Source organism: Pteropus medius, unplaced genomic scaffold (genome assembly GCF_902729225.1).
Source record: "Pteropus medius unplaced genomic scaffold, Ma_sr-lr_union100, whole genome shotgun sequence".
In the NCBI taxonomy this organism is placed as follows: domain Eukaryota; kingdom Metazoa; phylum Chordata; class Mammalia; order Chiroptera; family Pteropodidae; genus Pteropus; species Pteropus medius.
The window spans coordinates 5,605,877-5,677,336 of NW_024343732.1; the positions used below are offsets into that span (position 1 = coordinate 5,605,877).

General features: G+C 45.8%; 1 protein-coding gene across 3 annotated transcripts; it reads left to right on the forward strand.

The window, feature by feature from the left end:
• Window positions 1-16,966: 16,966 nt before the first annotated feature.
• On the forward strand, window positions 16,967-54,352 carry SLC25A37 (solute carrier family 25 member 37). Of its 3 annotated transcripts, none has more exons than XM_039868139.1 (4): window positions 16,967-17,249; window positions 46,404-46,632; window positions 48,642-48,698; window positions 50,625-54,352. In XM_039868139.1, exons 1-4 carry the CDS (start codon window positions 17,040-17,042, stop codon window positions 51,143-51,145), a joined length of 1,017 nt encoding a protein of 338 aa, XP_039724073.1. In that variant the 5' UTR covers window positions 16,967-17,039; the 3' UTR covers window positions 51,146-54,352. The 3 variants fall into 3 exon arrangements, with proteins under 3 accessions (XP_039724073.1, XP_039724075.1, XP_039724074.1); XM_039868141.1 differs by having other exon boundaries at window positions 16,993-17,249; window positions 46,404-47,110; XM_039868140.1 differs by lacking the exon at window positions 16,967-17,249 and adding an exon at window positions 20,635-21,110 and having other exon boundaries at window positions 50,625-51,145.
• The last annotated feature ends 17,108 nt before the right edge of the window (window positions 54,353-71,460 follow it).

Here is a 71,460-nt window from a genome sequence, read left to right on the forward strand (position 1 = left end):
CACATCCTCCGCATCCAAGGGTCCTGGGGCTCAGAGCTGAGCCTGGGTCAGAGGCAGGATACAGGATGCTGCCAACTTTTCTCCTCTCCCTCTATTTTTATAACCACTGGCCCGGGGCTTAGCTGTACGCTTTGCAAAGGCAGACCTAGTTTCTAACTGGCTGAACCAGAAAGAGAGAAAGCACCTCTCTTTCCATACCTTCTCTCTGCCTTATATGGTGGCAAAAGTTAAGACAGACCAAGCTGATTTGTACTTCTTCAGTGACTTAATTTGCCAGGACTACTAGCAGTGTAAGGGGATATGTGAAACCTACTCCAAAATTGATTTTACATTATAACAGATAGATTAATAGAAAACAATGCCCCAAACAGGTGAGGCGGGCCAGGCCCACTGACAATAAACTGATTAAGGGAACTTCTGTGTGCTGAGAAGATCCTGAGTCTCTTAGGATCACATGCTCCTCTTCGACCAATAGAAACTCAATGAGGTTGCACCCTCCCCCACCCCTCCTCCGGCCCCCTCTCTCCCTTGATAGCCCGTGTTTAGTTCCTGACTTAACTCACTATGGTCGATGCCAGGATTTAGGGTAACAGAGAAAACTGAGGTCCATAGCTCTGTAATTAGGCCTCCTCCTGGATTTCAAGCAAGGCTGATTTGTAAACATGCCTGATATTTCTGGTCTGGAGGCGACAGGAGAAGGCCGATCAGACGCAGCTAGGGAGGCTGCCAGTTTTCTTGATCTGCCCCTCTGTTGCCTTGTGCCCTAGGGCCACGGCTCAATAGTGGAGTCACTCAGCAGCCTGCTCCTGCCTACGGAGCCCGCTGAGGCGCTGCTGATGGCTTTGTTCTGTAGGGGAGGGAAAGGTGAGTGGAGGAGGGCACCCTAGGGCTCAGGCTGTCTGTGGATTAGAGGGAAGCCACCAGGAGGGCCCATCAGAACCTCTCCAAGATCCCAAGGGTCTAGATGCAGAGTAACTGGGGTCCTGAATATCAGTTTCCATTTTGCACAGTCTAGCACACACGCTGGCATAAGTAGGGCAGAGATCTCAGCTCTCTTGCTTTTCCCAACCTATCCTGAGAAACAGGAAGTAAAACTGAAAAGTGGCAACAGCAGGATTATCAAATGCTCCGTCTGCCTGTGCACCCTGTGTACCCTGTGCTTGGAAAGAGGCACCTCAGAGTGATCGTCCAGAGATTCCTTCACTGATGAGCAAGCACCCACCTTCCCTCAGCCCAGAGGCTTTCACAGCACCCATATTCCACAGCAAGGATTCTTCAGTTTCTACATGGAAAGGTCTTTCATTTCCTTATTCCTTATTTCCTGATTCCTGGCTTTAAAGCCTCCTCCTTTCACTAACACCTGTTAGGAGTTCATCTTCCCTGTGAGGTTTGTTCTCTCCCTTATGTGAAAAGGGCCTGAGTTGTTTTCTCGTCGGCAAAGCCAACTAGCTAGAGCTGAAGTCTGTTATCTCAGACATGAGTGTAATCTTAGGTGCATTCATCTAAAAAAGTACCGAGGAAGGAATGAGGTGTTCCCAATTGACTGCACAAGATGGAACTTGGAGAATTGTGTTCGCTTCTCGGTTTCACTTTCCAAAGAATGTTGGCTATTTTACTGCACTTCCAGAGATCAGGATGTTGAGAAATCCAGACCATGTCCTAAAAGGACTAGTTAGAGGAATCAGGAATGACAAGCCTGTGAAAGATAAAACTGAAGGGGGACCTGAGGGCCACCTTCAAAGCAGTGAGGGCCTACTTTGGCTCCAAAAGGCAGAACCACGGCTGGGGAATGTGTGAGGGGTGTGTGTGGGGCGGGGGGTGCGGGGCGGGGGAGGTGGTGCTATTGAGAGACAGATTTTGACTTTATGGCAGCGAGAACCTTGTAATAATTGGGCTGTTTAAACATGGAAAGAGCTCAGTGAGGCAGTGAGTCAGGGCCTGATCAGACAGTAGCCAAGCAGAGACTGGACAGCCACTCCTAGGAGAAAGGGCTGCACTGGGCAGACGTCAACTCTAAGATTCTGTTGTTTTGTAACTCTCTGACATGCAAGTTCTGTACGTCGTACGTTAGATAAGGGGATATGTTGAAAATTTTCAGTGACTTCTTAGAAACATTTATCCTTTTTTGTTTGTAGAAATGAAAATTGAATGAAAGTGAACAAATGAAGAGCATGAGTAAATATTTTAGGTTACTTTCAGTATTTTAATTTCACGTGTCTTTGTGTTCCTCTTAATTTCAGACACAATTTTCTTTCCTTTACTTCTACCAGTCTGTCATTATATTCCCTCTCTCTCTCTCTCTCTCTCTCTCTCTCTAACTCTCCACTTACACAGAGGTTATCATTCATTCCTTGGATGGTATGGATTTGGAACACAGAGGAGTTAAAGGCCTAGTTTGTGATATTTGTGATATGATTAGAGCAAAAAAAAAAATGTATAATGTCTTGCCTAGTACGTGTTTCTTTATACTTTTTTTCTTCTCTAACCATGTCTTCTGGTCAAGACCATGTTTGATTTTAAGAAAAATCATTGACGGAAAACCCCTGACATCTCTCGAGCACTCCCAGAGCATCTTCTGTTAGCTTCCATCTGTGTTCACCACTGACTGAGTTGCTTAATTTTAATTCACCTTTGTAGCTCCCATTACTTTCAGTCAGATATGGTACATGAGAAGCTCTCAATTACAGTGCGAATGAATAAATAAATAATAAAGGAATTAGAAGACAAAAAGAATCATTCTCATGAGGTTACGAGTAACGAAGAAAAAAATAGAATTGCCAGAATGTTTTTGGAGGACTAGGTACACTTGCATAAACAACTGAACTCATGTTGAAAGAAAAGGAAAGAAAGAAATAATGAGGTCTTTCCATAATACTAGAAATGACATCTATCATAATTACAATAATTAACATAATGTTGGCAAAAGAATACACATCAATTAGAAGAAAGTCCAGAAACAGACTCAATTCAGTATATAATTAAAGTCCTATTTAAAATCAGTAAGAAAAAGGCGACTTATTCATGAAATGACTAACTCTTTGCGGAAAAAAAAAGGGAGTCCCATCTTAGCCTTCAGACTAGAAAAAAATTACAGAAATAAAACCAGGAACTATCAGAGGAAAAAACGGTGAACGTTTACAAAAATTTTGGAGAAAGACTTTCTTAAGAAAAAATTTCAAAGATCGAATCTGAAGCAAGAAATACTAATATATTTAACTAAAAAATATTTGTATGTCAAAACATGATAAATAAAATGTAAAGGCAAGTGGCGAAACAAAAAGGAAAGTATTAACAATATACATAAAAAAGTTAACATCATAATCGGAAGCTCTTACTAATCAATAAGAAAAAGAAGAATGCCTAATAAAAGACAGAACAAAGCCTATGAATAGTAAATCAACGACGAAGAAACACGAGTGTCCGATAGACATACAGCAGTTGAGCTTGGTGGCTGATGGCAGATCAAAACTATGAGATTTCATTGTTTGTCTAGCCAATGGACAACATATTTTCATTTAATTAAACACTTAGCGTTGGCTTCGGTTTGGGTAAGGGAACTCTTATCACATACTGATGTGTGTGTGAATGGAGGTATAGTTGGCAAAATATCTCAGAAAGCCTTGAAAATATTCAGACTCTCTGAAAAAGGAAATTTCCACTTACGGGAATTTTTTCTGAAGAAATAATTAAGGCTGTATGCCAGGGGTTCTCTGTAGGCATGGCTGTTCCAGCGTTGAGCAGAAACTGGAACCAATCTAAATATCTAATGGTAGTGATTGGTTAAATCCATTTTGACATGTCCTGTGTAGGCACTACAAATGTTGTAGAATATTTAATCACATGGAAAGATGTTCAAAGTGTATATTTCTGTTGCTGTTGCTGAAATAGCTGTCATTTATTTTGTTCTAGTTGGTTTATTTATTTATTTTTAATGGTATAGTCTTTGAGTAAAAGAAATGAGATTTAGTTTGGAAGCCTAAAGAAGCGGAGCAGAATTGTGGCTCCGTGAAGCCTTGGCGTCTCGAATCATCCTCCTGGAAACAACCCCAAAGCACTCAGCACTCTGGCCTGGAGAACTTCTCCCGTCATACTCTGGGGGTCGCGAGCTCTACGTTAGTTAAATGGCACACTGGAGCGGGAAGGATGGACAGGGCAGCAGCTGGCAGTACTCCTGGGAATGTGTCACTGTCAGGTGGCTTCTGTTACATCTCCTCCAGGCCTGGAGCTCTGCAAGGCATTGACCTGGAAATCAAGGTAAATGTAATCCCTGTCTCCCTCTCTAGTTTGCAGTAAACATACCTTGAGGCACAAGTGCCCCAGAGCTGGCCACTGTGCCAGGCAGGCACTGTGGAGCCAGCAGTCTTTCAGGAGACTCTTGGCTCTCCCCTCTCCTCCCTGCCTCCCCTCCCCCAGACCCCTCCCATCCACTTCCTCTGTGGTTTGGCTACTGATCCTCTTTAGGGCGAAGCTTAGTCTGAGGGTCGGTTCCCATTCCAGGAGATTGGAACCCCCACAGCCTTGAGAGGGCACTGTGAATGTGCCAGACTTCTGGACTATTCATCTTGGGCAAGGCCTGAAAGAGCAGTTCCCTCATTCTATAGACACAGAAATGGAGGCGCAGAGAGGTTAAGGGACTTGTCCAAGGTCACACAGCCACTCCCAAATCTGGGCCTTCAGGTTACAAGCCCTGTGCCCTTTTCCCAGACTTTCTCAAAGTGGGGTTCGCTGATATTGCATGTCCGAATCAGCTGGTACATTTATGAGGGCACAGGGCAGATGGTGGTTGTGGTCAGGAGAGTTTCTAAAATGCATATTCCTAGGCCCTACCCCAGACCTACCTAATCAGTATCTCTGGAGGTGGTTCCTGGGAATGTGTATTTTAGCACTAAGCGATTCTTATGCATCCCTGATTTATTTCAACAACATCTTGAAGTGTTGCTTCTGAATGATCTATGTAGAATAGCTACCATTTATAAACTGTCTCCTAGAGAACATAAAATGAACATACACTATTAGTTGCCACTGGACAATGCCATGCCCAATTAGCTACACCGTATGACAGCTAGCATGTGTCCTTTAAGCCTTAATCATACAATTGAATATTCTGAACAATCCAAGCAAATGGGAAACAAACACACCTCATGTGGCCCCTTTAAGAACCTTTCTTCGCCTGGGTTCTGGGATGGGCGTGCTCCTCCCAGCTGGTCACTCCCGGCTTATCTTACTATGCCCACCACCTTTCTGAGACATCTTGCTTCACATACGTGTTTCTGGCCTGAGAGCAGATGGTTTCTGATATAGGTCTGAACCCACCCTTTCCCTAATCAACCTAAAAGGACCTGGCAAGTCCATGGGAGATAAACATAGCTAAGATGTCCCGTGTAGGAGCATCTTAGGAGGTTAAATGTGGCATGTGAACAAGTGATGGACAGGTCAGCAGCTTCCACTTAATGCTCACTGAACGCCCTTTGCATAACTTTGTCAACTATGTCTGGCACTTCAAAACAGAGTTAAATTGAAAGAAAAAACCTTTGAACCCAGCTGGAACCCTGGGGACTCTATGGTGGCTCGAACCTTGGGGACAAATTATTTGTTTCGTGGGTGCCCATGCACCTGATTGCTCCCCACCTGCCTCCCAGCAGGCTCTCACCTGACTCCAGATGGCCTCTGAAGCTCTCTCCCGCTGGTCTGTCCATGTAGCAAGCACCAAGGACAGAGCCGATGTCAAGAAGGGCCCCATCAGGACAAACTACTCATTCAAGGACAACCTTCATGTCAGCAAGACCTGGTGGCAGGGAGGTAGGGCACAGGATAGGACTGCAGAAGTTTCCTTCCGTCTGCATTTATTTCATTTTTTTTTTAAAGGTAGTTTTTCAGCTTGAGAAAAGGCAGGAAAAGGTTGTTACTTTAATTTCTCTGAAAGATGTGGTAGTAAACAAAACCAGAGTCTTTGAGAAAGCAAGGGAACGGTGTCCACAAAGCCCAGCTCAGTGTCCAGCACTAAAGTAATAAAAAATGAAGTGTCAAATGGATAAGCCACTATCTGGGGGTGGCCATCAGGGGGAAGGCCACTTCCTGCTTGGTGGCACTCATTAACATTGAGGTGGCTGACCACACAGTCCGGTGTGGGCTGCAGACGTCCAGGCTCAGAAACCCACTTTTGTTGGTACTTTGATTTCTCAGGGGCTGTTTTGTATTTATCAAACACACAAGATTAATATGTAGGACTAAGATGCCAAGTTACCCATCAGTTTACAATAAGAATTAAATGTGTGAAAGCCCTGGCGTATTCCCTTTCTGCGGGCAACCCTCATGGGAACCAAAGGGTGGCCTAGATGGTGGCCTGGTGACACAGAGCCAGAAGCAGAGGAACTAGATGAATCAGACATTTCTTGGTATAAAGATAAACTAAGAGGGCTTTAAGCAATCGTGCAGCCAAAGGCAATGAAATGCTGGTGTACCATCGGCATTACCCTCCCGCCATGGGACTTAGCATCAGGGAGGCTGTTGAAGGATGGGATATCGAATTGAGGTCTTGCCTCTTCGTTCATCTCTGCACTGACGAGGGCTCCTGAGGTTTCTATCTGTGATTCTCCTTTGACATCTGGACTTTAAAACCCTTTCTGATCATCTCATTCTTTTTTTTCAGTTTTATGGAGATATAATTGACATACTACTGTATAAGTTTAAAGTATACAGCAGGGTGACTTGATATACGTATGTTGCAAAATGATTACCACAATAAGTTTACTTATATCCATTGCCTCATATAGTTACAAAAAATTAGTTTCCCTTTGATGAGAAGTTTTAAGACTTACTCTAATAGTAACTTGCAAATATACCACACAGCATATAGTTATGAACTATAATCAACATATTGTATATCGCATTCCCCAGAATTTATTTATCTTATAGCCAGGAAGTTTGTGCCTTTCAACCACCTTCATGCAATTCTCCCATCTCCACCCCCAGCTCTGGTAACCACAAATCTGATCTCTTTTTCTATAAGTTTGTTTAGTTTTTTTTTTCTTTTTTTCTTTTTGATTCCACATATAGGTGAGATCACACAGTCCCCCCAAGCACTAACTGAAAGCCGTTACACATCAGGCTTCTAGACAGAAGATCAGTCCAGAGATTTTTGTTTGACCTCTCTCCCCACCCTCTCAGTGCTGTGGCGTATATGTACATAGTAAAAAGAACTTAGGTGGGTGTCGGTCAAAACCTCCAATGCCAATTAAAGAGACCACTGACACTGAGAAAATCGCTCTGAGTGGGAAAGCGTAGTGGGCGCAGCTTTGGCCCGTCCTGTTAGTGAGCATTTTCTCTCCCCCTCTGTCTCTGTCACTAGCTAGGACTCTCTACCTGCACGAGGAGTTTCTGGTTTCCTTTGGGAATAGAAATTTTCAGTCCGTGACATCCAGCACATGGCAGCAGAGAAAGCACCACCCAGAAGTCAGGGGAACGCAAAACATTAGAATCGGAAGGAAGTGACAATCAGATAGCACTCAGAACAGTGTTCGGTGCTCATTAAGCATTCGATACTGACTGATTGACTGACTGACTGACTGACTCACTCACTCACTCACTCACTCACTCACTCATGGACCGACTGACAGACACTGACTGACTGACACATACTGACTGACTGTCTGACACTGGCTGTCTGAATGACCAACTGAACGAATACCTGAATAGTTCAACTGCCTCTCTTTAGAAAGGAGGAAAAGCCACAGGGGGGACATTGAGTCATACAGTTGACCAACTTGGGACCAACCTGAAGAGGTCTTGAGTCTCAGCTTTGTGCTGGTGATATCACCATGACAACTGGAAGAGAGCGGGGGTGGAGAAAAGGAAATAAGAATGAAAGTCAAAAGTCACCAAAAAGTAAAATGATTTGAAATAATTATAGAGGAAGAACCGAACCATCACCAACCTCCAAGTCTTAGGTCCTCGATATCACCACCTGTCACAGTCTCTTCTCCATCCCCCTCCCCCTCCCATCCAGCTTCTTCCTGGGTGAGGTACCATTACTTATTTCCTCCTGCCTCCATTTTTTAGTTTGTCCTCTCTTTATCCCCCATAGTTAACATACATGATCAAGCATCTCAGACTCAATAAAACTCTCACTAGACACAGCTCCTCTAAAAACACAGCCTTATTTCTCTTTGACTCTTCACCATCAAACTCCTTGAAATAAGAGACTAGGCCAACACTGCTCATTATGCTAGTTAGTCATTAGCTCCATGTGGCTATTCAGCACTTACAAGGTGGCTAGTCTGTTTTGAGGTGTACCGTGAGTATAAAATATACACCGATTTCAAAGGCAGTATGAAAAAAGGATGTACAATATCTCATCAGTAATTATTTTACATAAATAAAATATATTACTAACATTAATTTCACCTACTTCTTTTTACATTTTTAATGTGGCTACCAGAAAATTTAAAATCACATATGTGACACGCATCGTCTTTCTGTCGGGCGGTGCTGGGCAGGACTCTACTTCAAAAAGTTTAAAGACCATATCATACATAAAGCACAATGCTCATAAAACTAAAATGGGCTTTGAGTCTATGGAAGAGCTTATGTTCTCACACCATCATTTACAACCACCTATTAAGTGAGGTCACACAGAGGCTGTGATATGGGAAATGGTGATGGAAGTAACAAGGGAACTCGCTTATTAACCAGTAAGATTGACCCTGAGAAGTACAATATTGGTATAGCCAATGCTCGCTGGTCCAGGCTTTATATCTCTCATAAGACATGCTGGCCGTAATAACATCCTCAAAGCTGTTTGAGGGTGTGACTTCCTGAAGACAGCTAGTGCCCTCTGGGACTGACCAGGCACGCTCACATGGGGTGGAAGAGGAAAGAGTGGGAGGCAGCATGGAGTTCCTGGAGGAGCCCCAGACAGTATTGGAAGACCTGGGCCCTGACACTAGTTTGGTGCAACCTTGTATCAGTCACGAAACCTTCTAGGTTCCCTCCTTGGTGCAATCTGTGCACGGTAGTACAGTGCTGTCCGTGGAGTTCCCATTCTTCTAGGTACCTGAGAGGCTTGGAGCAAATTACTTGAGATCTCTAAGCCTCGGTTTCCTCATTTGTAAGATGGAGACTATGATAGTGATAGCTTATGGAGAGGTGGAGAGTCAGTGAGATAATCCATGCATAGTGAGTCTCCATAAATGTTAAAACAAATCAATAAAAACTTAAGAACTGAAAGGGACCTTAAGGGCCATCCAGTCCAGCCCTCACCCAAACTCAAGAATGCTCTTGTATTTTTCCTGATACCCAGCCTTGCTCATTCACTGCCGATGGTGGGAAGCTCACTGTCTCACAGAAAAGACCCTGTGTGTTTTTACATTTTATTCATTTCTGTTGTTGTAAAAGACACATAACATACAAGCTATCATTTTAACCATTGTTAAGTATACAGTTTAGCAACATCTCGCCATCCGCCTTCCCACCATCCATCTCCAGAACTTTTTCATCATCCCGAATGGAAACTCTATACTCATTAAACACTGACTCGCCATTCCCTTGCCTCCTCGGGCCCCGGTAACCACTGTTCTTTTTGTCTCTATAATTTTGAAGACTCTAGGTATCTTGAATAATTGAAACCCTACAATATTTGTCCTTTACTTACTGGCTTATTTCATGTAACATCTTGCCTTTGAGATTCGTCCACATTATAGCATGTGTCAGAATTTCCTTCCTTCCTAAGGCTAGATAATATTCCATTGAATGTGTAGAGCACATTCTGTTTATCCATTCCTCCATAGATGGACCCTTAGTTTTTGAATGTTTCTGTCTGTTCTTCCGCACGGGGAGCTAAAACCTAACTTATTTTGACCTATACCAATCTGCCCAGCTCTGCCTTTGGGATCTGCAACCACAGACTGACCCCCTTCCAACAGGAATCCCTGGATTTGAAGAGAGGCCCTGAAGTCCCCACCACCAACTCCTCAAAGGCTAAGCAGTCTCTCTGACTATTTCATAATTTCCAGACCCTTTGCCATTGAGGTTTAGGTTTTCAGACCTACTTCAATTTACCGATTTCCTTTTAAATAAAAATTATGCTAAACCGAGCTGACCTGTACTCTACTCTGGGACTATAACCTCTCTTATCTCGACCCTTTGCTTACACAGCCTAAGAACATGTTGCCTTTTTTTATTTTTGGCAGCCGTATTTCATCGATTCATTTATTGGACGAGTTTTATTGGGTGTGTCGTAAAAATGAGGCAATTCAGTGTAGTAGCTTAGAGCTTGAACTCTGGAGCCAGACTCCCTAGGTCAGATTCCAGGATCCATCACCCACCATGTGCCACTGGGGACGCTTCCTAAATTTACAGAGCCTCACTTTCCTTATCTATAAAATAGGAATAACAGAGTTAACCTCATTGGGTCGTTGTGAGGATGAAATGAATTAATGCACATAGGACAATAGGAGACTGCCGAGTGCTCAACAGACATGCTCTCTCTCTGTGCAGGACACTGCGCCAGGTGCTGGGGGCACAGCAGTCAGCCAGAAAGACCAGCTCTGGGCTCGTTGTGGTTTACAGTCTAGTGAAATGGTTGGACAAGTAAACCATCACATGACGACCAGAATTTATTCATGGGCAAACGTATAATTAAAAGATTTTTTAAAAGTAGGAATAAATCCCAGTCACTCCACAGTGTATTCAGTCTTATGATGAGAGAATTGCAGGGTGATATGGGAGCACGAAAGTGGGGCACCTGATTTTCCTGCACTTATTCACTTATTCGTTTATTAAAATTGAATATTTATTAGGTTCCTACCATGCATTAGTTACCGTTGTAGATTCTGGGAAGTAGCAGTGGAACAAGACAAAAAATCCCTTACTTGAGAAGCTTAGGTTTTCTTGGAGGGGACAAACAAAAGCACAATAAATAAAACTATAGATAATAAAAATTACATTATACGTTAATAAATAATAAATAAAGCTATGTTTACCATCTACTGGGTGACAGAACCGGCACTGTTTTAGACAGATCGTATGCTCTATGTGAATGACAACGAGGACCTCAGGATGACTTCAGCGCTTCCGGCTTGAGCAACAGGAAGCCAATGTGTGAGACCAAGATGACTTCCCAGAGGCAGTGACATTTACCTGGGGACTGGAAGGACAAGTAGCGGCTATGGAAGTGAGGAGAGCCAGGGAAAACATTCCAGGACCTGGAGCTTACACCAACCTTAAGGACAACTACTGTGTCACGTGAAGTCTTACCAGTTCAGGAGTGCTCTAGCCTGTCTAGCATATCCATTACATTCGGGATTTAAGGATAAAATTTTATGCTTTTAGAGATTTTAAAAACAACCTTGACTTTTAGCGTTCCAAGAAGCTACTCCTCCTAGTATTGTGTCTTCTGAGAGGTTGATAAGTCTGCATTCTGTGGCTTTTTCCAGTAGTTGAAAAAAAAAATTGTTGAATTGAACCTGGTCAAGGACAGAGTCCTGTGTCACATCTCCCTTCCTGCTGATATTGGCCCCGCTAATCAACCCTCTTGGGGGTACAGCTACGAATCAAGCCAACCGTAAGGTGATCTTACACAACCTGCATTTCTCCATTTACTCCTTAAAAACAACCCTAAGGATCAAATAAGATAAGATATGTGAAAGTGCTCGAAAGTCCTCCAGAGTCACACGGTTGTCATTATTTACTATGACTTTGCCACCAACTTCTGGGAACGGAGAGACACAGGGACTAAGTGAGCACCCTGCTGTCACAGAACAGATGAAACTGAGGCCCACACTGGAGAGACATTCCATGCAATAGGATGCCAGGGACACAGAAAACAAACAGGAAACCCAAATGCAACATCACGACGGTGGGTGTTCCAAATCTCAAAGGAGCTGCCTTCTGACAAAGCAGCTTTTGGAAGGAGCAGACATATAGTTATTGAATCCTGGTCTGTCTCCAAAGCACATGCTTTTTGTTTTTATGCTACGTCACCTCCATTCTCCTAAAGAGCTCCTTCCTCTTCTGTGCTCAGTGGTCTGTCTATTCGAGACATCGGAAATATAGCAACTATGCTATCTGGAGGATCCTGATCAACAAACTCTTATTAATGATGAATAGAGCTCGGTGTAAAACTTACCTGTGCTAATGTGCTGTGTCAGGCAAACCTGGTAAGGTGGAGAATTGATGACTGTTGATTTTTACAGAGCAGGCATCTGAGATATGACTAATGACAGCGATAAAGGAGTCCTATCCACCTTCCAGTTTATTTCAAAGGTGAGTAGAGGAAAGATACTGAATGAAAGCCCTGGTTTTTTTTTTTTTTAATCCCAGCGCTGCCACTAACCACTTTTGTGTCCTTGGACAAGTTACTTTACCTCTTGGACCTCTTTGGTCACCTGTGACATGGGACTTACAGACTACATCATAATCTAGGTCTCTTCTAGTTCCCAGACTTTGCATCTCCATGTTCCTAAGAAAAGTCAAACTCTAATTCACTGTTTGTGACATGTACTTTGCAAGAGAAGAAAATGTCTCTTTTTTCCTCTCTTCTCCAAGCACTGTGTTCAGAGTCTTGGCATCGAATGTGTAACATGTTTTCATTTCCTGGAGATCATGAATATCTGCAACTATATAATGTAATATTATATTATAATATAAAAATGCTATGACATAAGAATATGGCGCTCTTTCGAAGGAAACCCTTACTCTTTTAATAAATATTTATTGTTTATTCGATTGACATCCTTAGAGTGTAATGGGATAGTAAAGACGTGGCCAATGTGAAGTGGAAGGTAGCGAAGGCCACAGAGGAGGTGTGAAAGAGTGACAGGGTTCGGCTCCTGTCTTGCGGGTCAGAGAAGGCTTCAGGGAAGGGGAGCCAAATGAACTGAAAAATGAGTACCATTTCAACAGGTGGAGACACGGAGAGCCCTTCCTTAGAAGACGATGTAAAGAGAGGACGGAGCCACAGGTGTTGGGAGACAGTCTGGGGATGGAAAGTAAAGGCTGGCTCTAAGTAGGGTGACCATATGTCTTAGTTTTCCCAGAACAGTCTCAGTTTATACCTTCTCTCCTGGTGTAACTACTAACAGTGCCTCTTTTCACTCTCAACAAGCGTCCCAGTTTGGATGACAAATTGTATAGTCCCCCTGGCTATAAGTGATGCTCTTTCAGAGGCCGAATCTACACATAGCTCATGGGATCTGAAAGGTAGAAAGAGGAGGTGGGGATGATTCTAAGCTCGCCAGCTGGTTACCTGGTCAAACAGAGGTAAAAGACATTAGAAAGAGTTACCAATTAGGAGGAATGATTTTGAATTCTGTTTTAGATCAGAAAGATAGAGCTGGAGGAGTGCTGGGGCCCCAGTGGGAGACACAGTAATTGCTAATTTCTGGGTAGGGTGTTAAGATATCTGTGTGGGTAGGCAGATGTCAGGGCTAAAGTAATTACTATGAAAAAGTAGGAGTTTGGGGAAAGCCTGGGTCTCTTCCCTCTGTACCCATAACTCTTTTCTGTCCTCTTTCATCCTAATACCCCCAAATTATGTATACTTCGCTATGAGAATTTATTCTACTTTTTTCCCCCTATATTTTATTCACTGTTTGTTAAGTATCAATGACCATGATCAACAGACGAGGAAGTATGCTAACCAAATAGGCCAGAGCCACACAGCTATCTGTTGGGTCTCGTCAGTAAAAGTGCCCTTATTTGCCCCGGGGCCCTGGAGTGAGGCTAGCTTTTCACCTCCATTTCTTGTTTATCATGGGGAGACTCATGCCTACGTATGAATCACAGATATGCTTTTAGGAAACACAGTGTTGTCCTTGGTGGAAGTAAATGGTGGAAGCAGGGCTTGAAGGGCCCATGACTCCAAAGTCAAGTGCTCTTCACTCTACACCCTCTGTAGCTTCCCCTTTCTAAGTGGAGCTTGGCTCCCAGTTGGGCTAGGGGAGTGTGATGACATCTTCAGAACTTGAACGTTCAGGAACTTTACGTAAGACTCTGGTGGAACCAACAAGTTATTCTGAGTCTCTTGGCCCATCCCACAGGACAGGATCACTGCTCTGCTCCTGGGTCTCCATGATGCTTCCTCCTGGTTGGCAGTGTGGCCAAAGCACTGGGTTATTGTGTCTGGGATGTCATCCCTCTCCAAGCAGCCTTTCTGAAGAGGCCTAGGACCAGGGCTGGCTGTTATATTCTGACCTGCAGGAATGGTTGCTGGCTACTATACACAATATATTGTTGAAACAGGCAAGGAGCTGACCCCAGGCTGGGCTTCCAGGGATAACCCTCAGATCCACACTGCCAAACTGGTTTTCCAAGGGAACCTACGTGAGAAGGCCAATTTACTGAAGCTATGGTGCAGGGATCAGGAGGCTGCTACCATCGCTGCTGCCACCCCATTGCCACAATCGCCTCACAACACCCGTGAACATGGTGACCAGACACTACGGTGCTGTTGGAGTAGGGAAGCCACTACCCATCCCGACTTCGCCTAACCCAAGTAAACTTCTGTGACTTTGCTACAGCAGAAAACATCAAAGCAGGAGGAAGGTAGTCTCTCTCTCTCTTCCACCTCCCAGATCTTCCTAGTTCATCTAACTGGCAGAATCTAACTTACTCTAGACTCCTAGCTGCAAGGGAGTCTGAGAAATGTAGTTTAAAATTTTCTGGCCACTGCAGTGGAGGAGTTTAAGATGGATGCTGAGTGCCACACCACTATATCTACCATATATGGTGAGAAAAAATATTGCTTATGATAAATATTCCAAAGATTTTCTAAATGATTCTGGATTAACATTTGTTTACTCAAATTTAAAAAATCTTATGTCTCTGAAGATGATGGGCATGTTCACATTTGCTAAGAGTCCTCTTAACCATCCCAAGGGTGACTTCTCTTCACCAACATCATCATGGCAAAGTTCAGAGGGTTTCTCATCCATTGGGAGAGTAGATCCTAAAAAGAATAATACATTTGCATGCTTTTCATTTTTTAAATTATAGAAATAATACAAGTATTATTTAAGTTTGAAAAATATAATAAAGTTACCTATAATCCTATGTCACTATCACAATAACCACTTCACTCTTTTCATGTGCATATTTACATTTTTGTAAATTTAATGTTTATAGAATCTTGTTTTGTTTTTCAATCTAACAGGCATCATAATCCTTTCTCATGTTGCATGATATTACCACAATGTTTAATGGCCCCATAACATTTTACTAATATATGTGTCATAATTTACTTAAGCCATTCCTCTCTAGTTGAACATTTAGATTGTTTCCAACTATTTATTACTATAAATAATGCTTTGAAGAAGAACTTCATGCATATGCAGACTTTTGTGTCACATTCTCAGAAGTGGGACAATGGGTTAATATGTATTGGTTAAAGGGTATCGATTTTAAATGAATATCAACAGAGTTTCATACATGTTTCTTAAAAATCACGTTTGGCAAAAGCAGAGAAATTCTTCTCTAGCAAACACTAAATAAACACAGAGCTTGTTTCTGCCTATCTCACCCTCAGCACTCATCTTGGGAGCCACTATTGGCAGCTACCAAAGATAGGGCAACGGTGCCATTGGCCTTAAAGCCCCTATTAACAATGCTCACATCACTCCTATCACAAATCCCTGAGAGCTGCCTGGGATGCTGTGACCTGAACCCTGGAACCAAGGAAAGTGCAAAAAGCAGGCGCAGCACCTTCGGGGGCTCCTCTCTTTCATATCTCCAAGGCCAGCTTTCCTGGCCAGAAGCCTTCACTGGATAAGGTGTCTGGTGCTGTAGAGGTTGATCAGCTAGAGCCAAGTCTTCAGCCTTGGAACATATACATTTAGACATGCGAATGCCACGCTTTCATGGAGACTTCCATAAATAGATCACTCCTCTACTTTTTGATTCCTTCCCCTTCCCCCAGATGGAGAAAAACAGTATCATTTAGGTTAAAATAAAGCAGCCTGGGTTGTACTTTATTTAAGCCAGTTAGAGATGAGTTTAAGAACTAAGACAGTCTTAAAAGACAAGCAGTTGCGAGGATGCAAGATGTTACTCTCGGCCACTTTGCAGCCCTACTGTGGGACCAGATTTAAAGACCTTCCAGGCATATCAGCCCCAAGTAAAACGTGTTGGAGGTGCCTCCTTAGAGCTCCGTCCTGATTACTACTTATTATCTTGGTGAGGAGTTTAGTCTCTTTGTGAGGCAGGGTGAATTTAGTCTCTTTGTGAGAATAAGAGGAGGAACGAATTTAGCTATTATGTGTTCGCGGTGAGAGGAAAAATTTCTTATAAATGGGTGTTCTCCCCGACAAAGCAGCCTAGCAGAGGACCTTGAGTTTTAACTGTTCCCTCACAGTACATGATCTCGTGTTGCACAAATGGAGGTGCACCACTGCTATCTCGCAGCATGTCCTCAATTCTACAACTCCACTCCATCCCCACGTGCGCCCCACACCCACCCAAATCCAGCCACCGTAACTGCTCCATAAATGACGTTGGCGGTAACTGCCCCCACCTCCAGGCCTTAGGAATGCCAAAACTTGCTGAGCAATACAGTTTGCAAAAGCCTGGGCTGGGCCGGGGGGGGGCCAGGAGGTGGGGGGAGGAAGGCGGGGGGGGCGATTTCGCCTGCGCCGCTGTTCCTGCTCCATCCCTAAGCATGTCCTCGGGGCGGCCCAGCTGACCGTTCCTAGGGACCACCCCCATTGACTGCCCCAAGGGAGGCACCACCACCCTGAGGCGGTACAACTTCCCGGGACACCCCAACGTCTCCTCTCGCCCCCGTCCGGTTGCTTGGAAATTTGCACTGGGCAGTGACGTCACACAGGGAGGCGGGTCCCCGCTGGCCCGCTCACCAATGGCGCGGCCGCGGACGGCCTCTTCTTTTCCAGCGATTGGTGTCTCGGGCCCCTCCGCTCCACCCCAGCCCGCCATGGCGTCAGGCTCCGCTGCACCAGGGAGGTGGTTCCCACTTTAAGAAGTGAAGTTTTTCGTCCCCTCCCCCTCCCTGCCCACCTCCTGCAGCCTCCCGCGCCCCGCGGAGCTGGCGGATGGAGCTGCGCTGCGGCGGCGTGGGGAGCCAGGCTGTGAGGCGCAGGATGGATGGGGACAGCCGAGATGGCGGCGGCGGCTGCAAGGACGCCGGGTCGGAGGACTATGAGAACCTGCCGACCAGCGCCTCCTTATCCACCCACATGACAGCCGGAGCGATGGCCGGGATCCTGGAGCACTCGGTCATGTACCCGGTAGACTCAGTGAAGGTGAGGCGCGAGGAGACTTTAGGGACGGAGCGAGCAGAGAGGAGAGCGCGCGTGCATGCGTTTGCATCCCGCGCAAGAGCAGTCTGAGGCAGCGCCCCGAAACCACGCTCTCCCCGGGCCGCGGCGCCCAGAGTCTATCCCGGAGCTGGCGCGCGCAGCCGGGGCGCTGGGGAGCGCGCTGCGCAGCTCCTTCCGCCCCCGGGGCCGCCCCTCCCGAGCCCACGAGGGTGCCCAACCGGCGCCCCGCACGGCCGCTCCCGCCGCGCTGCCGGCCCCTGCTGCTGGCGGCGCTGCGGCGGGGGATAAGTGGCGAGCGCCGCTGGCTTTGGTGGCGGGGGCGGGGTTCCCAAGGTAGGCTATCTGAGCAGCTTTGCACACTTACTACGCCTGCCCACGCGAGCCGAGTGATTTGGCGTCCTGGCTCGTCGCTGCTCGGGCTGGAGCGCCCGCTGTACACGGCGCGGCGAGAGGCGTCCGCGCGCGGGTACCGGGTGGCTCTGGCTGCCCACACGTGCGCCGTTTCCGAGCGAGCTCGCCGCAGGGGAGCGCTAACCACGCTCGCTCTGAGAAACGTGGCCCCGGCCGGGCCGACCCAGGCGTGTGGCTTCTGCTCCCTGGGTGTTTTGGGGAGTGGCAGGGTTTCTTCTCTTGGCAGCTCTCTTGGGGGTGCTGATTCAGCGGCGCCCTGTGCGATCCCCTTTTCTTAGGATCCCTGCGCCTCTTTCCCTGGAGTTCGGGTAGCGGAGCAGCAGAGAGGCAGTGAGACCTACCGTGACGTTTGCTCTCTCTTTTTTCGTTGCAGGGAGGTGGGCAGGCAAGGAGAGCGTTGTGCTATCCAGCCCTTGCCGTGGGTTGTGTAATAGGCACTCAGTTCACCGGACACTTCCCCAGGTAGTTTAAATGCATTTCTGCGAGGAGGCAGCTTCAGCCAGGCAGAATTTGTTCGACAGAGAGCTGCCCCCTGTCAGCCTGTTCAGGACCCCCAGTGGCCAGGGGATTCTGTAGTGCAGGGAAGTAATAGTAGAATTGACACATTGCATTTGCGTAGACGTAACTCATCTAATTCATACTGCAGCCCTGGGGATTAACAGGTGAAGAAGTCGAGGCACAGAAAGGGGAACTGCTTAACCTGCTCAGGCTCATACTCCACCGTATCCTCTAACTCCAGCCTCACTGTGCTTTGGAAAATTAGGGGCCTCTCTTGAAAGGCAGAGAGCTCCCTGCCCTTTCCCCACACCCCTGCCCCCCCAAACTGGCAGCTCTATCTTATTGCTGATACTGGCCACACACCAGCTCTGCGAAGGCCAGAACGTCTAACTCAGAGGGTTTCCCTGCCCTGGGCAAGCTCTCTTGGAGTTGGCAGTCAGTGACCCGGAGAGGCATGCGTCCAGCGAAAGAAGGCTTGGGTATTCTCAGTAAGGTGAGGCCCAGAGTCTGCCAGTGGGCCTGAGCCATCACGCATTCTGTCCCTCCAGAGTCCCCATGGAGAATTAGAGGAATGATCCTTGCCTGCTAAGGTTATGGAAGGGATGGAGGAGATCTTGTCTCTTAGAGTTTCAAAGCTCCTCCAGGAAAGACCCTGGACAGATACCAGGTGGCATTTGTCTAGGAAAGAATCCCTCACATGTAATAAAATTCCTCATATTTGAAGCTGTCGTCTCAAGAGCCTTGGACAGAGTGTGGGGAAAGTTATGGGCAGGGAGATGTTATTTGAGCAGCCACCAGCCCCACTGGGTCGTGGAGATGAATGTTCCATCAAGGAACTAACTATAGCACTTCTGAGGCCCTTGGTCTCTACTATGAGTTTGGTTCAGAGCATCATTTTAGCTTATCTTTAGGATTAGAAAAAAATTAGTTATGCCTTTTGAGTTTCTTTAACACTCTGAAGAGACGTTCATCTCACCTGTTTAAAGTGTGTGATCTGTGTTTAGTTTCTTCCCTGCTCCTTAGACGATGCTGCGTTTCGATACAGACATTACTGTGTACTTAGTATTACTTTCTGTGGCAATGGCAGGTTAGCAATGGTGTGTGTGGTTGAAGGAGCTGGCCTGGCTGTCACCTTATAGGGCTTGACTGTAAAATGAAGTCTTGAATTAGCTAATGAGTAAGGTTTTCTGGGTCCTGGGATTCTAACTCTGACCCCAAATAATGACCCGCAAGGGTTCTTCCATTTTTAAGCCTGAAGATTTTTTTTAAAGCACCTCTCTTTTTTTTTGCTAAAACATTTTTGGGAGGGGTAGCAAGGCTTATTCTTGTATATTTTTTTCAGCTGAGAGAAAAGGTGCAGAGAGAGTTAAGTGTGTGAGCTCCTTTGCAGGACCCCAGTGAGACCGCAGCGGAGTGCCAAAGTCTGCCAAGGTCAGCACGGTCTCCTGGGCCCAGTGTGAGATATCAGGGATGCATCCATGCTTCAGTCATGGCATTGCTTCACTTGAAGAAACCTTGACTGTGTTCTTAGATATTTCGGTTGATGGAGACTGAGTGGGTCAGGAGCCCTGGGTTGGGTTTCAAGCCCTGGCCCTCACTTGCTTAGGCAGTGTTCTGTGCCTTTGTTTTGACACTCGTAAATAAAGTGGGGGCTGTGGACCAGTTCTATGTTTCTTCCCATTTTTAACCTGTTCCCCTTTCTGTGAACACAGAACACCCATTGCCCGCTTTTATGTTGGTTGAAATTTCAGGTAATTATGTCAGCTGAAGCCACATCAATGTAAATTGTATCTTGGAAGAAAAAGTTTTATAAGGCACACATTTATGAAGTTAAAGGAGAGTGTTGGGTGGGCCTGGTTTTTCCAGTTTTTCTATCCTCGATGAGTGTGGACCAGAGCTAAAGCTTCTTGGTTTTGTGGTCATAACTGTAGAAAGCCAGCGTCGCTAATGCTTAAAATTGTAATATTAAATACGCTTTCCCATGACGTCCCATCCCACCCCCGGCCAATGTCACTTTCATGACCTGTGTTTTTCAAACTGTAGGTTGTCACCCATCAGTGGGATCAACATTTTAAAAAAGACAAATTGGTGCGAGTGCAGAATACGAATGTGTGTGGCATGCAGTAGGAGCAGTCTTGCTCCAGGAAATTCTGTTTGGGTTTTGTGTGTATGTGCATGTCCCTGAGTGGCTCTTGTAAAGTGCACTTCCGAATGGGGATTACAGCCGAAAAAGTAAGAAAAACACTGACCCTGATGATCATTAATATGATCTCTTGAGCGCCAGCTGTCAACGGCCTGTGATTACTAAATAGATATTTGGAAGACTTTTGGCAACTTTTCTGCCCCTTCCCGTGTCTTCCTCACCTAGTCCCACAGTGGTAGGCTGTGAGTGCTCACTTAATCTGTCAAGGGCCAGGCTACCGGGACCCTCGGCTGCAGGTTTCCTGTTGGTTCCAAGCCCCTGCAGTGGGACCGAGGCAGAGAGCATGAGGACTCTGGGGGCTTTTGCCAAATGGTCAGCCATTACTTGTTCCTCTCTAACTGGAGTTTGCAGCAAGTTTTCCATGACCTTCTTCCTGGTGCTCCGAAGTGGCAAGTGGCGTGGTCACCTAGACCAGCACTTGGGGTGGATGTGAGAACCCCTGGTCGGCAGTGCTCAAGACTGTGGGGAGAATGCCAGGTGGGTGGAGGAGGAAATTCCAACCAGATTAGGCACACTTGTAGACTGTAGACCATGCTGAGTCCGGCAGTGATGAAAACAGGGGCAAAAGGAAACAGGAAAGATTTGAAGCGAGGGAACTTCCGCTGACCCTTTCACAGCCCTTCTCTTGCTTTGCTCGTCAGGGAAACTGCTGTCCCCAGCTCTGCTAGGAGGAGTCCTCCTTCCCAGCCAGGGTGCAGACGGATGACTGACAGCATTTTCTCCAGGAGCTGGTGGGTGCTGAGCTAGTTGGAAGCCTTGGGTTGATCTCGGGGTTAGGTGCCGGCTCTGCTGAGCTCTGAGCAGCGCTGAGGCAGGCAGGTGCCAGGACAGCGCATTATTCCTCACCTTCTCAGTCTGCTCCTCTGGGTCCCAGCAGCACAGGCTGGGGAGGGTGCTGGCAGGGAGGGAGTGAAGGCAGCTGCCAGAGTCCCCTCCCACCCACTTCACTGCTTTTGAAACAAAGTACAGTGTGGTTGTTGCTGTTCAGCTTCAAAAAGGCATGAAATCCCCAATTGCTCCAGTTCTTGCAACAAAATTACAGTGATTTTTCTGTCTCTCTTCCCCTGTCTTGTCTCCTCAGATCCCTCCCCTCCCTTTTCTGTCTTCCTTCAATGGGAGGTGCTTTCCTGGAAGGTGGATTTGGGAGGGGCATGGAGTCAGAAAAGGAGCATTCTTGAACTTTTCTTTTAGTTTCTGTGGCATGAGCTCCCAGGCAGAATGCTGGTAGCTGGCATCTGCGCCCTGCAACCTGCTGCTGGAGGGTTATGGGCGGAGGTCCCACCCCGTCCCAGAGTCAGCACCTGGCCCTACATGGCAACCTTCTGCTGCCCTGACCCCTCTCTGCCCAGAAATGGGAGAGGTATAGGCTGCAGGGAGAGGGTTTGGAGGGGAGCTCCTCGCATGATTAGTGGGTAGTGAGGGTGGTCTCAGGTGACTTCAGCTCATCAGTAGGGAGAGGCACTTGGGGCTTAATATTAGGGAGAGATTTAAGTGACTGCTTCGTTTAAACCACACAGGGGTGTGCACGTGAAGATCAGATGGGTGTCACAAGCAAGGGCTGGAGGTGCTTGGTCCAGTACGCTTCTTATCCCTTTTCCTGGTTTCCGTTTGGGCACGTTTTAGCTACCTGTGGCCATCTCATTCATGAGGGCTTTTATTCCATTACTCTTTGGAGCAGGGACTGATCTGAGGACTTTAGTCTCACTTCCCCTGTTTTATAGGCTTGGGTTCTTGACTTCCTTCCAACTCTGGAGTGTTGCCTTTCCCTGACCCACTGAATGCACTGACTTGCTTGTATTGAATGAAGCAGTCTCTCTTGAACCCCAGAACCTTCTGGGTCTTTTTTGTCCCCCCTAGTACCCAACCTTTTCTTTTAAAAATATTTTCTTTGGGCCTATTTTTCACCTTCAACAAGCAGTGCTGGCCATTGGTGCTGGCCGTAGACACATCTCTATGCCTCCTGGTGTTTGCTAGATCACTCTAGGAGGCACGTGAGCCCTGCTTCCCCCAGAGCCTGCCTTCCCCTCCCCTCCTCTCCTCCCCCTGCCTCCACCTTGAGTGTTCATAGCTGACATTTTTCATAGGAGGGTTGTGTCTAATCACTTCCCTTTGTTTAACTGTAATCCTTCCGTCAAGCGCCTGCTGACCTGGGATTTCTCACCCTCAGTACTATCTTGGGGAGATGCTGATCCTGGTCTTTGACTTCCAGGACACTTAGCTTTTCTGAGTCGTAATTTCTTTATCTGTAAAATGCAGATACTAATTTTTTTTTCCTGCTTTCTCTTTCCTGACCCAACTTTCCATTGCTTCCGTCTTCCCTTATTTGGCACTGTACCCGCAGAAGTGCTTTGTAACTAGCTCTCTTACCTCGTCACTGAGTGCTCCTGCTTCCTGGTTCTGATACCAGTTCAATGAAAGGTGGTTCCCATCAGCTCAAACCGTGACACCTTTGGGCCGGGCACGGGGCTGCTGCCTTTTCTCTGTTACTCCAGCGCCCTCTTCTCAACCTCTCTTTGAAGCTCCTGCCATCTCTTTCCACCAGCATCAGTCTGTCTTCTCTCTCTGTCATCTGCTCACCCTAAGACTCCGGCCTGACTTGTCATTCTGGGAAGCAGGATAGTGGAATGGTTAGAGTTTGGACCCTGAGCCAGACTGCCTGGACCGGATCCCATTTCCCACTAGGTGTGATCTTGGGCACGTTTCTTCATCTCTCTGTGCCCAGTTACCCCATCTGTAAAAAGGGAAAAGGATGGTACTGATATCCCACAGTGGCTGTGAAGGTTGAGTCCTTAAAGCATAGTGCCTGCTATGTAGTGCATGCTCCCTAGGTGTCATTGTCATCATCATCAGTGTGATCCGAGTCACTTTCTCTCATTCTCTTCAGACTTAGGTGTTGGATCACAGATTGCTTCTCCACAAATCCCGTCATCACCCTAAGAATGTCCCCTCTCAGTCACCACCTAACTAACATTCAAATCCCTCTGTTGTTTATGCCTCACAGATCGATGGCCTTTACCTCATGGGGCTTTGTCCCAAACCAGAACCTGCCTGTCTCTGAAATCTTAAATTCGGATGTCTCATAGCCTGGCCACAGCTTTCTCACGGTCACAGTGTGCACTGTCTTCTGCCTCATCTACCTCCCTCTTAGCCCGTCCCTGTCTTCCTCATCAAGCCTGGACTCTGTGACCCATCTCTGCAGCCCCTGGGCCCTTCGTTTCTATGACTTTGGTTCTTCTAACACTAGCCTGGCCAAACCCCGATCCTGGACTGACCGCTGGGCTGCCGGGCAGCGAGCCCTTCATGAGAAAGCCACATGGTGCCTCTTTGGTGCCAGTGTGCCCATCCCTCTCGGGCCCTCATCCTGTCCTTCCATGCGTTCTGGTCAGGTTGCTTCTGTCCTCCCTGACAGCTGTTTCAGACCATACTCTTGCTCCTCAAGCCCTCACCCCTCCTTTTTTTTCAGCCTCTGCGTGATATCTTCCTTCCTGGTTCGTAGGGGAACCAGGTCCCCAGTCAAATTCATTTTCCTTTCACTGTCTTCCAACTCACCCATAAGGTAGGAGGGTCTTTCCCCTTGGGTGACTCAGCGGGGGCAGGGAAGGGCGAAGTGTGGGAACCCCTCATGCCTAGAGTTGAAGCCTGGCTCCACACCTGGGACACACTGTTTGACCTCTCTAAGCTCGGTTTCTTTGTGTGCAAAGTGGCGATGTTAATACCAACACCTACCTTATGAGTTGCTGGCAGAATTAAATGAGGCAGCCTATGCAGAGCTTTGGCTGCAGCGTTTGGTGTATATAGTCTTGATGAATTGCCACGGTGGTAGTTATTTTGGCCGTCTCTCTTTTGAGTAACCCAATTCCTGTTTCTTTGGTCTCACCCCCCATTCCTTCTTAAAATCATTTGCAGGTCCCATCTAAAATAGCGAACCAACCATAGACATCTCACCTTGATCCCCTGTACCCCAAGTACTACCTTCTTTATTCCCGGAAACAGAAAAACTCCTGGTTGCTACTCTTTTTTTTTTCTTCCTCCTTAAAATAATAGATGTTATGAAAAGATCATGTTATGAAAAGATCATTGACCCTTGGTCTGTATTCTCTCACCTTGTCACCCTTCAGGCCTCTGGCTTTTGTGCCCACCACTCCACGGAAACCTCGTGGAGACTGCTCGTCATCTTCTTGCTGAACCCTGTCATTGTTCTCCTGACCCCTCTGGTGCTCTTGACTCTGTCCCTGCCCAGGGCCCCTCCGTGAGGTACTCCTTGTGACCCTGAGACCCCGTAGCTCCCGCTCTCCCCACTTGAGGTCTGGCTACTGCTTGGTCCCTTTTTAACCTCCTGGTCTTCCTCGGGGTGCTGCCCTCCACCCTCTTTTCCACCCCCAAGAGAAGAAAACACATCTCAGTTTTCACCCGGGTCCTGATAACTCACAGATCAGTGTCTGTGGTCCAGTCTCTCTGGGACCGAGGTATCCAGTTGCCTTACAGACGTGTCCACTTGGCTGCCTCACAGGCTCCTCGACCTCGGTGTGTCCAGTGTGGACACCCTGACCTCCCCTCGGCCTGTGTTTTGGCCTGGGCCTCCTTCCTCAGAAACTCGGCGGTCATCTTCAGCTTTTCTCCCACCCCCGCCTCCTCCGCTTCTCTCTACCCGCCACGTGCTTCAGAGACCTGGCCGTTCTTGCATCCGTAACATCTCTTGAGTTTGTTGTCTTCTCCCTGTCCCCAGGGAGACTTGATTCAGGGGACTTGGCTGGCTCCCTTTCATTGACAGCTCCCCTGACCATCCGAGTCACAACTGGGAACCCCTCCTCCCCCTCCACCGCCTGCACTTCCCTATTGCCTCCCCCTGCTTTGTTTTTCTCCACGGCACTCGTTCCATTCTAACACATAATACTATTTATTTCTATTGATTATTTATATATTTTGTTTATATTTATAATGTTTATGTTGTTTATAGTCTGTCCTCCCTCATTTACACGTAAGCTCCCAGTGGGCAGGAATTTCTTGCTCTTTTTGTTCTCTGGCGCTTTCCCATTGCCGGAAACAGTAGCCGGCACATAGTAGGTGCTCGGTGGAGTGTCTGTTGACTGAGTTACCATAAATCGTTCACGGCCAGTCCTGCTCGCTTTGGCCTCGGGGCTAGCGGCAGTTTCCTCATCTTGAGTAGGGAAGAGTAGCAGTGCCCGTCTGTCCACCTTTTAGGTCCACTCGTTGCATCGAGAAAGAAAACGCAGCCAGGTTTGTAGGGAACAAACCTTTCCACTGTTGAAGAAGTATAAAGCACTCTGCAGGTGCCAGGTCATGGTGTTTATTATCAAGCTGGGATCCTATTAAAGGGGGAAGGTTTGCCGATCGGAATGGGAAAATCCTCCTTTTAGGGTGTAGCATGGCTGGTGAGTGGGGCTGAGGAGCAGCCCCATGGCTGTAGTTCACAGTGGGTGGAGTCTGCCCACCTGATGCTCTCCTCGCTGTCCCTTTTACCTTCACAATAAATCCTGAACTCCCTCATGTGGCGTGGACAGAGCCCCGGACCCTCACCCGCTCCAGCAGGCCCACCAGAGTGAGACACGCGAAGGTATTCTGTGAACGAAGGCACAGTGGTTTTAAAGAGATGTGAAAAAGTATGCTTTAAAAACTGCTATTAAACAAATGCTCGTTTCTGTTTTCTTTCGTGTTGTGTTTTGTGTTTTTGTTTCGGCCACAGAAAGACTTTCTCTGCCCTTTTCTTTGTCCTTGGTTTGCGGTAGGACAGGCAAGCCACAGTTATATCCTGATGGGACTGTGAAGTCACCTGGGCACCCACTTCGTTCATTCCACAGATACCGAGTGTCCTCTCTGCCAGGCTCTGTGCTAGACGTGGGACAACAAAAATGAGTCCTGGTCCCTGTCCCCAGAGCATGCTTCCTGTCATTAGATCCTGAGCTTAGGTGATGGAATTGGGTCCCTCTAAAGAGAAGAATGGCCCAACTCAATATTTTCTTTAAAGAAGGCACAAGGTCTGGGGTGCTCAGGCTGCCGTCTCGAAGGTCTGGTGCCATCTCGAAGGTCTGGTGCCCGCTGGGAGCGCCAGGGCGGCTTCTCTGCCGGGCACTCTTAAGTTGACTCCTTCTCCTGCAGGAGACAGTGGCCCTCAGTTGTACACAGTCCACCTCCTCTTCCTCACTCCTGAGGTTGTTAGTCATTTTGGGAGCTGAAATTGCCTCACAGAAGAAGGTACCTTCGAAAACATCCCCCACCCTACCGGTAATCCCAGACAGTCGGGAAGGGCCGTTCAACTTGTGGTCACTATGAGGTGTTATGGTTTCACATTCATGCTTTTTCTCTGAAGAGAAAGCAAAACATGTTGAAATAGAGAGAAATCCCAGTGGCAGCTTAGCTGAAACAGTTGTTGCATAACAGGTTTAGAAGACGTCTGGCCATCGCGGGTCAAGTTGGGGGCTACAGCTTCCTGTCACAGAGGAGACTTCCTCTGGGGCTGCCAGCCCCCTCGATCCAGAGGCCATATCCAGCAAGAGACTCACAAAAGTGTGAGTTTGGCTGGCTCTCTTGTTGTACCCATGGGATTTGTTCCCTGGCACAGCCATAAAGGCTGCATTGGAGATGCTGCTGTGGGCAGGGGCTGGAGAGGGGCGTGTGCTGGTATGGAGGCCTCTAGAAAGGGCACCGAGCTGGTGCAGGGCGCGCAGGCGCCATGAATTTGAGTCCCAGTCCCGCTGTTAACCAGCTTCGAAATCTTGGGGGAGTTATTTCTCTGGGCTGATGCCTCCCTGTCTGAGAGACTAATTTAGTCTTTTAGAATAGTGTCATTGGCTTACCTACTTGACAAGGCTGTTGAGAAGCTCAGGTGAGATCATGTTTGTGGGTGGCTTTTATAAACCTTAACGTGCCCAGCTAATGACAGATTGTATCAGAGACAGTATGCTTACCGATTAAGAATAGAACAGGTCATGTTAGCAGCACAGGTGCTGGGGCCAGACTGCCAGGGTGGCGCCTGGTCAAGTTACCAAAACCTCTGTGCCTTATTTTTCTCCTCTGTAAAACAGGGATAGTAACAGTACCCACCTAGAGCGTTCACATGAGAATTTATCGTGACACACCTAGAGTGTTAATAATAGTGTCAGGGACATGGTAAGCACTCAGTATTAGCTCCTATTATATATAAGAGCGTAATTACTTGATTACCTAGTTACGTTTGTGTATTGCTGTTGCAATTATGTATTGCAGTGTTTTTGTATTGTTTCAACCTCTATTCTGTCATTTGATCCTCTGAGCTCTCCTCTGAAGGTGAGAAAAGGCATGTGCTGTTTCTCATTTCATAGATGAGAAAATTGAGCTTCAGAAAAATAACATGCTCTGGAACTCAGGCCTCTCTTTCTGCTACACCGGAGCTGAAGGGGGAGAATCAAGGAAGGGAAGCAGGTAGGAGTAAATATGAGGTGCTGGGGTGCAGATTCGGATGTCAATGGCAGAGCCCTTGAGCTGGTTCTGAGAAGATGTTGGGGCCCCAGCTGCATTCTTGGGAGAGAGAGACTAGAGTCAAGGGAGTGCCAGCAGGAAATCAAAGCAGGGCATGGAACTTAGGGCTCCAACGTATAGGTAGGAGTTCCTTGGTCCAATACTCCAGTATAGAGAGCAAGGGGATGATGATGATGAATGGTTACCGCTATAGGATATTTTTGGCTCTGTCTGGCTTCTCTCTCTGGAGCAAATTGCAGCTGCCGTGGCACCTTCTCATTTCAGCAGGGTGTTGAAATTGGACTCAATATAGTGATTTGAATCCTAGCCTGAGGATTCCTTTCCAGATCACAGCCTAAAAGTGATCTTTTGAGAAGAGCACTACATCAGAGTTCAGTGGTCTGCTAGGGCTGCAGTTTGGCCCACCTTTCAGGCCCACTTACTGAATCTAGGAAGAACACACAGCCAGGTTTGAAGTGAACACAGTTTAAAAAGTATAAAGCATTCTGCAAGTGCCAGGTCACGGTATTTATTATCAAACCGGATCCTGTTAAAGGGGCGAGGTTAGTTTGTTGGAATGGAAAATACAGGCTCCTGTTCCAGGGTCTGTAGGATTCACTGCAGCTGCATGGCCTTGGGCTACTTAACCTCTCTCCTTACACAGTGTTTCCCATCTGTTGGGTAAAGACCAGGGTGGCCGTCTGCTGCTGTCTCTTTAGCTGGGTAATGAGCAAGAGCCAATTAGACTCCGAGCGGGCTTAGAAATACATTTAAAATTGATAATGCAGGACCAGCGATGAGAGGAGCTGCCTATAGCCACTGTGATGAAGGCTGATGTCTTCCCAGTCCACTGTCAGGGAAGACAGCCGTGTGCCCTGGGCAGTTAGGGCCCAGTCATCTCTGTGGGGTTATTTTATATGCTCACTTTTACTTTTTAAATGAGTCTGCCCCTTTGAGTGCCAGGCAGATGAGGCTGGGGACATTCCCACCTTAGTCCCTCCTGTCTCTGTTTCCTTGTTTGCTCATGATGCTGTCATAGAAAAGTAGAAGGGGAAGGAGGTAAGACAAAGATGCCTTTGTCTTGGGGACCACTGGTCATCTGTATGCCACCCACAGTGAGGATTCTGCTGGCTGGCACCTGGCCTTGGCCCGGGCACGGAAGGTGTAGGGTCGACACAGCAGCCTATGGGATGGATGCCTACCAGCCGGGCTGGCTGAGACCCACAACACGCCGGGACTGCTTGTGACGCTTGGTGCTCCACTCCCCTGTAAAAGAGCATGTCCCACAGATGACCCAGGGCTGTCGAGAACCTGGATTAAAGGAGCAGGGTGGTTAGCTGATGATCAGACTGGAGAGGGAGGGAGATCCAAAGGACAGGTGCCCGCGTGCGTGCGAGCGTGCGAGAGGGCGGAGAGCAGTCCAAGGTGCGTTTGCACTGGAGAACCAAGACAGTTTTTCCTTAGTCACTGTCTCCACAACTCGTTGGCTAGATTTTGCCTTGTCTTACTTAGCCTGATTCACAGAAATGCCTCTACTGAGGCAGAGTTGAAAGGTATATGCAAAGCTGCAGCATCATCCCCCGGGCTTCACTGAATGACTCAGTGAACCAGGGAGTGGGGTTGAATGGGCGTGACCATGTGTACCGGTGCTAGGGAGCCAGGGAGCCGGGAGGCTGACACCGGAGGCCTCTCCCCATAGATGTCCCTGTCTGGCAAGGAGGACAGATGTATGGATGGACCATGCCTGTTGGGAGGTGATGAGGCTGTCCTCAGGGAACCTGAACCTTGTCAGGAGGAGTCTAGAAAGGGCTCCTTGAGGAAATATCATCTCCCTATCTATATCGAGACCAAAGGAGACATAAATGTTCATACGAAGTCATATGATTCTCTCTTCCCCAGAATGTCACGGCCTGTCCCTGAGGTGCCTGACCGTCATCAGGACACCTGAACCCCCCTGACACTCTGATTTTGGGGGTTCTGCTCTGAGCCTTCTGACCGCAGAATCAGCTCAGAAAGTTTTTGTGGTTGTGGTCACTATGTTGGGGGCTCCAGGCAGGACCTGCGCCCCCACCCTGTTCTGAAATGTCTCCTCCTCCTCCTCCTTCTCCTTGTTCTGAAATTTGAATTCTCTGTTTGGCCACCAAACAACTAACTACATAGTGGCTTCCAGGGAAGACCAGCCTCCTCCTGGGGTGAGAACGTTCACTGCAGAGCCAAAGAGCAGAGGAGGACGGAAACAAGGAGGAAGGGAGGAAAGCCGTTATGTCAAAGGCCTTCGCGCTCAAAATTGGTAGTTAATTAATTGGTGGCATTAGCGGCACGTGTCAGCTGGAGCAGCGGCCAGAATAACTGGCAAAAAATTAAATACAGGCTTGTGAGTTGTGGAGGTTTGGGGTTTGCCTTTACCAGTTTGTAGGGTGACGAGAGAGACCTGAGAGACAGTATGGGTGACCACTGTGCTTTTTGAAGGACAGAAGTCAATTTGGAGCCCATAGCACTGGGACCTGTTCTTGACACTCGGATTCACATGTCATTCTTTGTTGCTTTCTAAAGGCCACTGTATAGCTGAACATTTTTTTCTGCCCCCTCTTTCTCGACAGCCTTTCTCTCTCCAGTGGTGCCACCTATAAAATGCAGAGGGTCCAGTTCCCTGGGCTTGTCCATCAGCCTCCAGCGATTTTGATAAAGGACCTGAAACTGTGCTCTTGAGGGTTTTTCCCCTGGCATCTGTATCAGTTCAGGGTTTAGACATCTACTCCTGGATCTCACAGCTTCTGGAAACTGAGTCTTGTTTCTTCAAAAGGCCAGTCTGGTGACAGAGGCAAGAACTGGCGAACCCCAAGGCCAGCCCTCTGCTTCTGTGTTGGCGGATTCCCCTGGCACAGGAGGTCATTGTCATCGAGTCTGTTTTCTGGGTGTTCTGGAGGAGGACTTGCGTGGGCCTTTTCAGGTGTCATTAGACAGTGCCGAGTTGTTACTCAGATGAAACAGTCGGCATAGAAGCAGATTTGATCTGATTGAAGTTATGCCACAGAAAATGCCCTATGTGGGGAGAGAGCTTGTCAGTGAAAGGGTTAAACACCGGAAGTGTATATGAGACTAGAGAACTCTCTTTTATTGTAGCTGTATTTTTAAAAAAAAATTTTTTTCCTCTTGGATCTTGGCTTCTCAAGACAATCACTGACTTAATGTACATGTATTTATTTTGCGGGCCAGGAAGGGTGATGCGTTAAATGAACTGACAGGGAAAATGACTGAAGATTTATAGTCGGCCCTTAGATCTTCAAGAATATCAGCTTCAGAAATGACTTTTCATTGTGAAAACAATACGATAACGATAAGGAATGTGTCGACAAGCTGGAATGACTCTTAGCTCCTTCTTTGCTTCCAAAAAAAATCTTTCAAGTTTCAGAAGGAGGTAAAGAAGGAGTCAAAACTGCAAATTGTCGTGATGGGTGGGAATCTACAGTTTTAAGTGGTGGCAGGTTCCACTTATCCTGGGAATTAATGCCGTTCCCCCCAGAGCCTTCTGACAGTGAGCCGGCTGGTGATCTTTTCCCCGACCTCGGGAAGAACCGTTTTAAACTGTCCTTGAGTGTCTCTTCCAAAGGTCTTTTTTGTTTTCTGATAATGCAATCATAAGAAAATTTCTGAAATTCTCTTGCAGACCCCAAAAACTGGAAAGGTACCACAAAGCTGGGCTTTTACAAAAAGTTGCTTTTTAAACTAAAAAAAATATCTGACGTCTGAGTGGACGAAGTTTGAGGGACAGAGAGAGAAGCTTCGTCGACCCAGACCTGGGCCGCCTGGGGTGTCCTTGAGTGAGGAGGGCAGGGATGAAATAAGGAGAAGCAAGGCAGAAGCAGATTCTCCCTCGGTATCCACAGACATAACGTTTGCGTTTACATTTTAGGGTGAATTGTAATTAGCTTAAGATGACCAGAGGCCTACCAACTGAGTGACTCTGGGAGAAGCACTTCACTTGTCTGAGTCTCAATTTCTGCATCTGTAGAATGGAGAAATTGAACTGACACTAAATGGTCTCGCAGGAAGTTTCCAGTTCTAAAATTTCCACATGGGGAACTATAACTTTGGGGCACCCTCTTTTGACTTTGAATATACAGACTTAAAAGCACTTTTCTTTTTTCTTTTTTTTTTTTTTTTTTTTTGGAGAGAAGAGGAAGCTAGGAAGATCTCTGCATGGAATTCTACCGGGGGCTGAGGAACAGGGAGAGGACCCAGCTGCCAGTATATGATTCTGGGCCCATATACCCCAAAGTGCCTGCCTAGAAACTACAGTGCATTTAATTTATTTGAAACCTCCAACTACAACACTTAAAGAAGACTGCAAGCCATTCAATCAGGCAATTCCAGCAATGCTGAATGGCCACAGCCCTACCCTGGAATCAAGGGGAGCATGTAGCAGATGCTTCTGGAAGGCCCTATTTATAGTTCTCTGACTCTTTCCTGACGGGGACCTTTTATAAGTTCACTACCAGGAAGCTGAGTCATCCGGGGGGTCAGTCAGCAGGTCCAAGTTACCAGTGTTGCCAACAGCACAGATGAAGTTAGCTCAGGCAGTGCAAGCGATTTGGGGGAGCACGGGTAACAGTGACAAGGTCGCGGAGGCGGGGCGGGCAGAGGCCGGCAGTGGTGTCTTCCCTCGTGGTGACGGGAACACCACCGCTCCCCATGGTTTGTGCTCCCTTTACATTTTGCACTGAGAAGCCTCCTGTTTCATCTACCTCATTTCTTCCCCCCATTCCTTCTCTCTTCACCAATCCAAGGCAGGAAGCCAGGACCAGCCGGACTGACACAGCTCAGAGGGTAAACATGGCCTTCCTGTGCCATGGTTTTCAGGGCTTGGGGTGGGCTCTGTGTCCTTATGCCTCTGTCCAGGCTTATCTCCTGGGACTCAACAGGTTGCTAGGGGCACAAGCGTTCTCAGGGCCTCTGTCCCCGTCCCACCTGCCACCACCCGTGCCCCATGTAGCCCCTTTCTCCTGTGCTTCACCTGCCTGACTCCCTCCAGCTGGCAGGTCTCCACTTTAAAGTCACCTCCAGGACCCCTCCCCAAATCTAAACTAAGTCCTCTACCTTTACTCTTGTAGCACTTAGAATCTGTAATTTTTTACTTGTATAATTTTAGATTTACTCTTTCCATCCTACTAGACTAGAAGCTCCTTGAAGGCAAGGACTCCATGCCTGCTCTGCTCATCCCAGCACCGCTAGACACATGGCCATTTAAGGAATAGGGAGTACTTTTTGGTAGAACAGCCCTGTTGTCTTGAGGCTTGAGGCTGCTGCAGGTCTGGCTCACTCCCATCCCCCACACCAGCCTCCTCCTCTCTCTCCTGGAAACCCTTCATCAGATGGCTGCCATTTAAAGCGGTTTAAAGCGGTTTAAATCATATACCTGAGCTCTTATTTCTAGGGTGAGGGTTTGAGTCAGCCTGAAATCTCGCCCAGGATTGAGGGTTCTTGCCATTCCCTTCGGCATCCAGTAAAACTTAAAAATGACTCCCTGAAAAACCCGTGCAATAATTGGTACCTGCAAATATTTGTACATGAAGTGGATTCCAGAAGTGAAAGTTGAGTCTTCAGTATGTTCCTTTTGGTGTCCTTCCCCGTAACCCCGAGAACATCAAGCCTGGTGTTTCTGGTATTTTATCATCCTTCGCTGTTACTGTCTGGTATGAAGGGTGTGTGAAGAAAGCAGGAGAATGTCCCCTCCAGCTGTGACCTGGCCCCGCTTACACGTAAATCATCCAGCACTAGGGAGATAACTGGGTGGTAGCATTTGTGGGAAATCTGGCTTCAGTAACATCTGGGAAATTTACCCTGGACATCTACGTAGACCTCTAGCGTTCCCTGAACTCTGGAGCTGGCTCCGATGGGGTTTTTGTCCTCGGCTGTTACTCTGGGTGGTAGACTCCAAAAAATAGTGGGGTGGATCAGACTTTGGAGCACAGGTCCATATCAAGCCGATAACTGTTTGGGGAAGGGGCTTCAAGTGCCTGCTTTGTATATGCCGGTGGGTTAAATTTAGTGCATCTCTGAGTCCTTGACCATCGCTTGAGTGTCTGTTTTAGTGCAAGCACAGTGCTGGGGTGCTGAGACCACAAATGGATGAGGCTGTCCTTTCTTTTGTGTTTCTCAGACTTTAATGAGAGACAGGCCTGCAGACACGTCACCTGATATAATTATAAGTAGAAGAATGAGCAAGAGAAGGCTGGCGACAGGGCTGCTTTGAAAAAACTCTTTACTTCCTGTGGATAATAGGCTAATAGTGGGGCATGCTGTCAAAGGTGTGGCCTCTGTGGAGGGTGTGGAAGCCGGTCTTGCAGAAGCTGGCAGGACCACACTTGACTTGAGAACCGTGTACGGGCTTCTGGGGTGCCTGGCTCCCTGGGCCTGCCCAGGGTGGATTCCAGGAGCACTGTCTCTCCCAGCACTCACGGCCCCTCCGTTCCCCATCTCTGGTGGCAGGGCAGTGCCTTGGAACCACAGGCAGTGTCCCCTAATCTCTCCCATACAAACGTTTGGCTGGTTTCGGCAGCTACCTCCATGCCTGAGCAGTTAGGGTACTGATTCTTGGGAGAATTATCTTTCGGGATGGCACAGGCCAGTGTGTGGAAAAGGACAAGGGTAAGCACTTTTTTTAAAGCTTTGCCTTCCGACCAGGATCGTCCGGGCTGACGTTCCAGATGCTTCTTTCCAAAGCCCTGGCTCTGGAGCCAGGGAGACCGCTGTGTCCAGGGGGGTCACACCGTGCGTTTGCGACCCCTGGCCGCCTTCACCAAAAACAGACAAAAACTGCTGTCCTAGGTGATAAAGGAAGCTGAGGAAATTATTTGATCGTGACAGGATTTCAGACTATGAAATGCATGTGGAATGTGTTGTTGATTAGATTTAGGATTAAAAATATATGGGTATGGTAAAATACACAAAACATAAAAAATTTACTCTTAACCTTTTTTAAGTATACATTTCAGTGGTGTTAAGTATTTCACATTGTTGTGTGGCCCATCTCCAGAACGTTTTTATCTTCTCAAACTAAAACTCTGTCCCCATTACACAACTCCCCATTGCCCCCACCCCGTCCCCGGCAACCACTTTTCCAACTTCCTATCTCTATGAATTTGATTATTCTAGGAACCTCATGTAAGTGGAATCATACAGCCTTTGTCTTTTCGGATAATGTCTGCCTTCTTGCATAATGTCCTCAAGGCTCATCCATGTCGTAGCACGTGTTAGAATTTTCTTCCTTTTTGAGGCTGAATAATATTCCGTTGTATTTATATACCACATTTTATCCATTCCTCCAAGGATGGACACTTGGGTTGCTTCTGCCTCTTGGTTATTGTGAATAATGCTGCTTATGAATGTGGGTGTACAAATATCTTTGAGACCCTGCTTTCAATTCTTTTGGTATACACCCAGAAATGGGATTGCTGGCTCATATAGTAATTCTATATTTAATTTTTTAAGGAACCGTCACACTGTTTTCCAGAGGGGCTGCACCATTTTACATTTTCCACCAGCAGGGCACAAGGGTTCCAGTTTCTCCTGGATTTTTTTTTATATAGGTGTTTACAAGCCGATGTATAGTAATATAGATTTATCTCCCTCCCAAATAAAACAACCCACACACATTTGTTTCTTGAAGGATTCTTTACCCGTTTTATAGATTTAGATTGTTAGAGGCCAAAAAGGATCTCCTTAGACACAGTCTGTTAACTCCATGTATTCAGTGGACACATGTTTACAATTGTAGTAGACGGATGAGCCAAACAGAAGAAACCTCCCAGCCTCTTGGGTCTACCTGCCGGTGGGAATCCGTGTTGATGCTCAGCCAGGTGAGAGGACCGTGCGGAGTCCTCGGGGACTTGGAGGCAGAGCTGACGGGAGTTTGGACCTTCTGGCTTGCGGAGCAGGGCGTTTTGTCACATTCACTTTTAGGTGCACGTTTTGGGGGTTGGCCCCTTTTGGGAAGGTGAGACACACTTGATGGGAACATCGGTGTCCTGCAGTGCCACGTGTATTAATCCTCCAAAATCCAAGGGACCTGCTGGCACCCACGGGTGGAGCCTAAGTCCTGCCAGGTGACTGAGGAGTACGGGAGAGGGAGCAGAACCCATAGAGAGTTACCTGCGCCCTGTCTTGTAGCACAACTTAGTTGGCTCCACCTGGCTCTTTCCTTTAGTTCAGAGGCTAGCGCGTCCTTGAGCAGCGGGGAGGGCTTTTTCCACGGCAGTGACCTTGTGGGGACGGGTGCCAGTCAGCAGTTCAGGGGACCTGGGTACTAAGGTCCCTGCCTCGGCCTCAGACTGTAGCACCAGTTAAAGATCTCCAGAACTGCCCTTGGCTCTGATCAGCTAGGCCAGGTGAGTGAGCTTCCGGTAGCACTGTCGTCGCGGCCCTTTTGTGCCTGTGTAAACTGACACTCTCCAACTTTCCTTTGGTTATATAACCAAGATTAATGTAAGCAGCTGAGTCCGTTCATTTAGAAATGGCTAGGGAAGAACAGTGAACATGGGAGTGGGTGGGCGGGAGGGACGGAGTCTCTTATGGGCCTGCTGTGGGCAAGTCCCCTCACTTTTCTGAGCCTCAGTTTCTCTTCTGTTAAGAAGGGCAGCGAACTAAAGGGCTGCATGGCATTCCTCACAGTGACGTCTTGGTGTGCCGTGATTGCTCCCAACCAGGGCAAATCCTGAAGGAATTAAGAGTTTTATGAAGGAATTAGAGTAAACAGGATAACTTTTTAGGAATTTGCTGTTTATGGCTGGGTGCTGGGGCACGAATAAAAGCAACAGCAGCTGAATGCTAGCCCACAGGCAAAGAGCTCAGAGACTTTAGGAGGTAGGTGCATTTATGAATGCCATTTACGGAGAAGGAAACAGGCCCAGAGAGATTGAGTAACCTGCTTAAGGTGCAAAGGTGTGAGAGGTAAGCACAGAGCTGGGATTTAGATGAAGGTGGGGCCCGAGGGCCTGTTCTTCTGGCTGCAGCGGGTCTGGACTCTGGAGGAAGCTGGAAGCTGCCTTTGTCCAGCCTGTTTCTGATCGGAGAGGGTTGGGGTTGGGGTTGGGTCTCACTCCTGTCCCTTCTTTGTGAGGGTGTACAAACTATGGAACTATGGCCTGGAGTCCCCAACATGAATGCCCTGTGGCTGGTGGCTTCCTTCTGGAACCCTGAGGTCTGTTGTGTGGCTTGCGGCCTATTCTGTAGTCTAATGATTCATTTCAAACGTGCAATGAGATCCTTTGTGCCAAACAGCCATTTATCAGTAAGCAGGGAAAAACACCCACATCTTCTAGGCAAGATTAAGCCAGTTTTGGTGGTGGTTCTTAATAAGATTTCAGTGCCATTTGTATTAATACAGCTGGAGGTTTAAGGGACATCCTGGAGTCCTTCTAGAAATAATGGCAATGATGATAAACACTGATCGAGCACCTGCTGTACTGTACTAGGTGATTGATGTGCTTAAGTTTTCTCGTTTATCCATCACAGGAAGCATGTGAGACAGGAGTTTTTACAGACGAGGGAGCTGAAGCCCAGAGAAGTTTACTAACTTCCTCAAGTGCATACAGCTAAAAAGTAGAATAGGATTTTAGTCGTGAGGTGGTTGAGGACAGGGCCACTTTGTGTCCTCAAGCCCTATTAATGGCGTCAGAAAGTAGCTATTCACTGAATGGATGAACTTCAAAGTTCAGGGACTGCCTGAGCATTGGGTGGGTGGGTAATTGAACGAGGTTTCTTTAAGATCTCACGATTGAGATTTTCAGCAAAATACGGTCGAAGGATGGTCAGACAGGCAGCCAGGTCTAGGAGTTGAAGTGTTGGAAGACCCTGGCTCAGTGATGACCAGCTCTGGAAGCCTGGACAAGTCACATAACTGTCTCCTCACTCGCAAAGTAAAGTTGAGGTAGGGAGGCTAGACAGGTGGCAGAACTCTGAAATCAAACAAAAGCCCGAAGGGAGTCCCACCATGCAAGACATGCTGGTAGATCTGCTGGGGCTGAAGCAGTGAACAGGGACCAGAGCCATCGTGTGGAGAAGCTTGCAACATGCTTCCATGAAACATGCCTAGATTCTGTTCTTCTGGACACAGTAGGTATTCTGGTGCTGAGAGAGGCTTTTTGTGCTTCTAGGGTACTTCCTTGTGGACTCTTGTATTAAGTCGCTCCGTGTGGCGCTTCGATGCTTTAGAGAGTTTACCTGTAGGCCAGGAAAATAAAATGCTTTTGAGAATGAGGTGTTTCTCCAGTGCTGCTTCTGACATCTTGTCCTTACTTGTAGGTGGGGCGTTTATAAGCCAATGGCAATGGACAAGGCTGCTGAGTTAGGGGAGGCCCTAGAGAGGCCAGGTGACTTGAAAGCAGTCTGACTGTTGAAATATTCAATCTTGGCTTTTGAATTACCAGTGGAGTGCCAGGCTTTCATCCATGGGTGAATGGTTTCAACCTGGGTGGGCTCATGGATCCAGTTCTTTTCAAGGAGAGAGAATGGGTTCGTGTTGAACCAGCCACTATTACTTTTTGGGATCAGTGGCCAGGCTGACCACCAGGATTGGGAAATAGTGAAGCTGTGTAACCTCCATGAGACGGGGCTTGTGACTGCAGGTTGGACGTAGACAGACCCCTCAGGAGCTGCATGAACTTAACCAGCGAGAGTTTAGGTGACTTTGACATAGTCAGGCCTTCTCCTCCTCTAGGAAGCACCTTTGACTTAGCGTGGTCAAAAGGAAGTTAGTGAGCACCTGTGATCCCTTCCAGTCCACCCTTTTGTGAGAGGTTATGTCACCTGTGATTAAGGGCAGCTCTGAACCCAGGTGCCTGGCTTCCGATGCTGTCTGCACTCTGTGACCTTGGAGCAAGTTGCTTGTCCCCTCTGGGTCTCAGTTTCTCTGTTTGTAAATGAGGGTAGTTAGCTGCTGATATAACTTTTAATTATCATAATTGTTTTGTGAATAGAGGCATCGAGGCTCAGAGAGGGAAGTTTTTTTGCCTAAGGCTGCACAGTCCATGAGGACTAGATGCGGGGCTAGAGTGTAGGGCCCCAGTCTCGTTAGAGCTGACCAGGTGGGTAGGAGTGACTGGTGGTTCAGGCTTCCCCTCCAGCCCAGTGCCCTGCCTGTCCTCTGGTCCCCCAGTGAGGTCACCAACCCCACCCATGAAACACGAGCCCTGTTACCTGAAATCTTGAGAATTTGCTCACCTATAGTGCAGAAATAATTTAATCCTTTGGGCAGGCCACAAACTGAATGTGTCCTGGGTACATTGGGCCTGAGCCAGGAGCAGATTCTTTTATTCCTCCCTTCTTCTGCTGTAGAATTTTCTAGAGAAGGGGAGGAGTGAGTAGGTTTGGCTCCTAGGATAAAGGAATGTGGGAATGGTTCAACCATAGGCAGGTCTGTGAGCTGCCGCCTGAGGGCGGGGACGGAGACCTCAGTGGCATGTGGTATTAGAGTGGCCTTGCAGTCAGCCACAGCTTCGAAGAGCATGGCCAGTGTGTAGCAAGACTCGTGGGGAAGACTTCTGTTAGGTAGGCCAGCTCCCTCCTCCAAATGCAGGAGAGCCCATTGGTCCTGCTCACCGTGCAGCTCTTCATGGCTCCCGTCATCCTTTGCAAAATGTAACTGTGGAAAACACTTGACCCTAAAGTAAATTCCAAAGTCCCTAGCAAGCTATTTAGAGCTTCCCATAGGCCAGCCTCAACCTGCCTCTCTCTTAGCAAATATTTATTGGCCATCTATTGGTCAGCCACCCTCCCGAGTCTGGGGCTCCCCGTCACCTGTACTTCACCCCCATGTCCTGTGCGGATCCTCCGACACACCTTCTGTCTCTCAAGAGCCTCCACCAGCACGCTTCTCATCCTCCCCGCCTCTTGCCAGCTGTTCTTCTCCGCTTCCTTCTTTTGCCTTTTTTCCTAAGTGAGCCAACGACATAGTCCAAAAAATCCAGGAACCAGAAGGACGTAATGACAGCTCCATCCCCTTACTGATTGTGGTGCTTCCTCTGTCCAGTGCAGCTCGGCGGCACGCCCAGCCCCTTCCACCGCCACCACCTTTCCCTGGTCAGCTGTGACCTGGGGTCTGACTCCTCTTACTGTGGCCTGTTTTCGGGAGCTGTGGTGTTTGGTGCTGTAGCTTCTTCTCCAGGAGGCCAAGGAACTTGGTTTTGGTCGTCTTGGTGGAATTTGTGTTTTCTACTAAGTTCACGATAAAGGCTCTTCACTTTGTCATTTTGTCCCTACAAACAGCAGTGCCCCCCACACATACTCCTGCCCCTGACAGCCCCTGAAGGTTTCAGGATTGTTTCTGGAGAGTATTCGTGACAGGTGGCACGACCCCTTTGCAGTCCAGGGCTGCACCTCAGAGGCAGCAGGTGACAGAAACATTGGAGTGTGGCTGGTCTGTTCAGAAGGGCAAATGCGACTTTTCTGAAATTGGGTCCTGTGGGACATGAGTGAAAAGGCGGAATGGCCTCGATGGCTCTTCTCACATGTGTGAGCCACTTCCTCCCACACCCTCCCAGTCCCCTCCACCCCCGACATTAGGGCGACCTGGAAATCGAGGGGCCTCTGGGGTTCCCAGAGGGGGACAGGGAAATTGACATGGACATGATTTAGCTGGAGCAGCGTTTCCACCACTCTCCTCTGTTCTCTGTATCGCTTTTCAGCCTGGTTTTCCCATGTGCCAGCCCTTTACTTGTCCTAAAATCCGTGGTTCTCAGCAGGGGCTTTTAGAACATCTCGGCCCGGAGCACCCTCGCGCGGCCCTGCCACATGCTTCTGACATGTAATCATTTTATTGGGGGGAAGGCAGGGACATATTTTCAAGGGCTAGGCTGTGATCGTCAGAAGCACCCTGAGCAGTCCCATCTCCTGTGACGAGTGTAATGAGGGCCCAGGTTCAGAGTCAAAGCTGGCCGTTTTGAACTCGGAGTGCTGACAGCTTTACTGTGCGTGATTCTCCTGGATGTGGTTTGTGTACCTCCCAAGGATCCTAGAACGTGAGACAGGGTTTTCCAAACCCTTAGCGAGGTCCATGGCTTTATTCTGGAAGGCAGTCCTCTCCCCACAAAGCACTGTGCCAAAGATGCCTCTTCCACCCAGCCTTGCTGTGATCCGTGGGTGGCAGCTCGGAGAGGGAGGCCCGTGTGGGAACGGGAGGTTGTGAGCGGGAGCTGGGATGTCACCAGAAGACTCCAGAGCAGCGGCACACAGTGCTGTGGTTGGGCCACGGGTGCGAATGGGAGAGGTGCCGGCCCCATGGCTGAGAGTGAGGCTTGAGACCGTCGGTAGTGGGCAGGGGTTGGGCCCTGCAGTCTGGCTTAGACATTTTACTGTGGTTCGACTTAGCGACTGTCCGTGCTACTTGGCAACAATTGGCAGACAGGATAGAATTAAACTTAACAATTTGATTTCTGATTCTGAGGTAGCTACTAGGTGGCAGATGCTAACATGATTTGGCATTTTCCTAGCACTCGCTAAGTTCCCGAACCCTTGTTCTTTTCTCTAGGGGAAAGCTTAGAACAGAGATTCCTGGCCAGCCTTCTGGAGCACAGCCCCAGACCCTTGGTGGGAGTCGTAGCCCTCGTTCGGTGTGCTGTGTGTTTGTGTATTCACACCAGGCACCGGGAGCCCCCGCCTCTGCCCCGTCTCCCATCGCGCTCATCTTAGAGTAGGACTGTGGCAGGTGCTTTTGAATGGACGAATGGCTGGATTTCACGTTATCGTCCCCTGGTCCTTTAAGTGCCACGTGTGCTTTTGGCATGGGAAGTTTTTTAGAGTATTACTCGTTTCTTATTTTTCACGGTTGAGAAAAGGGGGTTGAGAAGCCCCAGCTGCGTTCAGGTCGGGGTGGGGAGGACGGTGGTCAAGTGAGGCTGCAGGGGCTTGGGCTGGGTGGGGCTGTCCTCTGCAGGATGCTCAGCGTGGCCTGAGGTCTCCCGCCAGGCTTGGCTTGCTCCCTTCGCTTTTCTTTTCTATCCTGGCCCAGGGCTCAGGGCCCAGATCCCAGATCCCAGATCCCAGATCCCAGATCCGTGCCTCCTTATCTGTATGATCTTGGCCAAGTGGCTTTCCCGCTCTGCCCCAGTTTCCTATCAGCAAAGGCAGGTGCTGAGCTAGCTGTGCTCTCTGCCCAGGTCCCCCTCGGCTCCCGTCACGTGATCCTGTGAGCTTACCTGGGACGCCACACATATTTTCCACTCTCTCCTCCCTCCTCCCCTCAGTAAGAGGACAGAGGCCACCAAGGAAAGTTGGTCCTGTTTTGTCGTCTTAGGGGAGACTTGGAGTAAGGGGCTTGACCGCACATTCCATTCTGGCCAGTTCACTGATGTGGCACCCTCCTATAGCCTCATCATCCTAGAGCCGGAGGAGACTTGCTCAGGTCACACACTGAGTGGCAGAACCAGGCCAGAGACCCAGGTCTTCTGGTTTCTGGGCTAAGGCACTTTTCTTCATCCTGCCCCTTTGAGAGTGGACAGCAGTTATGCAGTTATGCAGTGGGTGTGGACTGACGAGACAGCACACAAACGAGAGCTCCTCCTTCCTGCTTATTTGCCACTCTCCTTCTCAGGGGGCGCCTTCCAGACTGCTCGTGCTGCCCACTCTGCAGGGACTGGGGGGTCCTGATACCTGGAGCTGATCGCTGCATTTCCTGCTTCCAGGGCCAGCTGGTGGCTACGGCTATATTTTCTCAAGTGTGTTCTGCGAGGTGGAACTGGTTATTCAGTGAGCCAGGCCTTCCATTGCCAAAGACAAATGTTTCAGAAGTGCCATGTTAAACCAAGTTCAACAGGCTGCTTTCCTGAAGGACTTCTGAGAGCCTTTAATACGCTGATGTGCACTGAGAGCCTTTAATACACTTAGAAATTATGAATTTCTAAGAGGGGAGAATTAAAATGCAGAGAGTGGGGATTTATTATAAGGAAATGAGAGAGCCATTCAGCGAGGCCTTAAGCAGGAACTGAAACCCAGGACAGGAAAGGTGATCTGTGAAATTCCGTCTCGGGTTTTTTTTTTTAGTTGTTTGTTTTTGTTGCATTTTTAAAATTTCTTCCCTCTCTCCATGCATCCTACTTCATTCAGTTTCTTTTTCTTTCTCTCACCCTCATCCCCTGACTTTTTTTTTCAGTTGTGGCAAAATATGTATAAGTCACATGTACTATCTGAACCGTGTTTAAGTGTACAGTTCAGTGGTCTTAAATTAAGTACGTTCACGTTGTTGAGCTACTGTCACCACCTGCCACCCGTGAACGTCTGCAAGTTGCAAAACTGAAACTGTGTCTGCATTAAACAGTTACTTTCCTCTCCCTCTCCCCTCAGCCCTTGGCAGCCACCATTCTACTTTCTGTTTCTATGGTTTGACTACTCTAGGTACCTCTTATAAGTGGACTCATACAGTATCTGTCCTTTTGTGTCAGGCTTGTTTTATTTAACATCATGTCTTCAAGGTTCATCCATGTTGTAGCATGTGTCAGAATGGCCTTCCTTTTTAAGGCTGAATAAGATTCCATTGTATGTGTATACCACATTTTGCTTATCCATCCGTCCATCCATTGATGAACCCTCGGGTTGTTTCTACCCACCCCTGACTTTTTTTCTCTGGTCCACAGGTAGATAGAAAATGCCCAGCTCTGTTGTGCATTTTATAGGCAGAGTCACTGGGGAGGAAAAAGAGAGACTAAACTGATTATGTCCTTTCCGGTTCCAGCCTCTTCCGCCTTACTTCTTACGTGGCCGCCTCCAGTCTGTCTCAGCCTCTCTTTTGAGGAAGCTCCCACAACCGTAATGGTGCAACTTGGTCCCTCCTGGTCTTCCCTCTGAGCTCCTTTTGGCTCCCTCGATGGTCCTCATCTTTCTCTCCTTATCTCACACTTTCCTTGTTTCCCCATCAACTTTTCCTCTCTGTATCCTGGTGCCCAGTCCTGAGCGGGTGGTCTCTGCTGGCAGGTTGGAGAAATGAAGGACCTGCAGGACTAAAAAGGCTTTGTTCCCAAACCTGGCCACTGTGGTCTTTCCTGGGTGCTCTGTGCTCATGAGCCGTTTCCCTCTGTTTGAGCCACGTATCATTAAATATGGCCTACCCTTTTGTAGACCACCCCTCGAGAACAGAGAAGTCCACTGAGTGTGGAGACATACCCAGATGTTCTCTTTCTCATAGGAAGGTGATGTGTTTTGGTTCATAATATTTACCCTTCCCATTGCCTTATCCCTAATTTAAAAAGGTGGGGGAGGGGTTGATGAGAGATCAGTCCGAGATTTCCCTTGTAAGTATGTGAGAATCTTTGTAAGAGAAAGACCCACCTGAGGCCTTCACATACATAAAGGCAGGGAGCAGAGGGGACGGTCATTGTTGACTGCCCGTCCATACCAGGTGTTTCCCACCATTATCTCAGTCTGCCAACGGCTCTCTGGGGGATTATTTCATGCCCTCAAATTAAGGAACCTGCTCGAAACCCCAGAGCTAGAAATCAGATGGATGGCGCTGGCCTGATTGTCTCTAAAGCCTTGGTACCGTGTGCCCCACTGCTTCCCACCTATGCCCTCTTCGCACACACTGCCCTTCCCCCAACGTCCCCTCCCCCCCATCACATAACCAGAGGTGACTGTCATACTGCCAAGTCTGGATGGAGGTCCTTATTACAAAGTGCTAGGACTGGGAGGGGCCTTTATTTAGTGGTTTTCCAAACTGAGTGATGATGGAGGCTGGCAAGTCCAAAGTCTGCAGAGTAAGCTGGCTGAGACCCAGGGAAGAATTGATGTGACAGCTGAATTCCAAAGACTGTGGAGGAAGATGTCCTTCTTCCTTGGGAGACATCAGTATTTTTTTCTTCAGGCCTTCAACTGATTAGATGAGGCCCACCCACACTAGGGAGGGTAATCTGCATTCCTTAAAATCTACTGATTAAAACGTTAATCTCATCTTTAAAAAATGCCTTCCCAGCAACTCCTAGACTATGTCGGACCATATTTGGTACCAGTGGGAGTACCACAGCCTCCCTGGAAGATGAACCATCACATCTATTCAAGTGCCTGGGTAGCATGATGCCACTGACAGAGATAGGGAAAGCTGGGTCTCTGCCTCAAGGAGGCAAGACAACACATATGGAGAAATTAAGAACAAGACCTTTTATACTTAAGTGCTACTTTATAAAGACAGAACGTCAGAAGTATTTGGAGAAAATGGAGGAGGTGAGGGCCGGAAGGGTTCTGGGAGTTCCCCCATGAGCATTTTCATTGCAGACATTTTTGTTGCACAACTGATTGGCCGTAAGGCAATTTCAGGGTAAAAGATAAAATATCTAGTTGACAGTCTGGGTTACATTTGGCAGTCTTGATGTATTTAAGCTAGTTGTCAGTTTGGTTTTATTCCTCCTTTTACAAAGTTTTCACAGTGCTCCCATTTTTATATAAATCTTAGCTCTTCTCATAGTCATATCCAGTGATGAGCAGACATGGTGGTCTTAAGACAGTGGATGGTGACACTTACATAAAAAGTGGTTTGCAGAACTGTGTGTGCAGCCAGATTGCATCATATGCTAGAAAAGGATCACATATTAATTTGCAAATCCTTCAGTGACCACAGTCAGCCCTCCCACCCGTCGACACCAAAAGTTTACCAAACTACGCAAATATAAAAGAGGTCGCTACTAATTCACAAGAGTCTTCCAGAGCATTATCGATTCTTCAGTTGGAAACTGATACCTCCCTTAACGAAGGGCGAAATTGTAGCAAAAAAGAAAAAGAGTGATGCCAAACGAGGAAACACAACCAAATAAATGTATCATACTTTGAAGACAATGTATTTTCATTTTATTGCACTAAAGTATTTTTAATTTTTCATGTTAGACTATGTCCTTTTTAATGTCCGTCTTTTATTTTTCATTATTTTATCTTTTATGGCGAAATTGCCTTATGGCCAATTAGTTGTTCAGGAACAATGCTTGTGGCAAAGCTCTTTATAGTAAACATGCTTATGGCGGAAATACTGGACACAGGCTCGGGGGTTCTGGGGACATTTCAGGGTAGGAGCTGAATGGGAGCTTCTAGAACACGGAGGTCTCGGATATATGAGGACACAGAAGACTTTAGAACCAGGTGGGAACTTCAGGATAATAATAATACTTTTATTTGACTAGGTCTGTGAGTTTATTGAGGGGCTTCACACACATTGTTTTATTTGATGCTCACAAGAACCCTAGTTGCTGTTGTCGTTGTTGTTTTCAATTAAGGGTCCTGAAGCCCAGAGAGGTAAAGGGATTCATCACAGGTCACACAGCTTGCCAGTGGCAGGGCACGTCTTCCTGCTCCAAATCCTGCCCCTCATCCTTCCCTCCCTTTGCCGAGTATAAGGAAATCCATGTAAATGTGTGTATGTCAGGGGAGTGGAGAAGGGAGAGGGGAGAGTTGAGTGCACTGGGAAAGAATTGCTTTCTTCACCACGAAATTTTGTGAAACTGTGAAAATGGGCTTTTTTCTCTCACTCTCTCTGGGTCTTCCCTCTTTACCATCCTCATTAATGCTCTCTCTTTTCTTGGTTTCTCACCCTCTTCCAGACACGAATGCAGAGTTTGAATCCGGATCCCAAAGCCCAGTACACAAGCATCTATGGAGCCCTCAAGAAAATCGTGCGGACTGAAGGCTTCTGGAGGCCCTTGAGAGGCCTCAATGTGATGATGATGGGCGCAGGGCCAGCCCACGCCATGTATTTTGCCTGCTATGAGAACATGAAAAGGACTTTAAATGCCGTTTTCCACCACCAAGGAAACAGCCACCTAGCCAATGGTATTTGAAAGCGTTTGTCTGGAGTTAGAAAATTCTGTCCTTCGACAGAGCCTTCCCCAGGGTTCTTCTCCCTGTGACCCAGCAGCCTGACGCCTCGTCTCTGCCATGCTTGCTTATGAATAAAGAACTCTAGAGCTGTGTGTGCACACACACCCAAACATACGCATACACACACACATGCTTTTTTTATGTTCCCCTCCGCTTTCTGAAGCCTGGGGAATCGGTGACAGAGGTGTTTCAGTTTTCATTGTTGTGTGGGTTTTTCTTTTTTGTTGTTGTTTTGTTTTTGTTTTTTTTTTTTTAAACATTCAAAAACAATTAATGATCAGATCTAGGGGGAAAAAAAAACCCTGAATAGGAACAAAACTTTTGAATACTGGATTCAAAAAAAAAAGTTATCTGGACAGCTTCTTTGAGACTATTTAAAAACTGGTTCAACAGGTCTCTACAACGGCAAGATCTAACTAAGCTTTAAAAGGTCAAGAAGTTTTATGGCTGACGAAGGATTTGCTCCAGCACAGATGGCCTTTCCCACCTTAAGCCTCTGGGGATTTGGGAATTTCACCCCCATTCTTTTCCGTTTGTCTGAGTTGCATCTCCCTGCGATCAAGGGCTGAAATAGTTTTCTTTTGTTGTTTTGAGGGAATGGGACGGGGCGGGGCGGGAAAGGGGGTTGGGGCTTGAGTTTGGCGGGCAGCTTTTCCGTAGACACGTCTTATCAGGCCTGGCTGAGCGGTTATTTTCGCCTCTTCTGTGGGTTCGGCTTTTGGTGGTTTTTGTTTGGGTATGGAATGGGACTGTGGATAGCGGCCTACGGTGTACTTATTTTAACAAATTAATTATTCCACAGTGGAGAGGTAGATGTGACCAGCAACAACTTTCTTTCCTTCTCTTTTTGTTCTCAGAACCAAAAAGCATCCCTTCCACCAGCAAACCTTGATTGTAATAACTGCACCTGGCTGGTTTGAAGATGTTTGTTTTGCGTTTTAAAAATTGGCCATTAATTGCATTTACTGAGGTGGTCACTATAAGCCCTCATTTTGTTGAAACTGCGTATGTGATGGTTTAGCTCCTTGGTCACTAAACCCCTTGACAGCGGTTTGATGGAACCCAATTTTTGCCAAGTTCTGCCCAGCATTGTTACTGCTTCCCTGGGGTGTGTGTGCTGTGGGTCCACGTTGACCTTTCTGGGGATAATCATAAGTGTATGTGTGAAGGAGGGAGGTGGAAGTATATGCATTTCCGAAGCCTCATCCTGGTGTCCCTGTCATTCCTACAACCTTCCAGCTGTAATCTTAATTGCTGGGCATGTTACCCGCAGAGGGAAGAAACCCAAAGCCAAAAATAAAATCCTAGGCCTAAATCAGGCTTTCGAAGTTCCTGGTTCTTGAAGCCAGGTGAGACACTCATATAGGGTCAGCTGTCTCCAAGACAAGTCATATCTTTGCAAATTAACCTTGAAAATCTTCTAGGTGCAGATATTCCTGGTGTCCGCTTCCCATGCCTGTTTTTTTTTTTTTTTTTTTAGTACCTAGATTTTATTAAGGAATTTTCTTAAAGATTTCTCCTCTGGCATTTTCCCTCTCTCAGCCGAATGCATGGTATCATTCCCTCTGATTGCCCCAGGGTCCAGACAGAGTGAGTTCATCTGTAGACAGAGGTGAGGGACAAGCAAGAATTAAAACGTAAACAGTGGAAAAAGTCAACGACGTGGTGGGTTTCTGGATACTGTCCAGCGTTAGCAGGTAGAGCCTTGAACCAGGGTTGACTACGAGAGAGAAAATTAGGTTTCTGCGAGATGAACATGTGGGTGACTGTGCCTGGGTTACTTTATCCAGTATTTTCATGATCACTTTAGAGATTTAAGAGTCAACGCTCATTTGGGTGGAGTTCACAGTGAATGTCGCTTCTCAGAAAGCCGTACCCAGGGTTCCGTCTGATTTTAGGCTCCAGGAACTTCCTCAGCACTCCTGGTCCCGGAGGGTAATTTTCTGGAGTTTGTTTTGCAGGGATAGCTGGGAGTATGGCCACCCTGCTCCACGATGCAGTAATGAATCCAGCAGAAGGTAATGTTTCATGGCCCCAGGGAATGGCAGCAGGGGATGTCAAAGGGGCTGGAAAAAAAGGTGTGGGGGGAAGGGGGCACAAGCTGGGGCTGGGGGATTCCTGGCTCCCAGGCAGAATAGATTCTCCCAGGAGAATTCTTTACCATGTTATTAAAGGCCCAGAGAAGGGACATGAGCATTTGAGCTTTCGGTATTCCTGTTCTCTTAAATGGAGCTACTCAGAGTGTAACCCAGGGACCAGCAGCCATCAGCATCTCCTGGGAGCATGAGAAATGCCAATTCTTAGGTCCCAGCCCAGGCCTACTAAACTAGAATCTGGGAATAAGGGCTGGGAATTTCGTTTTAACAAGCTCTCCTGGTGATTCCTTTGTATGCTTTTGCACTATAAAAGCTGTGTGCGCATGTGCGTGCGCGCGCGCACACACACACACGCACGCACGCACGCACGCACGCACTCTCACTCTCACATTCCTCTGGCCCTTGTTTACCTTTATCAGCCCTAGACAAATTTAGGAAGAATCTGTCAAAGACCTTTCATGAGGGCTTACGTTCAATTTTCTTTTTTAAAAGGAATTCGAAGTTATGATGGAAAATTTCAAACGTTTGCAAATGTAGTGGCAAGAGTATTATGAACCCCCATGTATGCATCACTCTTTATATGAACATTTGGCCATTTCGTTGTAGCTGTCCCCTCCTACCTCAGCTCTTTTTTTTTTTTCCTTTTGAATTTTGGGAGCATTAGAAAACAGTTCTCAGTAGAGCAGACGTGAGTTCTGTCAGCTTTTTCTGTGTCCTAGCGTCCTTAGCCGGCTGGGTCTGAGTAGCGAGGCACTCTGGCACCTCGTGGTGGGCCTGCTTTCAGCTGGGTTGTAAGTCTATGACATGAGGGCCTTTCTCCCCCTGTCCCCTCGCCATCTGAAAATGATAGGGAGAATTGGAGGGAACATTTAAAGTCTAGTCTTGCAAGTTTGTCTGTTTTTGTTTTTAAGGTTAAACTTTCTGATTTGCTCTCGGCTGCCTCCCATGCCCTAGCAGACAGGGGACTTGTTTTGTCCTTCAGTGACCTGATGGGTCAGATTGGGAGGTGGGCTTCACTTTTTGTGTTCAAGGCGATATATACAGGGACCTGGTCAGTTTTAGCCCATGTCAGCTGGGCAAGAATTTTGTTTTTATTTTTCAGAGGAGAAAAAAAAATGAGGTTTCACTCTCTCCTCTTCTTCTTGACATTATATTGATTTAAGGACTTTATTTCTTTCGAAGTAAAGAAAAGCACACAGTATGTGTTCATTTTGGCAATGTGTGGGGCTGATGACAACTCTAAGTCTAAGGGACCATAAATGGCCCTCATTTGCCTCATGTCTTTTGAACCACCAGTTACTTTTATATGAACAAAGCCAGAGTCTTCATTGGAGGTTGTCACTGAACTTGGTCTGATATATTTCTAGCGTCTATTCCAAGAATACTGTGACACAGAAGCTAATGATACTTCAGAGGTGCAGACCATAGAAGAAAAGATGGGACACGCATCCAGGAGATATTTTGGGACGGAGGAAGGCAGAGGGGTTGGAGAAAGATTTAGATTTCTGGCGGGTGTGATGCCCTAGGCAGTCAGGATCTAGGGGTCAGATCAGGGAATCCAGTCTGAAGTGGTGGCCTGATTTAGGGACCACCTTAAGATTCAGGCCAGAGAAACTTCAAGAAATAGCCACTTCCTGGCACTGGGTCGGGATTGCCCGGAGCTGGCCCTCTGTGGTCTCAGGCTAGGGCTGTGTGTGTGTGCTAGCTGTGACCTGTTACCAGCGTGTCTAAACTTGCTTGTTTCTCTTTATGGCTTGGCTTTCCCTTCCACTCCGACCTGGGGTGGGGCCAAACCAACCAACTGCCCACTGACTGGCCGTCTGTTGTACCCTGCGGCTCCGACGACAGTTGTGAAGCAGCGCATGCAGATGTACAACTCACCACACCGGTCGGCCCTCAGCTGCATCCGGACAGTGTGGAGGACCGAGGGCTTGGGGGCCTTCTACCGGAGTTACACCACGCAGCTGACCATGAACATTCCCTTCCAGTCCATCCACTTCATCACCTATGAGTTCCTGCAGGAGCAGGTCAACCCTCACCGGGGCTACAACCCGTGGTCCCACATCATCTCCGGAGGGCTGGCTGGGGCCCTTGCCGCGGCCGCCACCACCCCCCTGGACGTCTGTAAGACCCTCCTCAACACTCAGGAGAACATGGCCCTCAGCCTGGCCAACATCAGCGGCCGGCTGTCGGGCATGGCCAACGCGTTCCGGATGGTGTACCAGCTCAATGGCCTGCCCGGCTACTTTAAGGGCATACAAGCCCGCATCGTCTACCAGATGCCTTCCACTGCCATTTCCTGGTCTGTCTACGAGTTTTTCAAGTACTTTCTCACCAAGCACAAGCTGGAGAATCGAACGCCATACTAAAGGAATAGGCTGTGGGCAGTGATTCCAGAATCTTTTATTTTTAAAAGGCTTTCTCTGCCTGCTTCCATTCCCTTGCCCTGACACCACGATTATTTTCACGAGGTGTTTGCAGGATGGGCCTACGGCTCCCTGACACCTTAGAGAGGAGAGGATGGGACAGCCGCTTACCAGAAGGCCGTCCGCAGGGACATCCGAAGTGGTGGTAGGTGGGGAAAGGCTTTGGAAGGGGAGCAAGAAATGGCTTTTTCTCTTCCTTCCCTGAGAGGAATGTGGCTTTTCTGCTTCACTGTGGCAGATCCCTCCCCTAGAATTGTAGATCACACAGGAGGGAAGAAAATGTGCAGTGACCGAAAACATTAAAGGAAAAAAAAAAAAAGTATGTAAAAGTTCCAGTACACAGTATAAAATAGATGGATAATGTTTATCCTTTATTTTTCTACATAGAGGTTTTTGGATTTGTGTGTGTGCCTATGTGTGTGTGTGAATAAGTGTGACAGCTTGGATTACAAAGCTGTCTTGTTTTTGTTTTTTAAATAGAGGGCTGAATTCTTCCATTGGATTAAGTAAAAGGCACCAAAGTAATAAATTGCTAGATGTGGCCTAAAATTGTGTTGAGCCCCCAGATGGAAGTTTCACTTGAATGTAAAGTAATAAATATAAGTTTATATTTTGAATTTCTCTTTTAATGGGGGAAAAAAGGTATGTTGAAAAAAAAAAATCAAAGTAATGATATGTATCTTCCAGCTACTTTATTTTTTTTCTTTTATTCAGTCAGTCACTTTCATGTGCCTTTTGTCTTTGTCTTCTCTTAAAATCCCAGGACCAAAGATCTGGCCCTGGAGGTTTTTTCTTGCTGTGCGCATGCACACGTGCCGGGCAACAGGATCGCTCACCCTGGAGGTCAGTGGTCCCCAGCAGAGTTCGATGACTAGACCTGTACTGAGACCATCTCCTTCCCTGGTTATAAGTGACATGAATGTACGCCTCCCTGGGCCAGCACTTGGAAAAAAAAAAAACCCTCGAAACCACATCTGGCTACTTGTTGGCCAGGCAATTGGGATAAACCCTACCATTATCTTAGGACTTCATCCTGCATCCACCTTTCAACTCAGGCTCTTCGGGTGTACTTGTCTGTGTGCGTTTTGACTAAATCTGATATCCTGTTTCCCTGTGCAGTTTTAGACATTTTAAAAAACAGCAAGTGTATCTATGACACTTGTCTATCCCCCGTCACAAGCTTCTCACTGCACAGTGACAGAAGCCAGGCCCTCTAGCCAGGGCTCAGCTGCTGAAGCAAGGCCCGGACCCTCATGCACGAGTCAGGACGCTTCTGGAGACATCTTCAGCCTTACTAGGGCTATGTCAGCTGAGAACACGAGGCCTGCCTTGTTTTCTGAAATGGTGCATCTGAGCCAGATTATCACTAAGAGAAAATAAATGCAAGCCCATGTCCTCTAGCCACACATCTCCACTGGCTGCCAGACCCCTCTCCAAGAGAAGACCGACGGCTTCACAGTTTCCTTTCAGAGCTCATCTTTTAACATGAGCAGAAAGCACGTGTGTACTTTCATTCCTGTGGGCCTGGTCCCAACCTTCGCCCTTCGCCCTTCACCCTTCATCTTGGGCACAGTCAGTGGCGAGCATCTCTCCGAGGCTCAGAGCCAGGCTCCTGTAACTTCCTGGGAAGAAATAGGGTGGCACTAAGACAATCTTCATCTTGGGACCCGGCATGCAGTGCCTCTGGGAGTCTCAGGTCGGGCAGGAGAGCCCCACATCAGGCAGCTCCCACGTGTGCCTCATGAGCAGAGATTTGCTCCTGGGCTCGGGGCTTGGCTTTTGGCCTGTCCCACCTCGGGATTAAGTCCCCAGTGGGAACCAGTTGTGGCAAGCGTCTGTCCCACTCGGGATACAAAAACCGGTGGAGACCATGCTGCTGTGGGAAGTGTTTACATCCCTCTATACATAACCTATGTTAGTGTTAAATTCTGCGAATGGAAAAACTGAACTGAATTCTGAAATAATTTTCCAGCCACTCCTTTAGTCCACTTACTATTTGCCACACTGCTGCAAAATGTTCTTTATTTCTTACAGGATTTTGTTTTTTATATTATTCTGAAAAGAAGCTGCTCACTTCCTTGGAAAACTCCTTTGGGTGGGGGAGATGCAAGAAGCAGAGGTGTAGGGAGTGCTCAGAACTCTGGTCCCAGAGTCAAGAGGTCTGACCCTGGTTCTCTGAATGTGTAGATAGATCCACTGGGAATGAGGGTGACGCCATCCATCTTGCCTTCCTCACTGGGTCTTCCTGAGGCTGAATGAGCACCAAATAAATATAAGTGATCATTAATTTTGTGGGAATTAATTTAACCCCCTCGTCCTGAGCTCCAAAGTTTATACTATTGCCCCGTGCAGACTTCAATCCAGTTGTTGATTGTGACTGACATTATGAAGTACCAAATAGGAAAATGTTTCTCCCCACCCCAGAGCCCCAGTGATGACTGACTGAATATAATCAGGACATGTACTGAGTCATTAGTGTCTTTGGAGTGACATCTGTAGCCAGGCAATGCCACTCGAGTACAATAATAACAGCGAGTGTGTGCACGCGCACGTATGCGTGTGTGTGTGTGTGTACTCTTCTGCTCAGACCATGGTTTGAAATTCGACCACTTGTAGATCGGAGTTTTATTTTTAATTAAAAAATTGATTTCTTTTTCAAACAGGATAAATGTCCAGCCCATGACTATGTTTTTAAAATTTTGGATGGAGTGTAGCAATTTTCTGGCCTCTATTCTTCTGTGTGGTTTCTGTTTTCTCTTTCTCTTTCTCTTTCCCTTTTCCTTTCCCTTTCTTTTCTCTTCTTAAATGCCGATGTCTTATTCCAAGAACTGTCCTCCAATGTCCCCCTAAGGCTGCATCTCCGACACATTGCTATGCCAGTAAGGTTTTATTTAACTTTATTTAAGGATGATCGTGCCTGTTAAATGAGAATGTACTGCTGCTTCCTACCTGCTAGACGCACGGTGTATGTTAGGAGGGTGAGCAAGTGTTGTTTCTTAAACGCCTGTAGTAAATATGGTTGTTTCTGCCTCTCAGTTGTCGCCAGCTCTTTGAAGGGGAGAAATATGTGATTATGTGTGGCGATATTTCTGATATGCTGCTACAGTTGTGACACTGGAGCTAGAGAAAAATAAAGCCTTGATCTTTGAAGTGTTGTGGGCTCTGTGGTGGGAATATTGAACCAAGAGGAGAGGGGATGTCCACGAGGCACAAGCCCCTGGATGTGCTGACCCATTCACTGTGTGCTCAGTGGTTAAAATGGACCAGAGAAAATGTTACTTCATTATACTAACAAAATAAAAATTATCCTTGTATTGCTAATTACTATAAGGTATTTGCTACAAGCTTTGTAAAGTCGGCTTTTAGAAACTTGCCGATCTTAAAAACAAAAGAGTTATAGAGGTCAAGGTGGAAATTCAAGACAGCATCAATAAACAAAGATTTTTATCTAAGTCAGATTAGCAAAAATAATCTCTTCAAAATAGAAAGCTGGATCAGATGAGACATGATGGGTATGATCTAAGAGCATTTACAAATGAGTGCTCTTGGCCACCCTAGCTCATTGGAACACCACGAGCCTTGGAATCCCATTCCGTGTGAAGGAAGTTTTCCTACGCTCAGAATTTGGTCCAGTCTTTCCATCTAGAACATTGTTTTTGCCTGGCTGCTCTTCTCACTATGATTACTTTCTCAGTACCATTAATCATGACTCCTTTAATGTGTAATTTACTCATATTTTAATCCTATCATGAGCTTGAGGGAACATATGAGAGGGAGTCATACATGACGACTGGCCCTCAGACCCTGGACCCTGCCTAAAGATTGTGAGCTGACCATAGAGTTTCATTATTATGGGCAGATGAGACCACTGAAGTGGTAGAGAATAAACCAGAACCACAGGAAGCCGCCGGCACTTGGGCCTTACCGGCTTCCAGGCTGGTGATGTTTTTTTCAGTCTTGGACCCAAGGCAGTTGAAGCTTGGACATTGCGCTGAGTCCTCGGGTATTTTTTTCGTCAAGGACACTCACTGAGGGTGCTTACTTTAAAGCAGTGCCCATTGAAACTTCACAAAGCCCAGTGCTGCAGGGAAAAAAAAAGGCATTATGGGTATCCATAATTACTGTCATTAAAATTTCCCCATTATTCCAAACTTTGTTATACAGATACAATCAGGGAAAAGGAGAGGATTTGCTGCAATATTTCATTCACCTGGTTGCATTCAGCTGAAAATATGAATCTTAGACTATGTATTTGTCACCTGCCAACCCAAGTGAAAGGCATCCACCAAGAGAATATTCTCACCCTTCTGTGGACAGCCAGAACCTACTGCCACAAACAAACTGGTACGAGCAAGTGCTCCCAGTATTACTCTTCATTTTTTCTTTTCACTCCTTCCCTTAAAAGCAGCGCCAGTAAGGGCCAATGTGACAAGAATGGAGAAGCCAGCTATCCACAGCGCCTCTTTCCGTAGCTCTGGGCTTCCTGAGGTTTCAGCTGGGTCCTGCTCTGTGGTAAACGTCTTCAGCAGTGAGTCCTTGACAGCAACAGAAATTCGTGAGGACTCTAAGCCAATGCCCGGGCTTCAACTGCCTTGGGTCAAAGATAAAAGCATTGCCAGTATCGTCTGGATTTATATTTTTTATTCTCATTGAAGAGTTTCAGATGACAACAGATGTGGACTGGGCTGTCCCTCCTAAGGTGTCCCTTGTGTCCTCTCAGGTGAATGCTGGTGACTCTCCCCAGATGTTACCCCAGTTATGGAAAGTGAAAGATCTTAACTGCTACAGATAAATAAGATGACTGAAGAGCTTTTTAAAGAAGCCACGTCAACAGGAAACTGGAATTCTAAAGTGTCATCTCATATCCCCATCTTCACGAAAGAAAGCTCACATGTTCCCCTAAATAATATTACTTTTAGGAAGCAAGGCTAGAGAAATGAGTACGCTTGGACATATTTTCAAATTTTATAAATGTATTGGGAGTCAAATTTTAAATATAGTATCTGGCTGGGGACCCCTGATGAACCTCCTGGGATCTCTATCTTGTTCCACTATTCTATTTGTCTTTCTTTCTTTCTTTATTTTTATTTTTATTTTTTTACTTTTTGCCAATACCATACTATCTTGATTACTGTGGCTTATATATAGGAAATCTTGAGGTCAGGTAGTGTCAGTTCTTTGACATCATTCTTCCCCTTCGATATTGAATTATTCTGGGTCTTTACCTCTCTCTGTAAACTTTAGAATCAGTTTGTCAGTATCCACTTCTGTCTAGCAGAAAGTTGCTCCTTCAGCTCTTGCCCTGAAGCCAGACAACTCAGTTCCTCCTCGTATGTCCCTGGCACCTTTCAAGCTGCTGCCCCAGTGCTGGAGCTCAGAGCAAGTGAGTCCATCAGCAAGTAAGTCCTTGTGCCGGCTTTTTAAGAGAAACAACTCCCATAGCCCTCTGTCTCACTCAGCCACAGTTTCCACTGGTTTTCACAGCCAGAGGTTGGGAGGATTTTTGTTTTAGGCACTGGAACCCTGGGTTGGAGAGCCTGGTGTGGGGCTGGGACCTCTTGCGCCTTGGTGGGGACCTCTGCAGTCAAGGTATCCCTCCTACTTTTAACTGCCACACGTGGGTATGGAATCAGCATGTTCTGCCATTCTGCCCATCCTGCTAGTCTGATGTGGCTTATTCTGCATGCTCTTAGTTATAGGACTTCTGTTCAGCTTGACTTCAGCGGATTCTCAGTGATGTTTTTTTCTGTAGTTTAGATGTTATGTTGATGTAGTCATGGGATGAGGCAAGCACAGCATTCACCTACTTCACCATTTTGACCAGAACTCTAAAAGGACAGAAGTCCACGATCAAGGTGTCAGAAAATTCGGTTTCGGGTGAGAGTTTCTTTCTGGCTATAGGCAGTTGTTTTCTTGCTGTGTGCTGGGAGTGGGGGTTTCTGCATCTATTGATACGACCATATGATTTTTTTTTTTTAGCCTGGCGATGTAATAGATTGCATTAATTGATTTTCAAATGTTGAACTAGCCTTACATACTTGAGATAAATCCCAATCGACTATAGTATAGAATTCTTTTTAAACATTTTTGGATTTGATTTGCTAATATTTCATTGAGGATTTTCGTATCTGTATTCATGAGAGATTTTGGTCTGTAGTTTTCTTGTGATATCTTTGTCTGGTTTTGGTATCAGGGTAACTCTGGCCTCAGAGTGAATTAAGAAGCGTTTCCTCTGCTCTTGTCTTCTGGAAGAGATTGTAGAGAACTGATATGATTTCTTCCTTAAATGTTTGGTAGAATTCACCAGTAAACCCATCTGAGCATGGTTCTTTCTGTTTAGAATGTTATTATTGATTCAAATTATTTAGTAAATATAGGCGTATTTAGATTGTCTGTTTCTTCTTGGGTGAATTTTGGCAGATTGCGTCTTTCAAGGAATTGGTTCACTTCATGTAGGTTATCAAGTTTATGGGCATACAATTTTTCATAGTAGTCTTATTATCCATTTAATGTCCATGGGATCTGTAGTTATGCCCCCTATTTCCTTTCTGATATTAATAATTTGTTTCCTTCTCTTTTTCTTAGCCTGGCTAGAGGCTTATCTATTTTCAAAGAACTAGTTTTCAATTTCAGTGATTTTTTTTTCTATTGATTTGTTTTCAATTTCATTGATTTCTGCCCTAATTTTTATTTATTATTTTTTTCTCCTTACTTTGGATTTAATTTGCTCTTCTTTTTTTAGTTTCCTCATTTGAAATCTTAGATGATGGATTTTAGATCTTTCTTCTTTTCTAAAGTATTCATTCAATACTATAAATTTCCCACTGAGTGCTGCCTTCGGTGCATCCCACAAATTTTGATAATTTGTGTTTTCATTTTCATTTGATCTAAAATATTTTAAAATTTCTCTTGACTTTCTTCTTTGGCCCACATGTTATTTAGAAGTGTTTAATTTCCAAGTATTTTTTAATTTTCCAGCTATCTTTCTCTTACTGATTTCTAATTTAGTTCCATTGTGGTTAGAGGGCAAACTTTATATGATATCTCTTCTTTTAATTTTGTTAAAATGTGTTTTATGGCTCCGAATGTGGTCATCCTGGGTGAATGTTCCATGTGAGCTTGAGAAGGATGTGTGTTCTGTTGCTGGATAAAGTAGTCTGTAGATATCTGTTATATTTAGTTAATTAATGGTATAGTTAGTTAATTAACTCAACAATGTTGAGTTCAACTATGTTCTTGCTGATTTTCTGCCTGCTAAATCTGTCCATTTCTGATAGATTCAACTGTAATAGGTGATTCATCCATCTATCTTTGCAGTTCTATCAGTCTGGGCCTTAGGCGCTTTGATGCTGTTGTTAAGTGCATACACATTAAGAATTGTTTTCTCTTCTTGGAGATTTGACCCTTCTTTTTCCCTGGTAACTCCTTGTGCTGAAGTTCACTCTGTCTGAAATTAAGACAGCTACTTCCACTTTCTTTTAATTCTTTTTAACATGGTATATCTTTCTGTATCCATTTACTTGTAATCTATTTATGTCTTTATATTTTAAGTGGATTTCTTGTAGACAACATGTCAATGGGTCTTGTTATTTGATCTAAAAAAGTCTCTGTTTTTTAATGGGTGCATGTCTAAACTACTTCTTCAAAAGCATCCAAGTAGACATTATCTGTAATAAGGCATAATTATGTTTATATTGGCCTCTTCTATTGAACAACCCTTAGGCTGAGGGAAATTCTGAACTTTCCAGTACTGTCAAAATTGATCACTTGCATGTGACTATAAAATAGCACAAATGATCAATTTTATAAAATATAATTTAAAGTAATATTACAAAGTAGAAATTACTTAGTTTATAAAATATTCCAAAATGTGATTATTACAAATTGTAAAATATTTGAAAATTACTTCATATAGATAACTTTTATCAAAGTATTTATTCATTTGCCACTAAAATTTTTTTTGCTCATGAAAGAAAATTGTGTTCTACCTTAATACCCTTGAAAATATCTGTGATGTCATCTTCACTCTTCAGAGATCAAATTTTTCCTGAGAGTTTTTCAGGGGTTAATGAACACTGAATTTGGGGTGATGTGACAGATGACCAGCCTTATAGATTGGAGCAGGGGGCTTTAAAAGGCTTGCAAACTTTGTATGTGTGTGAATTAAGGATTATGTCTGTAAGGACATCATAGATTATAGCAAAGAAATGATTCGAGAGCATGTTGCTTATGGAATGCAAAGCTGTATTTGATTTCTTCGCCCAGCTAAATCCCTGTATTTCTATTTTTGGCCACAAGGTGGCATCTGGTTTTCATTAATACACGAGTCACACACCTCATATCCCTCAAACTGGAAACTTTTATCTTTCTCAGCTTCTAAATCTTGTTGTACCAGATTATTATTTTTTCAAATGGCAGCATTTCTAAAAGAAATTGCATTAGTGTGTGTTTGTTTAGGAGTCTCAAACTAAACTTTTAGTATCTGGTAAGTCATATCTGAATCAAGGTATGCTCATGCATTTTTAATTTTTAAATTGATCATTGTGTTGAATATTCTTCATAGTTTCAAAACTTTCTCCATGTATTGCGTTGCCTTACAGCCAAGAGTAGAGTCACAAACTATTTTGACATGCTTTTTATATGCCACACACTATTTTGCTTGTGGCTAGGAGGGTGCAGAGGAGTCTTACTCAAAGATCTAGCTTTCAAGCTGGGTCCATTTAAAGTATATGCATGAAATATCCATTAAGGAAAAATTCACAAGGTAAATTATCTAATTTCCAGGCTATTATTATGAGTAAGGTCTCTAGATTTGTTAAGGAAGAGATCAGATCAATCTGATAGGTTCACCATTGTGCCCCTTGAAACTTGTCCAGTGTTGGCACCTAGTAGGCACTCAAGAAATACTCATGAAATGCATGGGGGAAGGGGCCTAAGAAGGGTTTCATAGAACAATGGAATGAAGCTGACTCTAAAATGATGGCTGTGAGTTGGATGGAGAAGGTCAAGTTGGGAGTGTATGTTGCAACTTGGGGAGACTGCACTCACGGGGTGCAGGGAGCAGCGTGGGCAGGCCAGAGGGCATGAGGAGAGTAGGCAAGCCTGTGCTGGCACAGTCAGGTATCCACCTATGCAAGGCCCTGAAGGTCATGCCTAGGAGCCTGTACCTTCTCCAGGGAGAAGCTGAGACCCACTTTCATGAACTGTAATGACACAAAGTGCAAGGCACGGTTGTCAGTGGGAGACACCAGAAAGATGCAAGGTGGCTGTGTACATATTAGTGCAGGGAAATATGAGTCACGTGCCCTTAGGTAGTATAAAACCTGAGCTGGATTTTTCAGAGAAGGAAGCAACCCGTCTGGCCGGGCACACCAGGGCTTGCTGCAGGGTGAGGTGGCCCCTTAGCCAGGCCCGATATAATCATGACTGATACTCGAATAGCTTTTTACAGTTTACCATGTGTCTTTTCAAACACCAGCGTATTTAATGCTCAGAATATACTTGTGATGTCAACACGGTTACTATCTCTGCTTTACAAATGGAGAAGTTGAGGCTCAGAGAGCTTAAATGACCGAGACCTACCTGCCCAAGGTCTGGCCCTCTGGTCTGACCCTGCTTACTGAAGGATGGGAAGAATGAGGGTCAGCAAAGAATCTGAGGGACAAAAGTAAGATTTCCCCCTAATCTTTCTGTATATTATTATAGCCTAAAGATGGTGATAAACACAGCTGCTGCCTCGGTGGCCAAAGAAGACAGTTTTTTTTTTTGTATTATTTCCTTATCTGATGTTTTTGCATTATAAATGGTCTGAGGGTTTTATTTTTCAATGAGACATAGCGGTAAGAGATTGATAAAATACCATCAAGTTAAAACAACAAAAAGCAAACGGTCTCAAGGTTTTAGTCAAAATCATGTTATTCTACAACTGACACTATTTGCATAGTTTTCTTTCTTTTATGATCTTTGCACTCAAGGAGCTAACAGTCTAGTTGCATAGAGAAAGCACACGCAAGCTTCCTGTAGCTAATCTTGTGACTTGTGTGCATTGTAGCAAAGAGAGGCAGCCCTTTGCTACCTCAGGGCTTTGTCTGAAGCTGAAGGAGGTCACTCAGCTGTGTCAGGTGTGACCTGAAAATACAAAGGGTTGGGGGTAGTTAGAGACCCCAAGGTCAACCCTAACCCATGGGGGCAGGACTACATGGCCAGATGCCTCAGCTGCCCCTCTTAAATTAGGACAATGCCCAGGCACATTCTGCTTGGTTCCTCAGAGGATCGCAGTGGGTTTGAAGCCCACTTTCTCCCTCTTCCTCGGGGGAGGAAGTGATGCTTACTGATGGGCGATGCTGGAGAAGGACCACAGCGTGGGAGGCTTGTGTCCATTTGGAGAGAGATATCTTGGATGATCCAATCTTGGGGTCCATGTGGTCAGCTTGCTCTGCCCCTGTGGCGTGTGGGGAGGGGCAGCCCGTAATTCTAAGTGGTAGGTCTAATGTGGGATGTGGGTAAACTTAACATTTCTTATTTGATGTGGGATGAGGACTTAGGGACTCAGGCCAATAAAGTTGTTAACTGTTCTGTTCCTCTAGCTGGTGCATTCATGGAGCCCTCAAGGCTCAGCCTGGCTTGGCATGCATGCCAGATGAGGCAGGGTCTGAGGCGTTTATCAGTCCTGCTTCAACAGAGAGATCAGGTAGCAGAGGGCAAGCCCGGCGGAGGATGAGTAATGGATTGGACCAGGGTTCTGAGGACTCTGTCTTATTAGTAGATACTTTTTGGCTTGTCTATAATATGGCAATTAACAGTTTAAATTTGACTTACACTTAACTTTGTTTTAAAAACTTAGCAGTATTCATTGATCCCTTCCAGTTGAAGTGAGAACCCCAGAGTAAGAAAATAAACTCAAGGTGTATTTTGGCAATATGAGAGGACATTCATATTTCTTATTTACTAAACACATGCTTTCTTTAAGTATATCCTCCCCTTGTGTTGAGTTATGGCCTGCCTTCTCCTTCTGTAAAGATGGGGAGTGCTGGATGGAGTGCAGACATAAGCAGAAGCAGCTGTGTGCTACAGAAAGCAGAAGTGCTGTCAGGAGTTTGGAGCTCCCAAAGTGGTTTGGAAATCCAGCAGGTAGGTTCAAGGCGTGCCTCCCAGATCACTGCATTAGAGCAGCGGCGATCTCAGGAACCCAGGAGAGTGACTACTGCTCTGCTCACCAGCCCAACAAGCCCACTGTGCACCAATAAGGATGGAGTAGCTAGAGAAACTGGCGTGCGTGTGTGTGTGTGTGGGGGGAGAGGTGTGTGTGTGCGTGTGTGTGTGAAAGAGGTGTGTGGGAGAGGAGTGTGTGTGTGTGTGAGAGAGAGAGAGAGAGGTGGGTGTGTGTGTGTGTGTGTGATGAGAGAGGGGATTAGCTCCTTTACAAAAGGACACTTCGATTTGTAGACGCGCACAGAGCTTGCTTTATAGGGAACTCCCCTAGACATTTATCATGCTCCGTGACTGATGACAATGAGATTTGCTACCACTGTTTTTTGAGGAAGTTATTGAACAAAGGAGGAACACCTTCCCAGGAGGGGCAAAGGCAGAGCTGTCTGTGACTTTTTTTAAAAAAGACTATTGACCCTGAAACACAGCTTGGGAAAATGAGGCCTGAAGAAATGTGACCAGGATGTGCAAACTGGCGAGCAGAGCACCTGAGCTAACTGTGGGGCTAGAAAGCAGCCAGAACAAGGTGCACGAAGTTTACCTGGTTTGTTGAACAGGTGTCATCTCTGACATACATCACTAAGCACTGGGCTGAGACGAAGGCAACTTCCTCCTTCTCATGGTGTTGCTGTTTGCACTTGACGTCAGGACGTTCTGAGGCTGGCAGGGCGGAGGAGAGATGTGGCCATGATCTGGCTCAGTGGGGCTCAGGCCCCAGTGACCTTTAGCTGTGAATGAGTCTAATGACGAGCTCATCCCTGTGTATCCAGGTGCCCCAAGCCTCACCCCCCAGTGTCCTCGTCCCTGAGTCAAAGAACGTCGGTTACTCCAGGGGCAGGTCCTGAGGACTTGGACATCCCAGAGTGCTCCAATTCTTTTCTTTCCAGTCATGACCTTGGGAGATGCTGTGAGGATAACTCACGCTACCTGCTCTTGGTCAGAACTGCAGGGAACAAAAAAAGGATCCTAAAAAATGGTCAGAATTGTGCCCGGGCATATTCACCTCATTTTAGACAGACGATGAAATTCAAAACTCTAGATAATACAAATAAACTCTAGATAATAGTGAGTATCCGATGCGCTACACGTTTACTCTGCAAAAGAATCCACAGAAAAATTCTTTCTAAAAGCAAGCTCTCTTGGTGAATTTTTAAATATTTAAATTATGAGAGTCCAGTTTGCATTCAGCTTTCAGAAATATAGAGGGTGACTTAAGGCAGGGGCATGTGAAATTGAGGAAATTAACAGACTGCTAAGTTTTTAAAATTTTATTTATAAATTTACATAAAGAATAATGAGCGTTTTCGGTGTTCGGTTCCGAGTTCTGAGAAATGCATGGAATCTGGTAATCACCACGATCAAGGGGCGGAATTGTTTCATCCCTCCCCATAATTCCCTCGTGCTGCCCTTTTGTAGTCAGCTTCTTCCTCCACCCCTAACCCTTGGTAAACCGCTCTCCATCTCCATAGTTTTGCCTTTTCCAGAATGTCTATTGTATGGCGGTACTACATACAATATAAATTGTAGACTCTTGTTTATCGTATGGAGGTACTACATTTTGTTTATCCATTCATCAATTGAAGGACATTTAGATTGATTCTAGTTTTTCGTGATTATGAATAAAGCTACTCTAAACATCTGCATATAAGTTTTTGTATAAACATACATTTTCATTTCTGTAGGGCATATATTTAGGAATGGGATTGCTGGGTTATACGGTAAGGGTATGCTTAACTTTATAAGAAAGTGTCAAATAGTTTTCTAAGATGGCCGTATCATTTGTACTCCCGGGAAGCAATACGTGAGAATTCCAGTTGCACTGAACAATATAAGATACTTTCTGCTCTCAATGATCATACAGATTTTCAAGAACTTAAGACAAGAAAAATAGTCTATTATTTAAATTTAGATTTGTGTATGTTCTGTTGCTCTTCATCTTTTTTTTTCCCCCCCCTGAAATTCTAGGTTTCCCTTTGGTATCATTTACCTTTAGCTTGAAGAATTTCCTTTAACATTTCTGTTAGGGCAGATCCTCTGGCAACAAATTCTTAATTTTCCTTTATCTGAAAATATCTCTATTTTGCCTTGAGGAGTATATACAAGGGATATAAAGCCTAAGGTGACAATTCTTCTGCACTTTAGAGGTTCTGTTTCATTATCTTCAGGCCTCCTGATTCCTGATGAGAAATATGCAATCATTTGATAAGTGTTTCAAATCTATCGTTTTTCTCTGGCTGTTTTCAAGATATATATATATATATATATTTGCCAATTTGATTATGATTTGTTGGCTTTCATTGTGTTTGTCTTGCTGATACTTTTGAATTTGTAAATCGACATCTTTCACAAAATTTGAAGGCTTTCACCCTTATTTCCTCAAATATTGTTTCTGCACCAATCTCTTTCCTCTCATTCTGGGACTCCAACGATATGGATGTTAGAACTTTTAATATCATCCAACAAATCCCTGAAGCTTGGTTTATTTGTTTTAAAATTTATTTTCTCTCTATTCTTCAGATCGGAAAATTACTATTGATTTACTTTTAAGTTCACTAACTTTTTCCTTTGTCATTTTTATTCTACTATTGAGTTCATCCAGTGAATTCTTTATTTCAGATATTATATTTTTTACTTCTAACTTTTCAGTTTTTATAACCTAGTTTCTTTTTCTCTGATGAGGATGTCTATCTTTACATTCTTGTCAAAAGCGTATACCTATATCTCCTGGAGTTTGGTTATAATACTTTGATCGTTCCAACATCTAGGTTATCACAGGCTGGCATCTGTTAATTGTCTCTTCTACAGACTTGGACACATTTTATTGGTTGTTGGCATGTTGAGTAATTTTCGATTGTACCCTGAACACTTTGAATGTTATGTAGTGAGAGTCTGAGTCCTATTAAAATCTTTGGAAGAATGTTTATTTACTTATTTATGTAAATAAACAGGCAAGAAACACGATTATGTTCGGACTGCAAGTTTTGTTTCACCTATGGTGGGTGGTGGATCCAGTGTCAGTTTGGTGTCCACTTTGCTACATGAATCTGCCACACACGTGTGCTACTCAGAGTTTAATCTGGGACTTGGTCAGTAGTTTGCATCATAGTTCAGTTCTCAAAGCCTTAACTGTGCTTCTTCAGGTCTTCCACAGATGTACAGGTCAGTGGTGAGTATGGGATTTGTGCTGGGTCATACACAGAATTATGGTGGCCACTTCTCCAGATCTCTTCTCTACAGAATTACCCACCCCAACTCTCTGATTCCATGGGCTTCTTGTTCTGGTTTCTCTGACCAGAAATTTTTGTTTTTCTAAGAGTTTTAATGCGCCCTCCTCACTCCTGTACTGTCACACAGTTCCATGTGATAGCGCTGCCATAGGGGCAAAGTGACAAGAGAAAAGAGAAAAACATAGTGGGAATTATCCTCACTTTTTGTCCTGATCTTAGGCTCACAGGAGCATCTTTCTCCAGTTTTATGTGTCCATACCACTGCTGTCATGGCGGAGAAAGGGGAAAAAGAGAAAACAAAGAGGGTTTTATTCACACTTTCTGACTCATAGAAAGTAGTCTTTTACTTGGTCTTATGTTCAGAAAAGGCAGGTTTATCTCAGAGTTTTTGCTGACTGTACCTGCTGTGCAGTTCGGCAACTCAGGCCACCCTCAAGTCAAAGCCAGGAGATGAAAGAGAAAAAATTAAAAATGAAGAAGCTAAGAACTCATTGCAATCCTAGTCATTTAAGTTTGGATTGCCCTTGCATTCTACCTGCTATTCTTTACTTTTCAGAGCCCTCAGGTATTTGCTTTTTCTATTTCGTCTAGAATTTTTATTGTAATCAGTGGCAGAGAGGCTGTAGTGAGCACACTCCATTTTGGCCAGCACTGGAAGTCCTTGGACAGCCGAATTTTAACATGTGACGAGGGGCTTGTTGCTTGTCTGCTCTCCTGGATTGGGACTCCCTTAGAAGGTTAATCAAATCCCACTGTGGCAACTTGTCAGCAGCTCCACACTTGTCTGTACAACACGGGACTCTGACTCTTCCTTTCAGAAACCTGCCATGCCTCACAGCCCTGACACCCTTGGAAGGTCCCAAGTGGAAGTTTTCCTGGCTACTTATTTCCTTTGGTGCTCTCATGCCCATAATGCTTCGAGCCTTCTCTCCATGACCCAAACTGCTGCTACCCCTTTCACTCCTAAGCCTTTCCACAGGGCTCTTGTAGAACGAACTCCCCTATGTCCCCAGCCTCTTCTTACAATATTCTCATCTTCACTAAAACCTGATTCTTATCCTAAAGAGACTTATTCCCCTGCAGTCCTCCCCAGAGGAAGTTGCTCACTCATTCATCTCTCTCCTCCGCCTCACCATCCACACTCTTTAAGCATCTACTCCACAGAGACATGAGCCATCAGATGGAAATGCCTTCAACCCCCTACCTTCCCATTTCCCACTTTTCTGAACCTGTTTGTCTTTCTGTCTTGCCCCTGTGGAAAAAGGAGTTCCTCTCTTCTTCTAAGGCAAAGCCCTTTTGTGCACGTGACATCATCCTTTCCCCACCTCTTCAGTTCTAGCCAATGACATAAAACAAGGAACAAAAGGAAGAGGAATAAATATTCTCTAAAAAAATAAAAAGACAAAATCGCTACTATTAACAAATATAATGACTTATCTCTCAATCCAAGAAAATCAGCTAAAAGCCAACGGAAAAAGTAACAAGTTAATTAAAATTATGAAATTGTCCCCAAAGCACAATGCTTAAAGCCAGATCAATGTAACAGAGTAGAAAGCTCACAAATAAATCCAAGTATGAATAAAAATTTTGTATATGATAAAGGCAGAATTGCGTACTAGGAGATAAGAGAAGAACTAGTTAATGAAAGATGCTAGGATATTTGGAATTTTTTCTTAAAAAGAAAAAAATTAAATCATATCCCTACCTCATACTTTAAATCACATACCAAAATAAATTCAGATGAATTAAAGAATTCAATGGAAAAGATGAAACCAAAATATAACTAAATAAAAATCAGGGATTACTTTTTCTGCAAAAATTGAAACTATAAAACAAAAGATGGGTAGAAGTGACTATATAAATATTTTCAATATACATATATAAAAAATTAGGTATTGTTAGGGATATATGGGAACTCTTATCTTTGCAACTTTTCTATAAATCTAAAATTGTACCAGAATAAGTCACAAAGAAGTCACACATGTACACACACTGAGACGTACATCTATCAGAAGTATGAGTCTATATGTCCTTTTCCATTTCTGGGGATTTATTTTCCAGATACACTCACACAAAATGACCATTGTGACAAGCTTCTCTCGGTTCCATTCTTGCCAAATTATTTGCAAGAGTAAAATATTGTATATAACCTCAATTATTATTATAGGAAACTATTTTAAAAGTTGTGGTATATTCATACAATGTAATATCATGCAACTGTTTAAAGAATAAGAAACCTTCTGATATGGAAGGGTTCCAAAGACACCCATTTTTAAGTAAAATGAAATTTAAGTTTTATAATATATTAATATATTATATTATATTATATTATATTATATTATATTATATTATATTATATTATATTTATTATATTACTTTGAGGTGAAAGGAGGGTGAGAATATGTATTTATATCACTTGTCTGTGCAAATGAAACTCTGGAAAAATACACAGAACACTAATAACAATGGTGGCGTGAGGAATGGCAGCAACTGGGTGGTGAAGGACAGGAGCGGGAGGGAGGCTTTGCATGACTATAACTGAAAAAAAGTGATGTCTGCCAAGTCTGACCATGCGGATGCAGTATCTGTTTTAGTAATCGCATTAAATAATGAGTTCAAGTGTATCTAGAAACAACCCTCCACCCAGAAAAATACTCCAAAATGCCATGAAAAACCGAGTATGCTTGTAATTGCAAGATTTCAGACATCTGTCAGAGGCATGCATGAAGCAATGTTTTTAAGTCCTGGGACTTTCCATTAGTACTCAGAACCTCTGATCACATCTACACCCATTTACGCTACCTTTCTGAAGCCTCTGTTTTCACAGCATCAGGCTGGTTATTCCGGATACCATCAGGACCCGAAAACCTCTAATGGGAAAATCAATGAAATTCCTCTCCAAGCGTTGCCGATGAGTGCTCCCACAATGAGCCAGCTCTTTCCACTCAAGGTGTAAGCAGTCAGGAAGGAGATTTCCAGCTGTCCAGATGTGAACGTGTCCTCCTTGTTAACTCCGGAAATCCAGTCATACACGCATACCTCTGTTCCCCAAGAATGACCATCTGGCATTGGGGGTGCACAGCAGAGTCATCATATTTGCAACAAAGTGGTATTTTTTGACAATCTCCTTCTTCAAACTTCAGGATTTCAACCCCTCATGCCTTCCTTTAGTCCTTCGGAGTTCCTGGGGTCTCATTCAGGCTCAAGAATGGCCGTCTGGATTTGCTCATCTTGTTCTCTTCGGTGGCCCTGACCTCATGGAGCAGTGTTCATTGTCGCTGCAGTAATACCCTCCCAGAGTTCTGTGATGCTGCTGGGTTTCTGGATAATGAGGAACTACCCCTGGTCTCTGCATTTTGATGGCCTTGTTATACCTTCTCTGTGCTGCAGCAGGTGAATGCAAGTATGGAAACAGCCTTTTCCTTTGCAAACTGGGACTGCAAATCACTGTGCTCCGTGTGAGAAGTAAGATTCTGAGCAAGCCTAGGTATCCAATGCCAACCACTAGAGACCGGTCAAGAGAACAGTCTCAATGCATGCCTTGCTGTATTTAAAATTACACCTCTCCAGTACCAGCCATTTCCCCCAGAGAGTGCTGTGATCCTCACCTCTCCATGCCCCCGACCTGATGGTTTCTTGTTTTCTTTCTATTTGCAACCCAGGTGAGTTAAGGGGAGGCTCTTGTTATAGAAAGTTTAAGAGTCTTGGTTCTGAGGAATAGGAGTAGGACTCAAGTGTCATTGACCAGCTTCCCATGGATGTTTGGACATCACTGGATTTACAGTGAGACATGACTTAGACCTTTCCCCTGTGCCTACAGTACACACACAAGTGCGTGCACACACACACACATGCACACAAACACACGTGCAAACATGTGCACATGCATGCACACACACACAGAATGCAACCATTGTACACATATAGAACGTGCAAAAATGCAAATAGCTTCAATTAGCATTTAGGTACATTAGTGAGTCACATTGCTAACATCTAGAATATCTTTCTTATTTTTTCTTCCTTATTGCTTATCTCTAGATTTAGGGCTTAACTGAGACATGGGGGAACCCCAGAGCAGGCCGATAAATTGACGTCCCTTTAAACCATTATTCTTAAGATGTTTAACATTTGCTTAGAGGAGTGGCTGATGGCTGTAGCGAGGAAGATCAGAGAAAAAGCATGGCGGCAGTGGCTTCCAGACTCTTTAACTTTCTCAGCAAATCAGCTCTCACCCCAAGCCTGCATCACCCAGCCCTGCCTCCTCAGGTGGAAGTCATTAGTTGAGCATGCCCTTTGGGGGTTTCTCCTCGTGGCTCAGCAGAGTTTTACTTCTATTCACAGCTAACACTATCCTGGAGGGAAGTACGGACATGCACAATCGAACAATTATCCATTTGGTTATATTTCTGATGGTATTTTCGTGCCCCTTATAATTGGCAATCTAGACAGCTGCCTAGATTTTCTTGATTCTCTGTGATCTCTCTCCTATATATGGGATTATTTCTGTCTCCCTGCTGTATATCGACACCTTAATTACATGGCACTCTCTTAGCGAAGCTTTCCCAGGAACCACATTTTGTAGTGACCTGTGTTCCCTTGCTTGAGTGCATAGTCTTTCTCGACTGTGATAATTATGGCATTCATTTGTCATCCCACCATCTGTCTATCTGTTTAACAAACAGCTATTGGAACCATGATTGCTGGTGGGCATTGAAGATACTCAAATAAATGAGACACTGTGTTTACTTTTATAAGTCTTATAATCTGTAATCTGTCTATACTATTATTATTTATTTCTGTGAGTATATTTGATCTCTCTAGCTAAATTGCATCTTGAAATCTTGGATCTCATCTTTTGTTTCTTTGACCTGTGTTGCAAGTTGGGTTCCCCAGAAGCGGGTACTGAAATGTAGTGTGCAGGAGGTTTATTAGGCAGTGCTTTGGGGAAAAGGAAGCACGACTGGGCAGAAGAGACATTGAGCTGTGAAGTGGCCCCAACAGAAGCTGTCGCCAACCCTGTGGGGAGTTACGATGCTGAGATGACCCTTCAGAGCTGTCTATTCCAAGGTGGACATAATAACGGATTTGGGGACATGTCAGACAGAGCTTTTCAAACATTGATGCTAAATGGACATCTGGTCTACTGATGCTCACTTCCTAATGTATTTAGTGTGGCCTAACAGTAGTGCTGTAGTTTGGAAGAGCTGCTTCATTGCTTTGGATTCACCCTGAGTCTATTTAGCATTCACAGGCCCTTAGGGAATCTGTGTGTGGACCGCTCAGCCTTCTCTCTGGGGCTGCTTAGCTCTTGAAGAGCAGCTGCAGCCAGAACCTGACTTCGTGTTCAGGAACCTCCCATGTGCTCTATGCTCCTCTGATCAGTGAATCTACTTGTCAAGTCTGGGATGCACTTGAAATTAAGTAACATTTTCTGCAATGGAACCTCTTAGTTTTATCTCTAATAATCTTTAAAATGTCTTTACTTTCTGCCTTTTCAAATTGTACTTATCTTTTGAGACTCAACTAAAGTTCACCTTAAATAAACGGTACTGAATATCTACTGTGTATTAAGCACTGACTGGGCCCTAGGGAAAAGCAACTTTGAGAGAGGTGCCATCCTTGACCTCAAACCTAGGGACAAGGAGAGAGAGGCAAAAATGGGTACAGAGATAATCAGGACACAAGAATTATATACATGGAGCGGCTGCATAATTTATTGTCCTAAGTTGGACATTTTTGAGAGCAGAAGAAGGGAATCGTTAAAAATCAGCAAGAACATCAGGCATAAACTGGGATGGTCCCAAGAAAACTGGAATGGAGGGT

Excerpts from the sequence above, each read along its gene's own strand:
- SLC25A37 (XM_039868139.1), top strand. The coding sequence starts at position 17,040 with ATGGAGCTGCGCTGCGGCGGCGTGGGGAGCCAGGCTGTGAGGCGCAGG. Across the intron at positions 46,633-48,641 it reads AAACAGCCACCTAGCCAATG|GGATAGCTGGGAGTATGGCC; the intron begins GTATTTGAAAGC and ends TTTGTTTTGCAG. Across the intron at positions 48,699-50,624 it reads AGTAATGAATCCAGCAGAAG|TTGTGAAGCAGCGCATGCAG; the intron begins GTAATGTTTCAT and ends CTCCGACGACAG.